This window comes from Lathyrus oleraceus, chromosome 3 (assembly GCF_024323335.1).
Source record: "Lathyrus oleraceus cultivar Zhongwan6 chromosome 3, CAAS_Psat_ZW6_1.0, whole genome shotgun sequence".
Lineage (NCBI taxonomy): Eukaryota > Viridiplantae > Streptophyta > Magnoliopsida > Fabales > Fabaceae > Lathyrus > Lathyrus oleraceus.
Genome location: NC_066581.1, coordinates 204,619,773 through 204,684,161, shown reverse-complemented (window position 1 = coordinate 204,684,161; position 64,389 = coordinate 204,619,773). Strand labels below are relative to the sequence as shown.

At 37.1% G+C, this 64,389-nt stretch overlaps 3 protein-coding genes, 1 long non-coding RNA gene and 1 pseudogene across 4 annotated transcripts; 3 read left to right on the top strand and 2 right to left on the bottom strand.

Annotated features, from left to right (window-relative positions):
* Positions 1–4,014: 4,014 nt before the first annotated feature.
* On the top strand, positions 4,015–6,522 carry LOC127126312 (phenylalanine ammonia-lyase 1-like). Its single transcript, XM_051055218.1, has 2 exons — positions 4,015–4,572; positions 4,661–6,522. Exons 1-2 carry the CDS (start codon positions 4,142–4,144, stop codon positions 6,408–6,410), a joined length of 2,181 nt encoding a protein of 726 aa, XP_050911175.1. The 5' UTR covers positions 4,015–4,141; the 3' UTR covers positions 6,411–6,522.
* A 1,535-nt stretch (positions 6,523–8,057) lies between these two features.
* On the bottom strand, positions 8,058–12,932 carry LOC127126311 (probable galactinol--sucrose galactosyltransferase 2). Its single transcript, XM_051055217.1, has 14 exons — positions 12,689–12,932; positions 12,365–12,576; positions 12,028–12,269; positions 11,663–11,753; positions 11,014–11,062; positions 10,820–10,911; positions 10,613–10,720; positions 10,353–10,481; positions 9,657–10,209; positions 9,488–9,555; positions 9,247–9,381; positions 8,943–9,160; positions 8,775–8,863; positions 8,058–8,673 (listed from the first exon to the last, which is right to left on the bottom strand). Exons 2-14 carry the CDS (start codon positions 12,556–12,558, stop codon positions 8,308–8,310), a joined length of 2,334 nt encoding a protein of 777 aa, XP_050911174.1. The 5' UTR covers positions 12,559–12,576; positions 12,689–12,932; the 3' UTR covers positions 8,058–8,307.
* Positions 12,933–14,144: 1,212 nt separating this feature from the next.
* On the top strand, positions 14,145–19,841 carry LOC127130433 (uncharacterized). Its single transcript, XM_051059441.1, has 2 exons — positions 14,145–18,700; positions 19,340–19,841. Exons 1-2 carry the CDS (start codon positions 14,145–14,147, stop codon positions 19,839–19,841), a joined length of 5,058 nt encoding a protein of 1,685 aa, XP_050915398.1.
* A 20,446-nt stretch (positions 19,842–40,287) lies between these two features.
* On the bottom strand, positions 40,288–48,643 carry LOC127130432 (guard cell S-type anion channel SLAC1-like; annotated as a pseudogene).
* Positions 48,644–57,817: 9,174 nt separating this feature from the next.
* LOC127126310 (uncharacterized) lies at positions 57,818–59,854 on the top strand. The gene is made up of 3 exons (XR_007804949.1): positions 57,818–58,046; positions 58,294–58,372; positions 59,257–59,854. It is a non-coding gene; the product is annotated as an uncharacterized LOC127126310 (long non-coding RNA).
* Positions 59,855–64,389: the final 4,535 nt, after the last annotated feature.

Here is a 64,389-nt window from a genome sequence, read left to right as displayed (position 1 = left end):
TGAAAGTTTTATAAGTACCTTCACTTTTTATTCCTAGATCAAAGAATATTTTTCTATAGGTAAAAGTGTTGAATGGACAAGTGAATGTGGTTTTCTCTTTGTCTTCTAGTGCAATATAAATCTCAATTATCACAACATCTAAAATCAAGGGGTTAAGATGCCTTTGGGACGACCTAAATGATTTTTCTCCATCCTCAAGTAGGATTTTATGCATACCCATGAATAGACTAATATAAGGAATGTCAATAAAGGTCCATCCAATTACCTTATTATGTTTCTTTAATACCTGCAACACTTTTTGTTCATGTTCAGATTTAAGTTTAGATAAAAAAATTACAAGCAAATTTTCTTCAAATTCTAAAAATGCATGTTTTACATTTGAATGGAGTGACTTAAGCTCTAAAGCAGGTGGTTGCTCAATGGATGGAAAAGTTTTAGAAGCAAGAACTACATTTACATTTGCAACATCAACTTTGTCAGTAGAAATATCATAAGAAATATCAATATGTAAGGAAGCTTCATTTTCAGCACAAACTAAACATAAGTGAGTATCAGTACAAACATCACAAGTATAAGTGTCATAAAAATCAGACAAAGAAGGGAAATCAATAAAAAGTGAATCAGGTGCAACAAGTTCTGTAAGGTTCTTTGTCCAGTCATGTTATGATAATTAAGCTCAAAATCAGAATCAAACAAATTATAAGAGAACACAAAATCAGAATCACTATCGTAAATGGGTGCATTAATAGTCATGCATCATGAGTAGACATGGCAACATTATCCGTACCCGCGGGTATCCACCCGAATTTGCCCCGAAGTTGATGGGGAAAACCCGCTTTGACTGGGTTTGGGTTCGGGTTTGAGTTTTTCCCGATTTTAAAATATGGAGACAGATCGGGTAATGAGGACACTATCACCCACCCCGAACCCGCCCCGTTTATTTCATTATGTATATTATTATTTATTTTTGATAATTTAGAATATTAAATATGTGGTCAATGTTTTGATATTTTAATATGAATTTATTATTTAAAATATTTGAAATGTATGTATGGATTTTTTTTAGATTTTTTTATTTTATTATTTGTAATGTAACTTTATTTTGGAAAAAATAATTATTTCTACTAAAAAAATTATTTCACTAAATGAATGGTGGCGGGGGCGGGGATACCCGAACCCGTTTGGGACGAGTTTTTGTTTTGATTCTTCATCCCTGTTTGGGTTTGGGATGGGGAACTGGGATTGTTTGGGGATTCGGGTTTGGGTTCAGGGGAGGTAAAAATCGTCCCCGACCCGCCCCGTTGTCATGCCTAATCATGAGTCAGCAATTCAACAAATATGAAAATACCAACAATTTTCTTAATGAAAAAATAATTGGAAAAATGAAAAATGATTAAAATAAAATATATATAAAACATCTGAAAATATCACTAAAAATCAAATAAAATAAAAATAGCACTCTGCAATTTTTTTTTGGATTTTTTTGAAAATATAAAAAACAGAAAATAAATCAAATAAAATAGAAAACAAAAAATTTGCGATTTTGAGGGTCAAAATCACTTAAAAGTCTCTTTTAAAAGAGTATTGTTTCTTGAATTCTTTTTGAATTTATGAAAAAAATTCGGAGCAATTCGAAACAGTAGCTTACAGAGTGTCACCTGATAGGCTGAAATACTTACCGCTATACTGCAACCCTGAAATTCAACAAACGAAAACAAAAAACAAAAAAAAAACAAAAAAAAATTCAAACAATACTCTAAACTATGATTTTAAAACTGACTAAAATTATTAAAGAGTCCCCAACAACGACGCCAATTTGATCCACTATCGCACACAGGTCTAAAACAAGCTTATAAGGGTAGTATATGGAAGCGACACTCAAGTCGTATTCCAATGACTCTTTATTATTTTAACCAACCAATTGAAACAATGAGGGGGTTTAGGTTTTCGATTAAGAGTATGATTAACAGAATTTGATTACGAATAAAATTAACGAGTTAATTTGTTTATTCGGTTTTCGAATTATTATCAATTAATATAATTCCAAATCCCTAAGCGGATTCTATTTTATTTTCAATTAAAGCATCAATAACAAGCGCAATTGAAACTATGTGATTTAAATTTACATTCATATTTTCCGAATTAAGCATACGGTTAAAGATAGTGCAAAATAACAAAAAAGTTATGCTATCACAATTATGATAAGGAACATACATCAAACAAAATAAATCAATTTTATTCTATAATAAATTGAATTAAGCAAACGAGATTCATAGACAGAAATTGAAAAGGAAGTAAAATTGCATTGGAAATTACAATAACCTCAAAGTTGTGGAATCCGAATACAACATATTAACCTTTGAAAATTAGCTTTCCATAGGAATTGTAGTCGTCTAATTTTATTCTGCGAAAACTGAATGACCTAGCAGTAGCACTGTATTTTAATTTAAATATTATAAGACAAATCGGTCTCTAATAGTAACCGACTAGAAAAACATAAAAATTGGCCCAAAACTAATTATTTTATTAAGTCTATAGATAAAACGAATTATTCGACTCTTCTGCACTCCAATTTAGCTTCTGACTTCAACAAGAAACGTGTAGCTTATCTTCTCAGATTTCCATCGTATATTAGAATGCGTCAATCCGATTTTCGGAGTTCAAGTTATGACTTACACAACGAGAGGTGTCAAAATACAACTTATTCAAAAAATAGGCAACGAAAATAAAATAAAAACGAAATTAAACTTAACTTCAAAAATATATCAAAAGCAATAAAAATAACATGAAAAGTTATAGAATTGTCTTAACACAAAGTAAAAGATGGTGTATTAAAATATATTAATCAGTAGTATTGACATAAACAGTAAGTGTCATTCTTGTGAAAGGTAGGCACGATCTAGAATCCATATATTTCATCTCTAAGACACTATAGTTCATATAACCCGCAACCAAAAGATTGAAAAAAATTACTCTTACTTTAGTAATAACTTTAAGAAAAGTATGGTATTATTTTTTTAGCATATTTAATAATGGGATGTCACACTTGGAGAGATTCATGACATCTTTTTAGGAAAACAAATAATAAGTGTCCATTGGCCTTTAGGCATTTAATAAGTTCCTCCTCCATGGAACTTTGGAGGTTTACGAGTCAAGTTATCATCAAATTAAATGGATATATAGTTCCCATCGGGGACCGGCCTTAGTATCTTCATTGTAGCCTCGATGGAGAGAGATACCTCTGAGTCGTGTTCATCTTCAAATGTGGCCTCCCTTATACGTGTATCGAAGTGCGTGATGTGATCTTTTTTACCTAATTCTCTACAGAACCTTGTGTCAGAGACATGTTTTTGCCAAATCTGCACTAGTTGTCAATCTCATCGTAAACATTGTGATACTTCATCAAGTGAACTGCAGACATGAATACATCCAAAGTTGCTATGAAATATATCTCTGTGATGCAATTGTACATCATTCATAATTTTTTAAATGTGACCATTATCACCAAGAAAATATAATAATCACAAGAATTAATTTATCATAATACACACAAAAAAAGAATAAATCATTTACCTATATTGAGATTGAGACACATTAAACAAATAGATATTAAAAAGTATATATAAGTAGATGGTTGACCTAGTTTCAGAGTTGAATATGAGAGTGATCATCATCACTCACGGTCAATTCATGCATGCAATTGGCTCGCCAGCTCTCGTCGGTTGTTTCCACTATCTTTCTCACCAACTACCTCTTTTTTCTTTTGGTCAAATTCCATTTTCCATTCACCTATTACCTATATACTATATCTACCAACCAAGATCCCACTAGCAAGATCATAACCGATCAATACTGAGAAATTAGTAATCAAACGGTCATAATTCATTTTCAACAAACCCACTTATTTTTTTCTACTCTTTGTGCAACTTGTCTCTCTTTACCCACCAAACACACATGCAATGCAAGATACAATAACCTCAAATACAAACCTCTATATAAAGCTCAACAACTCTACCTTCACATCTCAAGAAATTCACTACTGCAACTTCTTTTTCATTCTTTCTTTCATAATCATTTATTTTCACTTACCATTCTCTCAAAATTCTAGCTACCTCTACCATTAGTATATCAACTAACTAAGATGGAAGCAGTAGCAGCAGCCATTACAGAAAACAACAATCAAACTTATGATTCTTTCTGCTTGACAAATGCGATAAATAATAACATGAAAGTGAATAGCACGGATCCTTTGAATTGGGGCGCGGCAGCGGAGACAATGAAAGGAAGTCACCTGGATGAGGTGAAACGTATGGTGGAAGAGTATCGGAAGCCGGTGGTACGTCTTGGTGGCGAGACGCTGACGATTTCTCAGGTGGCTGCCATTGCCGCACACGACCACGGCGTGAAGGTGGAGTTGTCGGAATCTGCAAGAGCCGGTGTTAAGGCCAGCAGTGACTGGGTGATGGAGAGTATGAATAAAGGCACAGACAGTTATGGTGTCACCACCGGTTTCGGTGCAACCTCACATCGCCGCACCAAACAAGGTGGTGCTCTGCAGAAAGAACTCATCAGGTAGGTTTCTATTCTGAATTTTCATATTCAAAGTAGTTTTCTATGTTGAAAAATTCTCAAACTTATTTTACCTAATACTTGTTTTCAGATTTTTGAATGCTGGAATATTTGGAAATAGAACTGAGTCAAACCACACACTACCGCACACAGCAACAAGAGCCGCTATGTTAGTGCGAATCAACACACTTCTCCAAGGCTATTCAGGCATTAGATTTGAGATCTTAGAAGCGATAACCAAGCTTATTAACAACAATATTACTCCTTGTTTGCCGCTTCGAGGTACAATCACAGCTTCAGGAGATTTAGTCCCTTTATCTTACATTGCTGGTTTACTAACCGGAAGACCGAATTCGAAAGCTCATGGACCCTCCGGAGAGATACTTAATGCAAAAGAAGCTTTTCAAATGGCTGAAATCAATGCTGATTTCTTTGAATTACAACCAAAAGAAGGTCTTGCACTTGTTAATGGAACTGCTGTTGGTTCTGGTTTAGCTTCTATTGTTCTATTTGAAGCTAACATCCTGGCCGTGTTGTCCGAAGTCCTTTCCGCTATTTTCGCTGAAGTTATGCAAGGAAAACCTGAATTTACTGATCATTTGACACACAAGTTGAAACACCACCCTGGACAAATTGAAGCTGCTGCTATTATGGAACATATTTTGGATGGAAGTGCTTATGTAAAAGCAGATAAGAAATTGCATGAGATGGATCCTTTGCAGAAACCAAAACAAGATCGATACGCGCTAAGAACTTCACCGCAATGGCTTGGTCCTTTGATTGAAGTGATTAGATTCTCTACTAAGTCAATTGAGAGGGAGATTAATTCTGTTAATGATAACCCTTTGATTGATGTTTCAAGAAACAAGGCTTTGCATGGTGGAAACTTTCAAGGAACACCTATTGGAGTATCCATGGATAATACACGTTTGGCTCTTGCATCAATTGGTAAACTCATGTTTGCTCAATTCTCCGAACTTGTTAACGATTTTTACAATAATGGGCTGCCTTCAAATCTTTCTGCTAGTAGAAACCCTAGCTTGGATTATGGTTTCAAAGGATCTGAAATTGCCATGGCTTCTTATTGTTCCGAGTTACAATATCTTGCGAATCCGGTCACAACTCATGTTCAAAGTGCTGAGCAACACAACCAAGATGTGAACTCTTTGGGTTTGATTTCTTCTAGGAAAACATATGAAGCCATTGAGATTCTTCAACTCATGTCTTCCACATTCTTGATTGCACTTTGTCAAGCAATTGACTTGAGACATTTGGAGGAGAATTTGAAAAACGCAGTTAAGAATATCGTAGGCCAAGTTGCGAAAAGGACCCTTACAACTAGTGTCAATGGAGAGCTTCATCCTTCAAGGTTTTGTGAAAAGGACTTGTTGAGAGTGGTTGATAGGGAGCATGTGTTTGGCTATATTGATGATCCTTGTAGTGCTACGTATCCATTGATGCAAAAACTAAGGCAAGTGCTAGTGGATCATGCATTAGTAAATGGAGAAAGTGAGAGTAATTTGAACACATCAATCTTTCAAAAGATTGCAACTTTTGAGGATGAGTTGAAGGCCATATTGCCAAAAGAGGTTGAAAGTGCAAGATTTGAATATGAGAGTGGAAATCCAACAATTCCAAACAAGATCAATGGATGCAGATCTTATCCACTATACAGGTTTGTGAGAGAAGAGTTGGGAACTAGTTTGTTAACCGGAGAAAAGGTTATTTCACCAGGGGAGGAGTGTGACAAATTGTTCACAGCTATGTGTCAGGGGAAAATCATTGATCCTCTTCTTCAATGCCTGGGAGAATGGAATGGTTCTCCTCTTCCAATTTGTTAATTTTGTTGGTTAATTTCAAAAAAATAATGTTTTTTCTTTTGTATCTATATGTAAGCACTATATTTTTCATGCATTTATTTAACAAATTAATATGGAAAGCCAGGTTAAGCCACGACAAGGATATTAGATGTGGAATTTATTTATATTTAATAGATAAATTTCAACCATTAAACTATAATAATAATCAAAATTTGATCTACGGAATTTAAGATTATGAACATTAGATGGCCTTGCCAATTTAGCAACAATGATTTTGTTTATTAAGTTCCATATATTTATTAAAACACCTGATTATTTTTTAACATATGGATAACTGTTTTGAAACATTTTGATAATGAATGGCCAAATAAAATGTATATATATATTTAAATTACATTTAATTAATGTTCAAAAACATTAAATAATAAACTAAAATAATTATTTTTTAGAAATAAACACAATGAAATATTTAATTGTATTTAATGATATTCAATTTATATAGTTTTTTAATATTTTTAAACGGTTTGTGGTTTAATTTTTTATGGATTTTTATTTGAATATTTCTATATTAAAATATTTCAAGAGTCATCAATATGATTAAAGCATCCACATTTAGTTATTTAATTTTTTAAAAATAATATTCAAATTCATTTAAAAACAAATTAAAAAAAACATTCAAATAATTTAATAATATTTAATTTTCTATGATTTTTAATATTTTAAAATAATTCTAATTTAAATTTGTTTGAATTTTTATTTGAACATTCTTTCTCAAAATGTTTCAAGAACCATCACTATAAAAAAGCAACAATAATAAATTATTTATTTTTTAAAAACATGATATACAAATTTTTTTATTTAAATGTATTTGAATATTATTTAAAAATATTAATATTTAAATGTGTTTCAATATTATTTAGAAAATTTTAATAATTAAATAGAATGTATTAAATATTTAAATGTGTTTCAATATTAATTAGAAAAATTAGATAATTAAATAGAATGTATTAAATATTTAAATGTGTTTCAATATTATTTAGAAAAATTAAATAATTAAATTGAATATTATTTTAGTTTGTATGATTTTAAATGTGTTTAAAAAACTGAATATTATTAAAAATATATTTAAATATGTGATTTTAATGTATTTAAATATTATTTAAAAAAATAAACAATTTAATCCAGTAAAGATTTTTCAACACCGATATGAATATAAGAGCAGAAAATCAACTTTAACGGTGTTGTTTCATCTTTTCAAGATGCAAAATGATTCTAAAATGATTTTAAATTTGTTGACGGTTTTGACATAATTTTTCTATACTTTGGACCTTATTTTAATAGCGTACAAAACTTCAAATATCAAAAACATTTTTAAATAAAAACACAAATCTTCAAAACCTTTACCTTCAAAACCCTTAAAAAAAATCCACATATCCTACTTGCTTCCAATTCTAACCACATTTCAATCAAAAACTTGAATCATAAGTCCTCTTCAAAAACCTTTTCCTTCAAAATCCTTAAAAAGAAAAAACTTTCACATATCCTATTTGTTTCCAACTCTAGCCACATTTCAATCAAAACCTCGAATCATACGTCCTATTATTCTCTTTCTTTGTTACATTACTTTTACTAACATTTTGTGATAAAATAGGAAGAACACACTTAAACTTTTCAAACATTTCAAACATATTATTTGATAAAACAAAACATACTACATCCATGGGAGAAGAACATCATTTCTCTCCCCTACTAATGACATGACGTGAAACTCTCTCAGCTACATACATTACATGTTACAATAACAACCCTCAACCCCATTTTCCCCATCTCTCAGCTAGCTACATAATACCAAATGTGTAGTTATTATTATGACAACCCTTCTCCCTACACATTTCACTTAATGCCAAGTGTTGATAACTTAAACTTGAATCTCAATTAACCATTTATACAACTCCTCTTGAGGAACTGGGATGATGAAGGTTGTCAATCCAGTTTCTGAGTCATAGTTGAAGTCAGTTTCAGTCCCATCCACCATGCACTTTATTGGACGCTGCGAGGAGTAAACTCCAAACTTTCCACTTCCTCTAACTTTCAAAGTAATAGTTGCTGTTGTCGTTCGGTTAGGACCTAGAGAAGTTATCAGTTCCGACGATACAGCCTCTCCTTCAAATAGTTCTTGTTTGTTGTCAGTCTCTCTATGAATTTCGACCTCTTCCACAGCTCCTCCAGTGTTGAACATATCCATTAGGCCTATTGTTGCAAATGATATACTGGATGAAATTTCCTGTCAAATGAAACGTTTACATCGGTTAGTTTAACAAAATCAAAGGCACAAAAAATCCAGAAACCAATGAAATATTGTATAAGTTAATGGTGAACTCTTACTTGGATTGGACAGAAATGGAAAAGTTCAAACTCCAGAACCTTTAGTGTCACTGGAATTGAAACACCTTTCGGTAGCCGGATCACCTCGCCTGAAAAGAGGAGTATTTGGTGATGATTGTGACTTATTTGAATTCATATGTTAAATTAATAGTGCATAATTAATAGTACCTGATCTGTAAGCATAAACAATAGTCTCCCCATGCCATTCAGCACCAGCTACTTGGTTGATGAGATCAACATCAGAGGCACAAACAGAGCTAGTAAGTGTGCCAGGAGATATATCATGGATGCGGGTTTTCTTCTCTACCTTGCACCACCCAGCACCTTGGCAGTTAAATACACCAACAACTCCAGTACATTTGTTCATGTTCCATATTTTGAGCAGGCTGAAAATAACAACTCAAGTTAATAAACAAGTCCTCAATTTATGTCTAAGAAATATATATTATTAAGAGTTAAGTAAAAAACAAACCTAGTCCTATCTCTCGCCGGATCAACAAATAGAGAGTCACGTGTAGGTCTGCCAGGCAACTGAGCGCGGAGAACTGAACCATCAGAAAGAACCAATTTCTTAAGAAGATCAAAATTGTGGTTGCCAGGCTTATCACTGTAAAATCATATAAAGAAAAGAAAAAAAATCAGTTAAATCTATGTCCATTTCAAGTATTTGTAAAAAATAACGGGTTTGCAATTGGATAATAATATCGCTGTACCTGACATAAATTGGACATCCACCGATTGCACGAGCTGCAGCATGATACTCAGCTGCTGGATGTAAACTCTGAAATCACAAAGATATTTTGTTAAAATGAAGAAAAATTAACACCTAAAAAAGAAGGTACTAACTGAATTACAATTGAAGATCAATTCAGTTTCACTTACGTGGAACATGTCCCAATCTGGTTGCATAAACTCTCCAAGGAAAAGTGAATTGTATGCAACAGACGAAATATGGATCGTGTGGGAAGCAGGATCACGTGGGTAAAAATCATCAGAGGCTCTCACAACAGCAGTCTGCTTAGCACTATAAAGTCCATCAGTGTTATGACACATACACGCTATGCATCCATTGTCGGAAAAGTTACGAGCAATGGAAGCCTCGAGTGCATGATGATAGCTGCGGGTAAGTGAGACTCGGCCACCGTGTCCTGCGCCAAGGGTTTCAATAATGTTTTGCACGTCCACCTTCACTCCATCTACTCCACATGAAGCTAAATAAGCATGGAGCTCATTGTAGAAGTTGAAAACCTTCTTTGGATGTACTAGACCGAGGCCATGTACAGACAAGCTGTCCATGACAATGTCTGGTTGGTTTCCTAATACTCCGGGCGATTGCACCGGGTATGCCAAAGCCGTGTCATAATGTTCCATGCCAGTTGCTGCTGGCTTCACTCCACCCCAATAACCAGCTAGTGCATGCCATACATAAACATTTCTGTCCATCAAAAGATTAACCAATTAATTAAGATTTCATATAAATAACTCTGTTGAGCTACTTATCGAACAATGTCTCTTTAATACAGAAAAGAGAATGCCCTGCATAAAATATTTACAAATTTTAAGGAACTAGGACCATACTTGACATTGTGATGTTTCTTCACTCCGTCAACAAGATGTTTAAGACCCGATGTCGGTTCGCTGTGCTCTTCATTTTTATTCTTTTGAAATTTTGCATTCTCTTTAATACCAGTCAACATAGTAGCAAACCTGCAATAATAATAACAATTCCAACGTATCAATTGCAAGTACTTTACTAGGATTAGTTATAAAAGAAAAAATATTTTAAAACCATATAGTAATAGACAAGAAAAGAGAATAACAAAACGAAAGACTCTTACTGTGCTCCTTCTTGCACAACACAGCCAGGATCCTTTGCTTTACTTTCAATCTGTTGCCAGCCATCATCTATGATGAGAAACCGCGGAGGTGTACCTCCCTCTGATAGACTGTAGTTACAAAAAATGAATTGCATTCTTTAGTTCATCCTAAAACTCACCTTTACTTCATCCATATGAAATGAAACAAACATAATATACAAAAACTACCTTTTCAGGCCTTGTTCAACGCCCTCAGCTGTTACATCAGTATAGAAAGCATCCCATGTGCACCAACCAAACATGTCAAGAAAAGATGGCAGCTGCATAAATAAAACCCACAGAACAAGGTTAAAAGATCCATATGATACTAACTCTGCGAATTTGTACATTCATTAATAATAATTCAAGGAAGAGGGTCTTACCCTTTTCTTCTCACGATGATGAAATGTTTGCATGTGCTTTTCCACAGCCCTAAATAGATAAAACAGAAAAAGGAATCAGTTAAAACAATCGTCAATATACATATTCTAATTCTAATATTCACCAAATGAAGAACATGTTCTATCTATTGTAATGCAAACAAGGCCACATAACATGATGTTCCGTCTGTTCAAACAATTAAGGGGGCACTAGTACAAGAATTTAGGGGAAAACACAAGACAAAGGCCATGTTTGTATAAACAACTAAGTTAAACTCCTATCATAAACACTTTTTATTGGTCTGTCAAGTGCCCCCTCTTGTGCTAGTTGAGGGGGCCCTAACCCTTATCATACAACACAACAACCAAACCTTATCCCGCTAAGTGGGATCGGCTATATGGATCAACTTCTGCCAATCTATGACCATTATGCTATCTCTATAACAAGAAAATAAAGTTGAATTGTTTTCATATAAGCTATAAGTTGTTTTCATTAGCTATCTTGAAGAGCTACTGAAAATAAGTTTAAAACAGTTTAAGAAACAGGTTATAAGTTATTTCTATAAGCTCTTCTACAAATACCAATAAATAAAATCAATAACTCAATCCTATGTCCTAACAAGTCAAAAGTAATGGGAGACAAATGTCTTACTTGACAGCTTGGTTGATGACTTCAAAAGGGTTGGTGCCAGCATGCATGTAAACCATGTGAAGGCCTTGATTAGTCTCAACAGCATGATCACCTGCAAAACCAAATCACATACCAAAAGGAGTTTGTTTGGGATACCACCTTATATATATATTTTCTCCAAAGCTATAAACTCCATTTGTTCGATTCAATTGATTGAGGATTATCCAGCCCCAATTCTAATTGCATTATTGACCGCTCCACCCCATAATTTTTGGCAGACCGGAAGAAACTGAATTAACAGTAAACATGACCAAATTATAAATTTAATTTCATGCTTTTACACCAAACCAAACCGTTTTTCACATGATAAAGAGTTAGTTACTGACCACTCTCAAAGCAAATCTCGATCTCGCTTTTCTCATTTCCTTGTAGAACAGATCGAAACGGGCCTTCCAATAGAGGAAGCAAAACAGTGTAAATAACCGGAGAATTTCCCTCTTCCCCTTCACTGTCTTTGCTCTCTATAAGCATAAACTGAGTCTCAAGAGGAATATCCCTCCCACAAGTTCCCATTCTCTGTGTCATCCACCATAACTTGAACCGGAAGCAACACACAAACCGAAGCCCCCTGCAAGTAAAGTGCAAGAGTCTCATTAAATTTGGCTCCGCAACAATGCAACAATTAACTTGAGGTTGTGATTTGTGAAAGCGAGAAGAACTTACTCTAAGATTCCGATCGGGAAAACATGTAGGCTTTTGGAATTGGAAGCAGTTGCACCGATGAACGCACCGCCGGTAAGAAGACCGTTGCCAGAACCTGGAGTAAGCACAACATTTTCTGGAACTCCTTTAAGTATAGTCTTGCCATGAACAACCAAGTTTCCATCGTTAACAGAGATTTTAGGTGTCACCGTCATCTTTCAAAAACTTGATCACTGTATCATCAATCATAGCAAACAACAACAAAAAATCATAACCAAAACTACTCCAAAAACGAAAACCGACTTAAAAAGTAAGAAACAGTAGTAGAAAGAGAACGGAACTTACAGAGAAAAAAGTGGAGAATGTGAAGAAGCAAATGATCGAACACGAGAAGTGCACTCCAGAAGGGAATGCTCTCCTTCTATTAAACACAACACAGAAGCACGAAACTGGGAATTCAGAGGTTGGTTTCAATGATATTACTATTACTAGTTGATTTGAATATGAGAAGTGTGGAATTGTAGAGAAAGCGAGAAATGGGTATTTATAGCAGTTTGATGGGAAATATCGAGCAAGTTTTAGGCATAATGTGTCTTAGATTGTTACACGTGGAATGCGGCGTTTGATAGGATGTGTGCGATCCAATCCGTATATTAATTGTTTTTGAAGTTCTGGTTATATACTTTATATAGCAATCAATGAGTAAATTATATAAAAATAGCTATCTTTCACAGCAGCCGTCCAAAAAAATGGTAAGTAAATAATTTTGTCTAGACGTCTGATTGTTATGATGTCATGGAATTGCCAAGTTGGAATGATAAACTTAAATTATTGTGCATTATTGTACTATATACTTTAATGGACTTGTTTCAGTTTCTTTTTTAATTTTATTATTTTATAAAAAAAAATTATTTGAAGTTTGAAGCTATTTTAAATAATTTAAAAATATATTTTTAAGATATGATTTTTAAAAAAATTATAATTTCGGTTATGTTTTAATATTCAATAATGATGTTTATGTCATCTTGATTAACATAAAATCTTTAAAAACATAATTTTAAATTTATATATGTTTTGTCTTATCATTAACTTACTTTATATGTTATTACAAATGATTGCTTATGTTCTGGACTGGGCCATGACCCTAGGCACGGCACGGCCCAATGCTCGCCAAGCCCACGTCCAAACGGCCATGTCCACACGACCACGAGGACACGTCAGGTGGACGACCGTCCGCCCGACGAACGTCTCCCCGGCCCCTTAAACACGTGTCGGACAACGAGCGGACCCTCCTCATACGATCTCCATCCGCTCCCCGTCAACCCACATCGCGGACACCTAAGTTGTGTCGGGCAGAGCCATAACGGCATCTCACTCACCACGTCACCCAACTCCCCTATATTGTCTCCTTAGGGATAGGGGCAGTTGGACCAGGGGGCAGACCTTGGTCTAGGTCTTAACGCTTCTTACGCGTCCCCTGGCAGCTCCTCCTTGGGCCTAGCTAATCCAGCCCATTAGGAGCCTTGGCCCAGCGCTGGGGGCTCACTATAAATACCCCTTTCATGGCAAAGGGGCAGGTATTCTAACTCACACTCTGATAACCTCATTCTGTACCTTTTCTGACTTAAGCATTGGAGCACCTTGCAGGTACACCCCCCTCTCATTTCATTCTCCGGCCCATTCACCAAGACCTTGGAAGGCCCTCCTGATCAGGTGAGATCAGTGGCGCCGTCTGTGGGAACAGCTATCCCCATCTTCATCAAACGAGGATCAAAAGCTCATTTATTTCTGTCCTTCCAACATGGCCGGAGAACAACACAGCGATCACAGCCGTCCCCTCGTCGACCACAATATAAACGACGGCCCGCCATCCCATGAAACGGACGCTCGGGACGGTCATCCGTCCACCCCGTCTCCAGAGCCCCAAAACAACGGGGATGCCTCTCACGCCCGCAATTTAGGGGCAGAGACATTTCATCCCATTCCCGTTCCCGTTGAAGGAGACGCCGTAATGATTGCCATGGTGCATGCCCTCAATCAGGCCGGTTCTATGCTCCACCAGCAACACGAACGAATCATGGCCCTCGAAGCCGAACGACGAGAGGCCCGACCCCAGCCGGGGAGTAGGATGCAACAACGTTCGGAGCCAACGAAGAAGCGAGGACGTCGCTCTCCAGAACCCCACGTCAGCAGGGCCCGCGCCCGTCGTGACGGTGGTCGAGCGGGAACATCACCAAGGCGCGGACGCAGCCCCGACAACAACGAACTGTCTCCCCTAAGGAGCGACGAGGAAGATTTGCATTGCCCCCTGTCTCGGGCAATAATGGAAGCCCCGCTCCCCAAAGGCATGGAGAAACCACCAAATCTAGCTGTGTACGACGGGACTACCGATCCCGACGATCACGTCGACAACGTCAACGCGATGCTCGACTACCGCAATGATATAACCGGGCACCTCAAATGCCGACTGTTCTCAACGACCCTCAGGAAAGGGGCCATGGCTTGGTACAAAAGCTTGGCCCCTGAGTCCATTACGTCATGGAGAGTCATGAGGTCCATGTTCACCAGGCACTTTACAGCTTCCCGTCGTCACCCCAAGACTGAGGCGACCCTTGAAGCCATAGTGCAGAAGAAGAATGAAACACTGCGCTCATACATCGAGCGATTCAACCAGGAAGCTGTCGAGGTAGATACCACCGAGCACATGAAGAAGTATCTCCTCGAGAGAGGCCTCCTGCCCGGCAGTGAACTTAGCAGAGCCGTAGGGATCGAGCCTCCCCGCACCTTAAACGAGCTCCTGCATAAAGCCCAGGCCTACATCAGATACGAGGAAAAGCAGGTGGCACACAATGCCCGCAGCGGACGTAACGCTGGGGAAACCGACCACTCGAAACGCGAGGACGCGAGCATTTCCCGTCGCAACGGAGACAAACGAAGAGAAGAAAGACCTCGCGAGCTCCGGGAAGGAAGAGGCCCCGCGGGCAGATATAGCGAGTACACCTTACTGACAGCTCCTCGAGAGCGTATCCTCGCAGAATGTATCAACTCTGAATTTAAGCAGGGCAGGGTCAGGTTCCCAAAACCGTCTGCACCAAAGCCCTACACCGACAAATCAAAGTACTGCCGGTTCCACAGAAGTCACGGGCACGTGACCGAAGACTGCGTCCACCTGAAGGATGCGATAGAAATTTTAATCCAAGAGGGGCACCTGAAGCAGTACACGAGGAAGAACGAAGCTCCCAGACACGACGAGCCAGAGAAGAAGAGACCCCGGGAAGACACACCCCCTGACAACTCTCCCTATCCAGTGGCCCTCTGCGTGTCACGACCGGAAGATTTCTTCCTCCCCGAACCCCTGCCCGAGGGCAAGATCACTGCACTCAGCCCCTGGGAAAACTTCCCTACCACACTGGTGATATCAGGAGGAGGAACTAACGGGGAATCCGCGGCCCTCTCCGTCAAACGTAAGTTCGACGAACTCCTACTGACTGCCCCCGAGCAGAAAGCGACATTGACAAAATACCGGGGAAAATCCAACCCAATATCCTTCTTCCTGGAGGAACTCCCGGGCGGGTCCCCGAACTCGGGCATCCCACTATTGATAAGGGCAAAGATGGCCCAATTCGACGTACGACGCATCCTGGTCGACCAAGGCAGCTCAGTGGATATCATGTACGTCCACCTCTTCAAGACCCTGAAGCTAGACAAGACCAACTTAGCCCCCTACGTCGGATCAGATCTCCAAGGATTCAACGGAGCAACAACCAGACCGTGGGGATATGTTGAGCTCCTCGTCACTTTCGGCGAACAAGAAACGGCCAGGGAAGTCAAAATCCAATTCCTGGTCGTAGACTGTCCGTCTCTCTACAATTGCATCTTTGGACGCCCGACACTGGCCGAACTCACCGCGGTCCCATCCACCGTCCACCTGAAGATGAAATACTACACCAAATTGGGACGCGTGGTCACCGTCCATGGAGACATCGAAGCAGCCCGGCGATGCTACGACGCCGCAGTAAAAGGACAGGCCGTAGTCAGCACGAAGAGCAACTGCAACAACAAAAAACTCAAGACCGAGGATCCTGCCCGAGGAGTCAACGCCATCGACCTCGACTGTCGCATCGGGCTGGACGAGACCGAAGAGGGGAGGTTCCCCAAGGAACCCTCTCTCGAACACCCGGTCCGACCAATTCCCGACGGGGAGTTCGAACTCATTCCTCTTGGGGACGAGACCGAAGAGGGGAGGTTCCCCAAGGAACCCTCTCTCGAACACCCGGTCCGACCAATTCCCGACGGGGAGTTCGAACTCATTCCTCTTGGGGACGATCCGGAAAAGACGGTGAAGATAGGTAAGGGACTACCCGAGGAAACAAGAGAAGAGCTAGTAGCATGCCTCAAAGAGAACTCCGACCTCTTCGCGTGGAATGCCGCAGAAATGCCCGGGCTGGACCCCGAGATCGCGTGTCATAAGCTAGCTTTAGACCGGGCAGCCAAGCCCATAGCACAGCGTAGACGCAAGCAATCGCCCGAAAAGGCAGAGGCTGCCGAGCGAGCTGTAAAAGACCTCTTAGAGGCAAATTTTATTTCTGAAGCCCAGTACACAACCTGGCTCTCTAATGTAGTCCTCGTTAAGAAAAATAATGGAAAATGGCGTATGTGTGTTGATTATACTGATCTTAATAGGGCTTGCCCGAAAGATGCTTTCCCCCTCCCTAATATAGACTCGCTCGTTGACAACTCTGCAGGTTTTAAACTCTTGTCCTTCATGGACGCATATAGTGGATACAACCAGATCCCTATGTCGCCCGCAGACAAGAAACACACAGCGTTCATGACCCCAACGGGCAATTACTATTACAACGTGATGCCGTTCGGGCTCAAGAACGCTGGCGCTACATACCAACGCATGATGAACAAAGTCTTCAAGGACGAAATAGGGGACATGCTCGAAGTGTACATGGACGACATGATCGTCAAATCACACGAGGAGATAGCCCATGCTCGGCACCTTGCGAAGGTATTCGAGCAGGCGAGACAGTGTAAAATGAGGTTCAACCCCGAAAAATGCACATTCGGAGTCCGGGCAGGCAAGTTCCTCGGTTTCTATCTCACCGAAAGAGGGATCGAGGCCAACCCCGACAAATGCCGGGCATTCTCGGAGTTTCCGACCCCGAAAACCAAAAAATCGATCCAGTCACTCAATGGAGTGCTCGCCTCACTCTCCCGTTTCATCGCCAAGTCCGCCCAGCACGCATTGCCATTCTTCAGACTCCTTCGCAAAGAGGCTACCTTCGACTGGACCGATGAATGCGAGCAAGCGCTACTCCATCTAAAGAAGGTTCTGTCCCAACCCCCGGTCTTATCACGGCCATCAGAAAAGGAAACCCTATACTTATACCTATCCGTGGCAACCGAGGCCGTCAGCGCCGTTCTAATAAGAGAAACCGACGAAGGACAAAAGCCCATCTATTTTACGAGTAAAGCACTCCAAGGTCCCGAGCTCCGATATCAGCAAATCGAAAAGGTCGCCCTGGCCCTCGTCAACACAGCGAGGAGACTACGATATTACTTCCTCGCACACACGATAAAGGTGAGGACCGACCAGCCAATCAAACAGCTGCTCGGGCGCCCGGATATGGCCGGGAGGATGCTCAAGTGGTCACTAGAACTCTCCGAATTCGACATACAATACGAAAGTAGGAAAGCCTTGAAAGCTCAGGCACTGGCCGACTTCGTCGCGGAGATGACCCACTGCCCGACTCCAGCAGAAAGCGCCCACAAATGGACGATCTTCGTCGATGGCGCCTCTAGCACATCAGGCAGCGGGGCCGGGATCATCCTCGAAAATGAAGAAGGGATCCTGATAGAGGTATCATTAGCGCTAGCGTTCCCAACATCAAACAACCAAGCCGAATACGAAGCCTTCCTCGCAGGCCTGAGGTTAGCCGAGGACCTGGGAGCAAAAGAGGTAAAAATATCCACCGACTCCCAGCTCGTGGCCTCACAAGTGCGAGGAGAATACCGAGCCAAGAACGACAACCTCCTCGAGTACTTGTCCCTCGTCAAAGAAAAACTTGATAGATTTGAAAAATGGGAAGTTCAACACATACCCCGCGAGCACAACACACGGGCAGACGTTCTCTCGAAACTAGCCAGCACGAGGAAAAAGGGTGGGAATAAATCAGTAATCCAAGAAATTCTCCCTCGGCCCAGCATCGACAAACTACCGCCTCCACTCGAGGTCAACGCTATTGGAGATGCCCACTGTTGGATGACACCCATCTACAATTACCTCACACGAGACGAACTCCCGGCTGACCCGAAAGAGGCGACCACTGTCAAACGACGCGCATGCTCGTACGTACTCCTCGAAGGCAAACTCTACCGGAGAGGATTCTCCATCCCACTACTCAAATGCGTCGAGGAAGAGAAAGTCCCCGACATACTTGGAGAGATACACCGGGGAATTAACGCTCAACACCTCGGCGGGCGATCGCTCGCACGAAAAGCCCTTCGAGCAGGCTACTACTGGCCGACCATGCAAAACGATTCGAAAGAGCACGTCAAAAGATGTGACAAATGCCAACGACATGCCGACATTCACCTCGCACCCCCGAACGACCTCAAATCACTGTCTTCCCCATGGCCCTTCGCGTGGTGGGGCATGGACATCCTCGGACCCTTCGTCACCGGATCATATCAGAATAAATACCTCATCGTCGGGGTGGATTACTTCACCAAGTGGATCGAGGCGGAGGCACTGGCTAAAATAACCCCGCAGAACATTCTCCGGTTCTTCAAACGCAACATCCTCGCTCGGTTCGGTATACCCCAGGCACTTGTCACAGACAACGGGACACAATTCACGGACGGAGGATTCCAGGACTTCATCGCCAGCCTGGGCACCACACAGCATTTCACGTCTGTCGAGCATCCGCAGACGAACGGGCAAGCAGAGGCGGCCAATAGGGTAATCTTACGTGGCCTCAAACGCAGACTCGGTGAGGCAAAGAGGGCATGGGTCGAGGAGCTACATAGCGTGCTATGGGCCTACCGCACGACACCACATTCTACCACCGGGGAAACCCCGTTCCGACTAACTTACGGCACCGAGGCAGTCATCCCGGTGGAGATACGGGCGCCAACGAGGAGGACGGAGGAGCCCCTAGACGAGGAAATGAACGATGAAACCCTTAGAGCCGAGCTCGACCTAGTCGAGGAGATACGTTCCGAAGCAGCTCTCAGGGAAACAACCCTCAAACAAAAAATAGCACTACGCCATGACGCGAAAGTCATAAAAAGAGAGTTCCAGGTCGGCACCCTGGTCCTCAGAAGAAACCAGAAAAACCCGAGAGAGGGCAAACTGGCGGCCAACTGGGAAGGCCCTTACCGCGTCCGCGACAAAACGAGCAACGGGGCCTATTACCTGGAAAACCTACAAGGAGAACGACTCGCTCGACCATGGAACGCAGAAAAACTTAGACAATATTACAGCTAAATACACCACGGGGAGACGTGGCAGGTACGACCACGCTCTTCGTCCCCAAAACCCCAGGGAGGAACCACGAGACCCGGGAACGATCCGGGGTCACATGACAGACACAACCCTCCCCGACGGTTGGGATCTTGACCAAGACTCAACGTCGAAGTACCAGGACTGGCAGGGCACCCAGCTCGCGATGGGAGGGCCCAAGCCTCGGGACCAGGGTTCGAACAACGGACCCGGGCCTCGATACCCACGGGCACAAAGCCCGACACTTCGTCGGTTCCCTAAACCGAGGAGATTATCAAAGTCGAGCAGAGTACGAATTCATACAAACAAGTATCAAACACAAACGAGCACAATGAATGATAACGTAAATATTCATGCATTAAAAACGATAAGAGCGGCCGAAGCCAAGTACGCCCGAAGGCCATATTACAACGCCCGAAGGCCAAATATATAAGGCACGCAGGCCATGATAACTAAAATCAAAGAAAAACAAATAAACTAAGACTCCGCTCGGAGCACCTCTTCATCCTCTTCTTCTTCTTCTCCCCCCAGCTCCTCCTCCGCTTCAAACGGGCAGATAATCTCACCGTCCCGGACGCAACAGTTATAGGCCGACCCTACTGTCACCAACTCAGGGTTCAGAAGCCCGAGCTGCTCGACAGCATTGTCGAGACCCTCTTTGAAGCAGGCCACGAGATCTTGGTTGAGAGTCCGAATATGCCCTAGCAGCTCACCGCGCGAACCAAGGGCGCGTTCCTCCTCGGTCTCATCTGCCAGAGGACGGACCTTTCCCTCGAGAAACTCAACCTGAGCCCGTAGGCAAGCGTTGTCCTCGGTCAGCTTCTGATGGTCGACCACCTGCTCTTCCAAGCTCGCCTTAGCAGCCTTCAACTGGTCCCTCTCCTTTTCCACCTCCTCCAGCTTCTGGCTCAGCCCTTCCTGCAGCTGATGCTCTTCTTTGTAGTCCGACAGATCTTGAGATAGTCTTTCCTTCTCCGTCCGAACCTGCAAAAGGGCATCCTCCAGCGAGGCGGTGGAGACCGAAGTGTCGGTCAAAACCATGGCCGTCTCCATCACCCGGATAACAGCAGCAATATCCCTGGCCAGATCTTTCCTCCGGGCAGCAACATCCTGGTCCAGAATAGCCTTGGCCTCAGGCGCAGGCACAGCAATCGACTCCTCGGCCTTGAAGAACGACCGTTCCACATAGCAGGGAGGTAGAAGATAGCTGCCCGGTCCATGCGAACTTCCTGGAGACGACCTGGTAAGGGCCCCAGCCGGACGCTTCCGTTTATGGAGGGGAGAAGCCGCTGGCGACGGACTGCTATCAGGAATGTTGATCGGGTTAGATCGAGGAGGAGAGGAAGGAATCACGCTCGCCGCCTGCGAGGGACTAGCCCCGACATCGCCAGCAGTCTCCAAGGGACGGGCCACAGTTTTCTTCTTTTTCTTGGGCACCCGGTCAGGAGCGCCGACCTGATTCGCTAGCTTCAGCACCCGATCACGAGCATTGGGCATGGCACCTGCAAATAAATTACACACCAACATTAGCGAGCGAAGTCATAAACAGAAATAAAAAGCTAAACAAAGTCTGCCTACTCAATAACGCCAGAGCTTCCTCCTCGGTATCACACTCGAGCAGAGCCTTCGTATTGATATAACGCGCCTCGGTGATTAGCTCCCCGGCCTCATCCAGGTAAGGCACGCCCTGTCGATTCGCCCAGAACCCCAAGCTGAAGCTCTGCACGTAATCGACCAGCTTCTTGTACGCGAGCCTATCCTCCTCGCCGAGCATCGCATACTTGACCCGGTAATGCGCCGTGGAGAGATCGAAATGATCACGCTGCCACCTCAGCGGTATCTTCGACATCAGCGTCTCCTCCCCGTTGGGTTTCCGCTGATAGTAGTATAGAGAGTGAAGGGCAGCCCGGGTAATCGGCATCACCACGTACCACCGGTTTTTGAAATGGCGAACAGAATCCTCGTACGTCTTGAACAGACGCACGGGCTGCTTGAAAGAAACCCAACTGTGGCGACCACGGGAACCGGACCTCTGGAGATGGAAAACGTGGAAGAAGAGAGCCCGCGTGCAACCAATGCCGAGGAACTGGCAAACTAACTCGAATGCCCGCATAAATGCGAGAGCATTAGGATGTAGTTGGGACGGCGCCAGCCGGAGCCACTTGAAGACCGACATCTGGAAGGAATTGAAGGGCAGTCTGATCCCCGCCTCACGGAAAGCAAATTCATACATGGTGAACTGCTTCCCCGGGAAATGATGACAAATGCGGTCTTCTTCCCTGGGGGCGCAGCAATACCAGTTTGGTGGATCTTCCCGGCTTATGGTCTCGACCATAGCGTAAGCAACGATGGCCTCGTCACAGAAGTCTGATCCCTCCTCCAAGGGCTCGTCCGCAACCCATGCGAAGTCGACCTGCCCGGAAGAGGAGGCGTGTTCGGTACCATCTCGGACACTCCCGTCAGGGAGACGAGCGATTGTCGCGTCTTCGGTGGAGGACCCAGAATCTTCCTTCCTCGGTCGTAAGCGCCCGGTAGCACCTGAAACGCAGACAGAAAGAGTGAATTCGACGTCATATCAAATCCACCCTTCCACCGCAGGTCAAGTGAAAGGGCGTAGCGGCGACGGACACTAACCGTGCTCAACTCGGTGGCGCGCACATTCTATGGAGACCGGCATAAACTTCATACAGCCTATGCGAGTATTGCCCGGCATATGAAGTTTATGCCCGGTACAGTATGATCCCAACCCTATTTTCTACCATCTAATATACACCTACAGTCCACTACACTGTTCCTAAGTTAAACCTAACCACATTTCTACAAAAATAGCATGCGTTTGACAGAAAACAACAAGGAAAAACAGTGGGTCACGGTGGAAAATCATACCTGACATAGTTGAGTTGAAAGGGGTACGGTGGTTCAGATAGGAGGACGGGCGGAGACGGCGGTCCAGACGGTAGAGCGAGCAAACGAGAGAGAATGTGGAGAACTCCGGTGAACGTGTGAGCGAAAAAAGTGGAAATGAAGTTATTCAACCCCTTTTTTATAGGGCTTGGCACGTGGACCAACACGCTAGGTCATCATTGCCTAGCCTGCCTACGCCGTCTTTGCACACGAAACGAAGCGACCCCACTAATTCTGAGACACGTCTATCAAAGATAAGAAGCTGAAACGACCCGAGCACCTATCCGTCTCCTCGACTCACCAAGACGCCACCTCCCCGCGTCATACCCGCGTTTGCTACAAGGAAGGTGCAGACCAACCGATCACCTCCGTCCCCGACATTCCCGAAGAAAGGGTCGGTCATGAATAGGTCTGTTACGACCTCACCTGTCTAACGCTCAAGCTTCCCCATCGTCTCGGGGAACCCTCAGTTGAAACATAAGTCATCTCTCTGGCTCAGAGACTCGACTTGGGGGGCTCCTGTTCTGGACTGGGCCATGACCCTAGGCACGGCACGGCCCAATGCTCGCCAAGCCCACATCCAAACGGCCATGTCCACACGACCACGAGGACACGTCAGGTGGACGACCGTCCGCCCGACGAACGTCTCCCCGGCCCCTTAAACACGTGTCGGACAACGAGCGGACCCTCCTCATACGATCTCCATCCGCTCCCCGTCAACCCACATCGCGGACACCTAAGTTGTGTCGGGCAGAGCCATAACGGCATCTCACTCACCACGTCACCCAACTCCCCTATATTGTCTCCTTAGGGATAGGGGCAGTTGGACCAGGGGGCAGACCTTGGTCTAGGTCTTAACGCTTCTTACGCGTCCCCTGGCAGCTCCTCCTTGGGCCTAGCTAATCCAGCCCATTAGGAGCCTTGGCCCAGCGCTGGGGGCTCACTATAAATACCCCTTTCATGGCAAAGGGGCAGGTATTCTAACTCACACTCTGATAACCTCATTCTGTACCTTTTCTGACTTAAGCATTGGAGCACCTTGCAGGTACACCCCCCTCTCATTTCATTCTCCGGCCCATTCACCAAGACCTTGGAAGGCCCTCCTGATCAGGTGAGATCAGCTTAATTTTTGTAAGAAGATGTTGGTAAAAGTATTTTTAATAAAATATAAAATATAAAACATACAACGAACTTTTGTGCTTGGGAACTATCGTGCTCTTAATGCTATTTATAACGAAGTCGACGAAAATGTCTTCAGAATCCTTAATACTTGTATTAGTGCTAAGTAGGCTTGGGAAATCCTTGAAGTTGAACATGAAGGGACATCAAAAGTTCGTATGTTAAGACTTCAACTCCTTACCATAAAATTTTAAAACTTGAAGATGCATGAGGACGGAAATATTTATGACGCTGCTACAAAATACACCTAGCGTAACATGATATTACATCGGCTATTAAGTCAACCAAAGTAAGAGCTCTTATTTAGGCGTCTGCATTTTTTTTCTTTTACCAAAAGATATTTCACTTCAGGTAAAGGCATACAGGCTTCGAATCTCAACACCAACATTTTTTGTTGTTGCAAACTGGGCGTATCATAACTTTTATATTAAAATATCTTTCATCACGGTCTAGAATAGCAAGCGTTGTGAAGTGAACTTACATTTAATCATAGTCATTTTTAACAACTGTGGTAAAAAGTATAACTTATATTTAAGCAAAATTTTGCTCTTTAATAACAGAATAACGACTCTCTTAACAAAAACTTAACACTCTCTCACGTTTTATTCTTACAAATTTTACACAAAACTCCAACATATCTTCTTCAACTCTTATGGATTAAGAAAATGTGTTACACAAACTCATTTCTTTCACTTCCTCTTCATATTTCAAGTACATAGAAGTTTTCTCCCTTTTTGTTATGAGATGTGATATTTTTTATGTTTTTCTAGGATATGTTAATGTTTTTTTGGCTATGTTGTTAATGATAAAATTTATAAGTTGTTGATGATTTTGTTTTTGTTGAGCTATGTTGTATGTTGTGTTATGAGTTATGTTGTTGATGATAAAAGTTGTATGTTGTTAAGTTATGTTGTATGTTGTTTAAGATATGTTATTGTTGATAAAAGTTCTATGTTGTTTAAGTTATGTTGTTGATGATAAAAGTTCAATGTTGTTTAAGGTATGTTGTTGTTGATAAAAGTTCTATGTTGTTTTTTATAAAAGTTTTTTGTTGTTGATAAGTATTCCACATAATTTATAATAAACTCAAGTATACATTTCACAACGATTGCAAGTTATAATCGTAGTGAAAATTTGTATATTAAGTCTTTCACTTTGGTTGTTAACCATAACCGTAGTGAAATGTAGAAATTACTCAAAATTCTAGTGTTGGGTAACACGCCATATTTTACTACGATTGTTTTACACAACTATGGTGATAGGTAACACACTACTAGGTTTTTACAATGGTTGTCAGTTTGTGGTGGTAAAGCTAACACATACTACCACGCCTTAGCTTACCATGGTTGATCACCCGTGATGGTAACCCTTTTAGAATTATGGTGAAAGGACCATTGTGTAGTAGTGTGAACTCAATTTTCGCCTTTGTGATATTACTAACAATTCCTTGGCTCTTGTTGAAAGATGTTTGATGAGAAACTTCTAAGAAAAAATCTAAGATCCCTTCCCAAGAGGTTTTACATGAAGGTTATAGCTATTGAAGAACCACGAAAGTTTTCCATGATGAAAGTTAATGAACTAATTGGTTCCTTCTCACTTTTAAGATGTCCATTGATGACAAATCCGAGAAAAATAGTAAGGGTGTTCAAAGTGGATATTAGAGATTGTGAGGACTCATTAGAATATGATGCTGATGAAAATTTCACTAAATCCATTGACATGTTTGCTAAACGTTTTAGCAAGGTCATGAGAAGATTTGATAGAAGATATGGGAATAATTTCTCCGATGATGAGTCAGATGAAGTGAGCGAATATGATCAAGCAAACAGTTCATAACATCACTACTCACATCAGAGAAAGTTAAAATTTTGAGTTGTATGATGATAATGGAGATACTAGTGGCGATAATCAATTTGATGATGCTCTTTTTGAAGTATACAAGACTTTGTATCTTAAATGGATTCAAGAACCACAAGTTGTTTGAAAGCATAAGGAAATGATTGAAGCACTTCTTTAAGACAAAACTCGTCGCATGTTAACTATCTTAGATTTGAAGGAAGAAGTTGGACATCTCATTTCTAAACATGATTGTGTGACTAAGTATGTTCACATATTTAATTCTAGAACTGGAGCCTTGATGAAATTCTAGGTGTGGGAAAATCATCAAAAGATATTAAGGGAATTGGATATACTGGTGAATCGTCCAAATCAAAGACTATGTTTGTTACACCAATTCATAAAACATAATTCACAATGTTTGGTTACAAGTCACAACAACCTACTAAACATCTTGATCAATGCTCAAAATTTTATACCATACCCACTTAAGTATGTCACTATTGTGGTTGATGTGGTCAAAAACGACCTTACTGCTAAAAATTGTATGGTATACAACCACATCACAAACATTTGTATCCTCGGTGGAAGGTTAAGTACGATTCGCATCATCAACAATGTTGGCATTCCAATCCTAATATTTTTGTTCATATTGCATGTACCTCTCTCAAGATATCTTCCAGTGAAGATTGCTACTTTGATATTTGATACTTTAGACACATGACTGGATAAATAAACTATTTGAAAGACATCAAACCTTATTTCAAAAATTATGTTAAGTTTGGTGATGGTGCTCAAGGAAATTATTTTGGAAAAAGGGAATTTAGACTATCATGGTCTTTCTTTCCTTAATGATGTTTTTATTAGTTAAGGTGTTTACTGCTAATCTTATTAGCATCAATCAAATTTGCGATTAAGATTTATGTTTCAAGTTCAATAGTGTTAAATTCACTATCATAGATAAACAACATACTCAACTAATGAAAGGATTAGGATCTACAAACAACTACTACATGTTGTCATCTTTTTATAAAGTCAGCCCCAGTCTTGTTTAATTTAAAAATAAATAAGAAATTAAGTTGTGGCACAGAAAACTTTGGCACTTAAATCTTATAAACATCATAAAGATTGTTGTTGAGAAGGTTATTATTAGCTTACCCGATCTCAAGATCGAATAAGGTAAAATATGTTGTGATTTTCATGTAGGAAATCAAACCAAGATGTCACATAACAAGGTTCAACATCTTACCACTACACGTGTGCTTGAGCTACTTCATATGGATCTCATGGGACCCATGAAAGTTAAGAGTCTTGAAGGAAAGTGGCATGTCTTTGTCTGTGTTGATGATTACTTCAGATACACTTGTGATGATTTCATTCATGAGAAGTCTGATACATTTATTGTATTTGAGGGTCAATGTCATCGCTTATGTCGTGAAAAAAGAGAAGAAATTGGCATGATCATTCGCATTCGAAGTGATCATGGCAAGTAATTTGAGAACTTAAAGTTATTTACATTATGAAATATTAAGGGGATTACTCAAGAGTTTTTTGCTCCCATCACACCTCATCAAAATGGTACTGTTGAAAGGAATAATCGTACCCTAAAAGAAATGGCTAGTGCTATCACTCACTCCAAAATCTTTTGTACTAATTTTTGGCAGAAGCAATGGATATTGCTTGTCATATTCACAATCAAGTAACAGTTCCATCAGGTACCAAGACTACTCACTATGAACTATGGAGAAGACGGAATTCCGACGTTAAATAGTTTCATGTGTTTGGAAATATATGCTATATTCTTGCATACAGAGAAAAGACAAAAGCTTGATCCTAAAAGTGATGAAGGCATCTTTTTGTGGTATTCCATTAACAACATGGTATATCGTATGTTTAACAAGAACACAAAATTTATTATAGAACCTATAAATTTCTTTGTTAATTATGATCAAACTAATTAAAGTGACTTCACACAAAGACGAAGATTCTACTCTCCCTAGCCAAAATGTTGAGCTAGATGTTTCAAACAACAAATCTAATGACTTGTGGTCTGGTGAAGAAGAAGAAGAAGATTCAGATAATGGTGAAGAGAGGGCTCTTGGAAGTAAAGAAACATCATCAAGAATTAAAAAGAAGCATCCTATTGAAAACATTATTCAAGATCTAAATGCAGGAATCACTACACAAAGAAAAGAACCAGTTAATTATAGAGAGATGATATATAATATGTGTTTTATTTCAAAAATAGAATCTAAGAGTGTGAAAGAGGCCCTTAATGATGAATAATAGGTCAATGTTATGTAGGAAGAGTTTGTTCAATTTGAAAGAAATTAAGTATGTGAACTTTTGCCTAGACCTAACTCTACAAACACCATTGATACTAAATGGGTCTGCAAGAACAAATTTGATGAGAATGATAATGTCACTAGAAATAACGCATGTCTTGTTGCACAAGGGCATACCTAAATCGAAGGGGTTGACTTTATGAAACATTTGCTCCTGTTACTCGTCTTGAAGACATTAAGTTATTATTATGCTTGTCCTATTTCCTTATGTTCAAATGTTACTAGATGAATATCAAAGTGTGTTTTCAAGCAAGATAGTAGATCATTTTGTTCAACAAATGCAATTTGAATTCAAGATGAATGTGGTAGGTGATATTACCTATTTTCTTAGCTTTCAAGTAAAGAAAATGAAGGGTGACATATTTATTTTCTAGAGAAAGTATGGTAGAAATATTATGAAGAAATTTTGGATGGAGAATGCAATACATAACTTATGCTACTCATGTCGAGCTCTCTAAAGACGAACAAGGAGTTAACTGTCAATAAAAGCCTTTATATGAGTATGGTTGATAGCCTTTTGTACCTCACTGTTAACCGTCCTCACATTAATTTCTCGGTTAGTGTGTGTGCTCGCTATCAAACTAATCCTAAGATTAGTCATTTCACTCAAGTCAAGAGAATTATTAAATACATAAGTGGAACATCTCACTATCATCTTTTTTACTCTTTTGATACCAACTCTTCCCTAGTTGGATATTGTGAGCTGACTAAGAAGGTAATGATGAGGATAGAAAAAGTACTTCTTGTGGATGTTTAATACTCCCTCCGGTTCAATTTATAAGAGACAATTTACTTTTTAGTTACATTGAATAATTAATGTATTTGGTCCATATATAGTCCATATACATTGATTATTCAATGTATCTAGAAAGCAAGTTATCTCTTATAAATAGGATCGGAGATAGAATTTTGATTCAGTAAAAAAGTAATGTTTCTTTCTAGGAAATAATTTAATATTTTGTTTCATTTTCAATTGCAAAAGCTAAGTACATTATTGTTTGAAGTAGTTGCACTCAATTTTTATGGATCAAACAAATTCTTAAAGAGTACAATGTGACATAAAATGTCATGATATTATATTGCGACAACTTGAGTGCTATCAATATATCCAAAATCCATGTCCAACATAGCAGAAACAAACATATTGACATTTAACATCATTTCATCAAGGAACTAGTATAAAAAAATAAAACCACTTAAAAAAAACATAATCAATCCTCAAATAGAACAACATACCAAAAGTATTCAGTAACATATACTTTTATAATGCAAGTGGAGGAATAACATCTATCACACAAAGGCAATGAATTTTATGATCACTCATATTTATTGAGAATGGAATGCTTGCACTGACAAACTAGCTAACCTTAATCTTACTACTTCCAATTTCATTTAGTTAGATTACATTCATGATACTATTAGGTCTGATATTTGAAAAACAAGCAAGGTTTCTCTTTAAGCCTTTGTAAGTAGGGGTATAACCGGATCACAAAAAACCAATTAAACCGATAATATAAACCAAACCAAATTGAAAAAAATAACAATTGTTTTTAGTTCGGTTCAAAAATCGAACCGAACCAATAAAAATCGAGGTGGTTTGGTTTGGTTCTCGATTTTAGTTTTTAGGAACCGCCAAATCGATGAACCGAACTGATGACTATAAATATCCACTTAGTATTTTATTTAGCTCATTATTAAGGTCAAATTTTGTATCGGTCCAATTATGTATCTTTGCTTACACTTCCTTCATTTCAACAAAACATGCAACCAAAACCAAACTTCAAACATAAAAAATAGAAACCATAAGCCACAAAAACTTGCTCTCACCAAACTGATGCTATGGTTGTTCGTCCCCTTCATTCTTATAGGTTATGGTTTCCTTATTCGTGGTCAAGTTCTCTTCGTTAGATTTCATTTATTTTTATCTTTTTTGTTTCTTCTTCAACGGATTTCCTTCTAGTCTTGTTAAAACATAATTTTGATATGTGTTCGAGGTGTGGAACATATTAATTTATGTGTATTGAAATCTTTTATTATTATTGTTTTGTATTTTATTTGTTAAGCTTTCAAATCTCTTCCCAACCTTCTCATGCCAATTACCAACGTTTGTATTTGATAATGAATTTATTTTCGATGCAATGAAAATCATGTCAATGTTTCGTATAAATTAAGAACAACTCGTAAGTTGTTTGAAAAATAGAGCATGAAATATATTATATAAAATATATTATTTAAAAAAATAATAATATAGAATAAATCAAAAAACATAATAGCAAAGAATATACACATAAATATAATGTTTGAAAAAAAGTGTTGTAAATCAATCATCCGAACCAAATCAGTTAATTTGATTTGGTTTTACTTTTAAAAAACACTAAAAATCAAACAAAACCAGACCGATGGAGATATTATCAATTTAAACAATTTTCTGACCAAAAACCGAATCGATTACACCCCTATTTATAAGGGTTCTGATATCCCTTTGATTTCCTGTGTATTTTTCCTCTGAATGTTTTTTTTTGCCTATGGCTTTTTGTTTAAAAAAAGATACGAATTAAAAAGGGTTTTTTAATTTTTTAATCATGTATTCATTAAAAATTATAATGTTTTGACATATATTATTTATTGAATTTTTAAAGAGTTCTCTTAGATTTGTTATCGAGAACACAAAACAAATACTTCCATTATTTAGGTTTAGGCATGGGCAAAGGATATGGCACACAAAACTATTGAGTAAGCTTGCCTCGAAACTACTGTTGCTCATATTATATGCTAAATAAAACATGCAACATGTTAGGAACCAGTGGCAGCAGTGGAACTCTGAGAACTGCTGATTAACAGCAATAACAGCGCAGGTGCTGAGAATATTGTTGAGCAGTCCACTTGACCCAAAAGAACAACAGTATACAGTTGCAAAACTAAAAATCATTTTCTTTGATTTCTTTGATCAAGATTTAGTTGCAAATACAACGTACCTGAACATGATGGACAAAAGAAATGCACCAACAAAACTGCACTTTGTTTCAATTTAAAAAAATGGTTTTTATACTATTATATATTTTTATTTAAAACTATTTTGTAAAATTTGCTTTAAATGATTATTTATACAATACTATTATTTTAAGTATTTTATTTTTTATTTGAAGTTTTTCTAAATATAAATTTTTCAAAAATCACCAAAATTTAAAATTATTTTAAATGATTTTTTTCATAAAAAATTATTTAGAAATATATTTATTTTTTAAAGTATGTAGTTTTGACACTTTTTAAAATAATTTATTGTTAAATTTTTTGGATCAGTTTCATAAATTTAAAAATTTGGGCAAAATTTAAAATATAAAATATAGGAATCAATTTGCAAATTTTAAAAATTTGGAGACCAAATTGTAAAATTAAAAAAAAATTGAAAACTTATTTGCAATATTTTTGAAAAATTGAGATGAATTTAATTTTTTATGAAATACGAGGATCATCTTACAAAATTTAAAAATTTTAATAATAAATAATTTAATATTTACATTATATAGAATTATATATAATAAATAAGCAATTTCAAATTATTTACTTTTTTATATTATTTAAATTTTTTAAATTTTAACCTACATAAAATATTTTATAAATTTACTATCATTTTATAAATTCTTCATATTGAATCATTTCAAAAAAATATTTTTTCTATTAAAAATATTTTATCCAAATACTATTTTTGTCTTTGCCATTCCCCATCCTTAGAACTGGACAAATTTGTCTCCCTCTTTTAGAAAAGTGAATTGGATGATTTTATATGGATTAACGGATAACTTACATGGGCGGGTCGGGTACCGGCGGTTTTTAAACTTGTGCTAATAGTTTTTTTGTTTTGTTTTTAGAAGTAAGTGTAGCAAGCAAGAGTTGTTGTTAATTAGTATAAATATAGTTGTTAATAAAACTATTGGTGAGAAAATGTTTATATTTTTTTTTGTTTTAAATGAAATTCTTTTATCTCATATTCCATTATTTATTTCTCAATTTCTACATCATATTGAAACATCCTCATATAAATAATTTATTAAAAATTAAAAATATTAAAAAAATTTATTATCAAAATTCTTTTACAAAATTATCCGATATATAAAATAAAAGTTAAAAATATTAAAAAATGGATTATCGGAATTTTTTTTAAAAATCTTCCGTTAAAAATTGACTATTGAATTCTTTTACAAAAAAATTTCTATACATAAAATAAAAATTAAATTTAAAAAAAAAATGACTACTAAAATTCTTTTGCAAAGTCTTTCGGTACATAAAATAAAAGTTAAAAAATATTTAAAAAATGACTACCGGAACTATTTTGCAAAGTCTTTCCGTATACAAAATAAAAGTTAAAAATAGTTAAAAAATTGACTATCGAAACTCTTTTGCAAAGTCTTCCGACACATAAACTAAAATTTAACGTTAAAAATTGATTACCGAAATTCTTTTGTAAAGTTTCAATCATATATAAAATAAAAATAAAAAAAATATTAAAAAATTAACTATCGAAATTCTTTTATAAAAAAATTTAAAATAAAAAATAAAAAATATTTTTTTAAAAAATAATATATTAATTAAAAATATATAAGATAAGATTGATAGTTTTTATAAAATATAAAGGTATAAGAACAAAGGTAGAGGTATAAAATTTTCTTCAAATGATTATTTATGAGTATCAGTTCCTTCTATTCTTCTTTTTAAACTTGATGAGTTTTGTTTTAAAATATTTATTCTACTTTTTTTACTAGAATGATTCATATTTATTTTTTAAAATTTTATGTTTAAATACTTGTTGATTATTATCAGTATCAATTATTTTTAAGTTTCAATGATTCTTTCTGAACTTGATGCTTTATGCTTATTTTTTAAATTCAAGGATTAAATGCTGGTTGATTATGAGTATCATTATCAATATTTTTAAAGTTTGTAATCTATTGTGATTGAGTTTATTAGCTTGTTGAGTGTTTACATGGATTGAATGGAATTTTTTTAATTTAAAATAATCACTTTTTCAAAATTATAAATTAAAATAATTATGTTTTTAATTTATTTATTAAAGTTATCATATTTCAGGTGGACGACAAGAGGAGTCAATCCTATTAGCGAATGCTTTCATTTGTTATACACCATTATGGTTGACGCATGCATGTATTTGTTGCACTACATGTGGCGCATGCATGCATCCATTAGGAGCATGCGCCATGGCATATGACAACTCATTTATTTGCAAATTGTATAAATACAACATCCCCTCCCATCATTTTTCACACATCTTCTTACTATCTCCTTCTATTGTTCTTCAATCTCCTTTCATTTTTCTTCAATCTCCTTCCATTTTTCTTCACAAAGTATGCACATATGTGCTCTTATATTCACAAGAGAAATGTTGATTTAATTTATTTGGCAGTAAAGCCTCCGATGAAGATCCGACTCTGGAATATAGAGGCGTTCGAGCGTCTTAACAAAAGTTTGATCCCTTCGTTAGATGGAGACATTGCAGAGGATGAAAATATCAAAAGAATTCAAAGGCTTGTTACCATGTTCAACGACAATGGAGAAAGTCATTTCTAAGACAATGTTAAAACTGACAAAGATGTTCGCATAATGATGCACGGTTCTTATGAGATTGTTCTAATGGTTGTAATCACATAGTTATGGTGTTTAGTCATTGTATTTGTTTGTATTGTTGTTTAAATTATTGTTTAGTTGTTGTTTTAGATTGTTGTAACTTAATGTTATGATATTTATGAAATGAACGTTGTTTTTAATATAAAGCAAAACGGTTACATTTAAAATTATGTTGTTGTGTTTGGTCCAACATTGAGACAGTTTGTACGATTGTGTCCGGGCTGACGACATGAACTACATAATCTCACCAATTTGTTCGCCATATCCATTTCAGTTCGAATACGCATGATGTTAGGGCAGCCCTTTTTCTTTCTTCACATTTTCTCATTGTGCTAGACTATCTCCCTTTTGATATGCAAACCAATAATCCTCTTTTGCTACCACCGAAAAGTCATTGTTGTAAACATTGCATATGTTTATGACTTTGTAAACGACGGTAGTGTTTGAAGGAAGGTTTTTTTAATGCATACCCTGCACTCACAACCTTCTTCCTCAACGTCTTGTCTTTGATCTCCCGCATGAAATTTTGAGCGATGTGCCTAATGTAGTAGACATGCGTTGAAGGAGGATCTTGTCATCCGTTATCAAGGCTTTTATAGGGACTCTCAATTGATGCATGTTTGTATGAAATCAAACATAAGTTAAGCTAAGGAGCAATGTGTAATCAAAGATTTTTTAGGAAAAAAACTCCATCCACCAGCAGTTTTCCCTTCAACCAGAGCGGAGGTGATTCGAAAAATGTTGTTGTTGCCATCTTGTGCCACTGCCATGAGTAGCGTTCCTTTATATTTCTCGTACAACCATATTCCATCAATTTATATAAAAGGTTTACAAAAAACAAAACCTTTGATGCATGGTTCATACGTCCAGAAGAATCGGTGGAATATGTCATTTCCACTAACACAAGTCCTGTCTAGGGTATATGCCGACAAGGTCTAAAAAATGACAACAGTCCTCGGAGCATAGTGCTTAAGTGCCACCAAGTATTTTGGAAGTTCTTTGTACGACTCCTCCCAATTTACGAATACTGTTTCAACCACCCTAGTCCTAGCTATCCATGTCTTCCTGTAAGAGGGAGTATAATTGTATTGTATAATGATATGCGATATTATTGCACTCACCTTCAACGATAGATTGTCGCTAATGTTAGACAAAATTTCATCACATATTAAGTGAGAGTTGAGTTTGCGATGATCCTGCGTTGGATTGGTGATTATGCACGTGTGAGCTGGACCCATAGAACCTATCTCCCAAGAACCACTTCTCTTCCGGTAAGATTCTGTCAATCAGAATAGACAGAGCTCATTATGACACAAGATCTTATACCTCGTCACATTAGTTCGATCGACCCTATAATCAGCTGATAATTCCATGTGATACTTTTTAATAGCTCTGGCACAGTCTTCTTTTGTGCGAAATTTGTCTCCCTCTTTTATCTGAAGGTTATATCTAGGTCTTGACCATGAGGTTAACCCTGATGATGTTGCAGCTTGGACAACAAAAACACAAATGATCAAGTTCACTACCGTGGAGATGCACCAGAGTGACTGTGTGAAATTGCAGTTTTGTATGTAACAACAAATTCCAGACCCTCTGACATGTTTGGGAGATTGACATCAACTAAGAGTCGATGCCCAATGGGGTTATTCTGATTTGAAATACTTCGCTAAAGAGATGTGTCGTCATTGGAAGAATCGAAGTCGACACATCTTAAACGAACCTATCATATAAGGTGTTAGACCAACTCAATATTATATGAATTAGTTTAAGTCGGTTACAATGACACAATTTGTGTCTGAGCCGAGGTATTTGATTGATTCACGCCAACGAGCTTCGTCATCATACGCCGAACAACAAACCCTCGTCCAACAACTAACCTCACACCATTACCAAACCTAATAACAATGTCAACCCACCCAAATCTTACGACCAACCTCACAACATCACCATATCATATACACCCAACTACCAAACACCCAACCTCACAACTAATACATGTCACACATCCAAACACAAAACCAAGAGCCTAACTCATACCACCAACAATCATACGCAGCTACCACATCTATCTATAGCCCCGATAATTATTACGATTCCACTTCATCCCACCACAGCCCCCCACCAATGAACATCCAAACATCCCACCGCCAAAGCATCCAACCATTGTATGACTTTCTTACACCCCAAGAACCATTGTTTCGTTTCCAAAATGATTCAATGTCCCAATTCAACCAACCATATCATCCACACATAACCCAACCACAACGATCCAACTACGACAACATGGACATCAAATTCAATTATAACAGCGTTGTTGGCGGTAATCCTCTAACTATTCGAGAGAAATGATGGCAAGTATGTCAAATACCCCAGAACCCTCACACCAATCACTTTTTTCCCAAACCAACACTCAAAGACCTCAAACACCTCAGAAAAATCGTGGGAGATCTCGAAGGAAGACTAATGCACCGGGATGTAGAACAAGGGGACATTTTGATCGAGCGGGTCATTGATTTTCTATTCAATTGTTGTGTATTTGAATTTTATAAGATAATATTATTTATTAGTTTTAATTTTCTTTTTAATTTTATTTATTTATAATTATAATTATTAAAATTAAAAATAAATAAAATGAGTAGCATGCAGTGACGCATGCTCCTAGCGAATGCATGCATGAGTCACTTGCACTGACATGATGTGCATGTTGTCGCCACCACTAATGGAACCTTATTGTAAAAATCCAATACATGCGCCAAACCTTGTAGCTACTCCTCTTATTCTGTGTCAGAAACATGTTAGTTTGATAAATAAATTAAAAATGTAGTTATTTTGTATATAATTTAAAAAATATGGTTATTTAAAAAAAAACAATTGAATGCTTGAGACTTAATTTTAAAAAAAATACTATCTTGTTAGACCTTTGAGCTTTTTCCTGTCAAGATTTTTGAAATATTAACTTATTTTTGTAATTATGGTGGCTTAGGTAGTTTATTTATTTAGATGAATTTTGCTATGTTTATCTTCAAAGATGAATTTTTACTGAATTTTGTTGGTGTTTATCTCTAGTGTAGGTTGAAATTTCTAGCTGAATTGCATGTGTCTTCTACAGCTACTATTGAGTTTACATTCATTTCATATGAACAATTGGAAATGAATGATAGATGAAAAGGAATATGTGAATATTTGATTAGAAATTCAATATTATTTCAATGTTAGTGAAGAAGGACAATACTAATTTAATATCTTTATTCTTTTCAACTTTTATTAGCCATTAAATATTTAAATTTAGCCTGATTCAAAATTGTATAATGTGTTTTATTAGCTTTCCAGTAAAAATTATTGATGGTTGGTAATATTTAATTATGACTTATTTTAAAAGTTCAAAATTTATTTGGTTTTAGTCTTAGTTAAGAAAATGATGACATAACATAATACTAACTGGAATAATAAAATTATGATAACATTTTGTAAAACAGTTAAAATATGGTTAACATTTTGTAATTGTGCTTAAAATTTGAGTAGCTCGTTAATCAGCTGAAACTATTCATATGAATCAGTGATCTGTCTAAGTCCAATCCGATTCAATCAATTCAAAATTTGGGTAAAAATAGGTTTTATAATTTCAACCACGGTTTGAGTTGGGTGGTAATTTTGGATTTGAAACCGTCCAATTTGGTATGTTGTCCACCCCTACCCACCCTAATGAAAAATCAAAACTACCTATAGAATTTAAAAATGCATCTCCAGACGCACCCCCATTCACAGACAATCCATTAATTTTAAGTCAGACCCTAAGGTTATGACAAAATATAATATGGAAATGCATCTCCATATACCTTACATAAGTATATATTCGAAATCCACTGAATCAGGAACAAATGCAAAACAAAACATATGCAAAAACAAAGATAAATTAACATCGATAATTGTTATGACATAAATAAAAAGACGAAACACTACATAGATGATTGTTAACGTAACCCTTAAAACTACATTCAGTTGGGCCTTTTGTTTCTTAACAATGAAATATACTCCACAAAACCCTTAAACCTTCATCCGTCTTCAGCTCAAACTTGTTGAATTGAATCTTTCATTCGTTGTCAATGGAGGGTGAACAGTACTCGGGTTTCACAACTATTCGATTGTCTGAGTATTCTAGGAGATTCTCCAGTATCAATTTCATATCTACAAGAGAGGTGTACTATATGACCCTAAATTCAAGTGAGGTATTCGCGTCGTTGAAGTAGACAAATGTGACATACCAATATATGATTATTCTTGTGTGATGTGATTTTGTTAAAAAGGTGATATGAGAGACCAATATTTATACAACTTTTTTAGCTAAAAAACATATTAATGTGAGCAATGATTTTACCTTAAATTTCAACTTCTTTTTCTTATTTTGATATGATGAAATACAAGAATAAAATTTTGGAGTGCACAATTTGATTGAGAATGGAAATATGTTTTTTAATGGTTTTAAGAGGAAATATTTGTTTGATCATGAAAAAGAAGAACGTGCATTGTACTAAAAAAAAGAAGAACATGCAGAAGCAAAATATTTTTCCAAAATCCTCATGGGGTGAAGCTATCACTACTGTTGTTTATATTCTAAATAGGTGCCCTACCAAGAAGCCGAAAAACAAGATTCCTAAAGAAGTGTGGAATGGCAAACGACCATTAGTAAGTCATCTAAAGGTATTTGACTCTATTTTCTACAAGTATGCTCATGATGCAAGAAGAAGGAAGCTTGATGATAAAAGTGAACCTATGATTCTGGTAGGATATCATAAAACTGGAGCATACAAGTTATTCAATCCAATGAATAATAGGATCGTGATGAGTCGAGACATTGTGATTAATGAGAACTCTGTCTGGGATTGGAATTCAGGTGATGCAACTAACGAGCCATTGATGAGCTCTAGCGTTGATAAATAAAGTAGTGAGCACGAAGAAATTCCAATTAATGACACTCCAATAATAGTCGAAGTCGAAGCAGTTGCTGATATTCCAAACACATTCATAGTTGAAGAGGGTGTGGCTAGAACAAGCCAAAGACCTCAAAGAACCAGAGTACTCCTAGCAAGCCTCCAAGATTGTGAAGTGGTTGGTGATGATGAAGTCACACGAGATTTGGTTCATTTTGCTTTACTTGCAGGTGCTAAACTAATCAACTATAGTGAGGCCTAGTGCATGAAACAAGAAGATCGACTCATACTTGGTCGAATTGGGATTCATCAAATGCAAGTCTGAGTATGGTGTCTATGTTCAGGTTGTGGCACAAGATATAACAATCATATGCTTATATGTCGATGACTTGCTAGTAGTTCGAAGTAGCATGGAGAACTTGTCGAAGTTCAAAGAGATGGTAGAGAGGGAATCTGAAATGTCGAATATGGGAAAACTGCCTTATTTCCTAGGCATGAATTTCAAATGTCGAAGCAATGTATGGTATTACATCAAATAAAGCATGTCAAATAAATACTCAAGAGATTCAGGATGGAAGACTCGAATATGCATCCTTAACTGTCGAATCAAGTCTGAAACTAGAGAAACATGGAAAGGAGAACAAGGTCGATGCTACTTTATTCAAACAAATTGTAGGATCTCTGAAGTATGTGTGCAATAGCATGCCTGATATATGTTTTTCAGTCAGATTAGTGAGTAGATACATGGATGAACCAAAGGTGTTGCACATGAAGGCACAAGAATAATCATGAGTTACTTAAAAGGATCAATGACCTGTGGAATCATGTTTCGTCGAGATTCTAAAAGAAAAGAAGTTGTGATTAATTGTTATCCAGATGTTGATTGGTGTGGCGACAAGGAAGATCGAAGAAGTACAACTAGTTACTTCTTTCAAGTATTTGGTGTTAGAGCTGTCAAATAAGCCCTATATTTAAAAGCCCCAATTATTAAGCCCTATTAAAGCCCCAATATATTAAGCCCCTTATCATTGAGATTTATTTTAGGCCCTTTATATAATTCATTTTTTTAGGCCCCATTGAGGGGCCTTATTTTATTCCCAAAATTTGGATGTTGAGTTTATGTGTAGCACTCCATTCATGTCCTGTGCAAAGCTTCCGCCACCGTCAACCAATTACACCGCCGTCGACTTTTCTCTATCACAGAAATAAAGGTACTCTTCTATCTCCATTTCTCTTTAATCTCTAGTTTTCTTAATATCAAATTTCATTTTTTATCTCATTTGAATTAACATATTTATAATACTGCTTAATATGTACACTCACAAGCTGTTTGTGGAAATGCCTCAACAACTTTATACATGATATAAATTTGATTAAAATGCAATTCTGATGGTAAAGTTTTGATGATTAATTTGCCGTGTTTTAATCTTAGTGGTACTTTGAGTCATTCTGTTGCAAATTTAGGTTCTTTAGTTGATATCAGATTGGAGGGTAATCATATCAATGCCTTAGTGCCTAGTAATTAGACCAGTTTGATGAATATGAAATTGTTTGATCTGAGTAGATCATTTTTAACAAAATTTAAAACATAAACTACCATTCAAATATAGGTTTCTCAAGCATAATCTGCTCAAGATGATATAAATCCATGATTGGTCCCACATTAGAATTATAAGGGCAATATAGGAGTATGCTGCTACCCATCCTAGACCATGACACTACTGTTATCATATGAACTGTTGTAGCCATTATTCTTACTATTATCCTTGTTCTCCGAGTTCTTGGTCAGAGCTTTCTTTGTCCAACGCTTAATGTCATAGGCCTTCTTCAAGGGTTTCTTCTCTCCACCTTGCTTCCTCTTCGTTATGGCAATAGCAAGATCATTTGGGAACAAAGTGCGCCAATAGAAAGCATGCAGGAGAGTGGACACAAACAGAACAGAGACCATAGTTGATGATATAAATGCAAGTCCAAGAGCAAGACTCTTACTAATGAAGGCAGGAACCTCCTTCGCGTACTTGATGGTTGCCACTGAAACAGTTGTCATGGGAAAGGTATAAGCCCACCACGCCACTGAAAACCTGTCCATAAAAAGATACAAAATTAAATTCCGTAGCACCTTAAACCCTAAACCTAGATTATTGAACCAAAGTTGTATTATATTTTGATAGAGACAAGATTGTACCTAAAACCAGTGAAAAATTTGATCTGGACAACAAGTGAAATGTAGAGAAACAAGGCGATGAAATAGCAATTTTTGGATATCCCATCAAACTCTCCATATATACTCTGCCAAGCAAGACAAACCGCAAAGGGAGCTGCAATAAACATAGAGTACACAGGATGTAGCTCTTTAGGCAACGCCTCACTTGTTGGCAATCTCTGATACAGTGTAACAAACACCACAAGGTAATGTGCAAAACCAACAGCCCAAAAGAATTTGGCAGGCTCTTCCTAACCCACTTTTGAAGCTAAAATTGCTCCAACAAAGTTACCAAATACAGAGAGATGGTTAGAGGGATTTACAACCTTAGATAGACGTCTTTTGCCTCCAGAAAGCCACTGGCCATAGATTTTGAGTTCAAGTAGAAAATAAGGTGCTATGAAAGTGCACCAAATGGCAAGGTGAAGGGTTTGTTATGGGGCTAGTTTAGAGGGTACAAAGATTGCTAAAAACATGCAGACAACCCAAGGGGCAAAGAAGAAGTTGATACGAACCGGATGGAAATACTCTCTTCCGACTGCTTCAAAGTAGAATATGCATTTGAGAAAACTGATATTTGGTGTAATATGAAGAAACCTTGTCGCAGGACTTGTTGCCAGATTATGCGATAAAACCGCTTGACTGCTTAGGCCGAGACAGATACCAAAACATCCTATAGGAAACTGAAGGAGAAACGGCCACTGCTCATCTGTCGGGAGAAGGATGTCCTCATAGTCCTGTGTCAATTTGCAGGTTTTCCAATGTAACTGACTAGTCCAGTCTAGTTTTGATTGATGTGCCACTACTAACCTAAAAGCTTTAAGCTGCACAAATAATTTTTCAAGATAAATAGTTCTATGTACCTTAGGAGGTTAGGATGTAACCTAAAGATTTACCTTCTACAGCCTTCATAAATTTGATATATTCAATTAGATACTTGGTAAGACTGATCCATGTGTTGTAGTTGAAAAATCTGCATTCTAAATATATCCTGTCATTTATATGTTTTGAGCACAGCTTATCCTGGTCAGCACTCTCAACACCAATCATTAATTATTATTTTTAAATCAAATGTTAATTTATTTTCTTTTTATTGTATGTAATACTTGCTGCGTGCCTCTTCTGTTATGAAATGAAAATCTATACATGTAATTAAATTTGCACTGAATATTATATGGAACTCTCATGTACTTATGAGCTTATGTTGTGTTCCAGGCCATTGAGAGTTTGCTCAGCAAAAAGATATTCCTTAATATAGAGGTTAGTCCTGCTTTTCTGTTTTTATTTTAATTTTATTTTTGATCTATTATTAGTTTGTTGGATACTCCCTTTCTTCATGTTGCCAATTTCTGCATTAATTTGGTGGTCACTATTTATTGTCATTTATGATCACATATATTAGTATTATTTGATAAATATGAGGGTAGAAGTTAATGCACTCACTGCTGCTACAGAGAGTGTAAGTTAGGTGCACACTGCTACGTGAATTGAAATTGAGTTAACAAAATGGAAAACAAAAGCATTGTATTATATAGCAATTTTTAATATATTAAATAATTGGATATATAAGTTAGAAAAAAATAAAACTAGCTTTAACATGAAGCATACACATATGTTGCTATTTCTATTCTCTAACTGTAAATAAATAAAATCTAAGTTACATGTTTTTTCAGTTCCCAGCTCACAAAAGCATATCAAATTGTTGCAGCAATATTGCTGTTTTATTTGAGGTTTTGAAAGCAGTTAATTAAACAGAGATTGTATATGATGAGGTATAATAAGTGTCTATCGCTGTTTCAGATTTCAGCATTTTATCTTTCTACTAGTTACCAAATGAAATATAAAAGTAAATAGAATGATATTAAAATTCATGCAATATATTTTAACTCTATGTTTATATATTTTTTTAGTTTTTGGAATGTGACTCTTAATATATAACCATGACATAACACACATTCTTTTTGTTATAGTATGGAGTCAATGGATACGAGTGAGTATGCACAAGGTCAAGATGAAACTCGTAAGGAAATATTGTCAACACTTTGGATTATTTTCACTAAAATCGGCAAAGGAAAAGATGGAGTTGAAAGAGCTGCATGCAATTTTTGTAGTACTGATTTTGCCATTGGAAAAAACCCCAAGTCTGGTCAAAGTTATGGAACTTCACATCTAAGTCGTCATGTTTTTATTTGTAAAAATTTCCAGTTGAGCCTTCTTAGTCTAGAGGAATCGTCAAGCCTAACCCCAATCAACCAAAACACACATCGTGAATTACTTGGAGAATCCATTATTGTACATGATCTTCCTTTTAGCTTTGTCGAGTATGAAAAAATTCGAGTTTGGGTGAAATATTTGAATCCATGTGTTGAAATGGCCTCTAGGAATACCATGGTGTCATATATTGAAAAAATATATGATAAAGAAAGGATCAAGCTTAAGGAAATCATGGGTAGGATTCCAAATGAAATTTGTCTAACATCGGATGTTTGGACAACATCTACTAGTGAGGGTTATATCTGTTTGACTGCTCATTTTGTTGATGAAAATTGGAAGTTAGTTAGTTGTCTTCTTAACTTTCTTCGAATGAAGCCCCCCCACACGGGTATTGCACTGGAAGCTACTTTATTTGATTGCTTAAAACAATGGGGAATAGACAAGAAAATATTTTCTATTACGCTGGATAACGCATCTGCCAATGATAACATGCAAGACCACTTGAAAACTCATCTTCGAGTGCAAGGCAATTTGATGTGTGATGGTGAATTTTTTCATATCCGATGTTCGGCCCATGTACTCAACTTAATTGTCCAAGAGGGTTTAAAAGTTGCTAGTGAAGCCCTCCATAAAATTAGAGAGAGTGTCAAGCATGTTAAAGGATCTGATGGAAGGATGCTTAAGTTCAGAGATTGTGTCGAGGATGCAGGGATAAATGTTAGCGGTGGTTTAAGATTTGATGTATCTACCAGATGGAATAGCACTTATTTGATGCTTGAAAGTGCCTTGCAATATAGGAAAGCTTTTGAGTTTTATAAGGTGGCGAATATAAGCTATAAATATTGTCCATCTGATGAGGAATGGGAAAGGGGGAAAGGATTTGTGAGTTTTTAGAACCTTTTTACGAAATTACCAATTTGATTTCTGGTTCATCTTATCCAACTGCAAAACTGTATTTCATGCAAGTGTGGAAAGTCCAGTGCATTTTAGAAAAACATCAAAAAAGTATTGATAAGGTGATAAAAGATATGTCTGATAATATGAAAATGAAATTTGACAAATACTGGAAAAACTATAGTATTGTGCTAGCATTTGGAGCTATTCTTGATCCACGCTTGAAGGATAAATTTTTGAAGTTTTGCTATACTACACTTGATGCCTCAACCTCTGAAGAAAAACTTAAGAATGTAATGGATAAATTCAAGGGGCTTTATGAAGAATATGTGAGTTATTCTACCAATCAAAGTGTTTCTCTTTCTCAACCATCTAATGAGTTCAACACATTGGCTAAGCTATCTAGAGAGGGGAATAAAGCTAAAAAATCAAAGATTATAACCGTAAGTTTTTATATTAACATATTTATTTCACCCCATTTCCTCTTTTATATATATACTTGTTTGAAAACTTTAGGTTGTCTATTATTTATATTTTATTAGTATTAGAAAAAGAGAAAGATTATTGCATGAAATTGTTAGTAAGGATTATTGCATGAAACTTTGTGTTGTACTCTGTATGTGGCTTTACTAGTAAAACATACATGTGTATTCTGAATGTTGAGTACTAATAATGGTCACAAGGAAATGCTTGAATAATATTGCAGACAGTGTATTTGGTTCTTTTTCGAGTTACTGTAATCATTAGTAACTTAATCGAAATTTGAATGTGAGTTATCTAACATAGAAACATAGCAACATATTTCAATTATTTCAATTATTTCAATGATATTATTCAATTAGTTGTAAAAAAAATATTCAATGTTGTTAAATGATTAGAAAAAAATAGATTGGTCTTTATCTAACATAGAAACATAGCAACATTAAGAACTTACATAGATAGAAATGAAATGTATTTATCTAAATATTGTTTGGAAATATCACTTTATAATGCATTTGTGGAAGCTAATAAAACAGACTCTACGTTATTTAGCTATATACATTTGTAGATATCTAGTTCTTCTTTGGGTTTCATTGATAACATGTCTTATCATATTGATATAATATGTTGTTTCTGTGAATATTGGGAGTAAAATATGTCCTAACTATTTATATATATCGCAGGATTTTAAAACATGGAACTCGATTGAGAGTATGTTTGTTCTTGGAAAGAATGAATTAGATATATACTTTGACGATGAATTACTGGAGCTAAATGAAGAACACTCTGAAGATTTTGATGTACTTCTTTATTGGAAGTTTAATGAGAAAAAGTTTTTGATACTCTCCATAATGGCACGCGATGTGCTTAGCATTCCTATCACGACTGTAGCATCTGGGTCTTCTTTCAGTATCGGTGGACGTGTTCTTACGAAATACAGAAGTTCTACTCTTCCTGAACACATCCAAATGTTGATTTGTACTCGAAGCTGGATGCATGGATTTTCGGAAAATATGAATGGTAATACTACTTTGTATTTTATTTATTTTTATTTGTTCATGTTTATGATATACTCATGTCATTGTTTTGTTGCATCTGCACCTAAGTATGATTTATTGTGTTTTTAAGATGAGGAAGATATCAACACTAATGATGAAGGCAATACTGAGGTGACAATGACTCAACATACATTTGGATTGCAAGATTGAAGTGGAAGACTAATTTTAGTGCCATATACTTTATTATGGTTGTTGAATTTATCTTTTCATGTTTTTTTGGTTGAATTAGTGTCTTTGTTTATGTGATATGTGGTTCATGTTTGTATTGATTTACTTCAATTTCGAATGTTGAATGTCCTGAGTATCGACATATATCTTTCAGTGATATGTTTACATAGTATTTTTCGTGAATTGAGATGGATAATATTGTTGTTTGTGTTTGAAAAAGAACATAAAATCCTACTCAAGTGTATAAATATTAGCAAGTCACATAATTGAACTGGTTTGTGTAATATGTTTTCTTTTCTTTTTTATTTTATAATGTTTAAAATATGATTTTAAGAGAAAAAATTGATTTTTATTTTTGGAATTTTATGTTGAATTTTTTTTTAATTTTTATTAAAGTTGTTTTTTATTTTTGAAATTTTTAGCAGATTTATTTAAAAATTATTTTTTTATATTTTGAATTTATTTTATTTTGGTTTTCAAAATAAAGTTTTTTTTTGAATTTATTTTATTTTGTTTTTCAAAATTAAGTTTTTTTATTTTATTTGGGGTCTTATGACCCTCTTTTAAATTTCGGGCCCATCTAACTTTAGGGCCTATGTATTTGAGGGCTTACTATTTTTTAATTTTTTTAGGCCCCCTTATTTTAGGGGTTGGGGCCTAAATTAATTGGCCCCCTAAATTGACAGCTCTACCATAGATTTTGAGTTCAAGTAGAAAATAAGGTGCTATGAAAGTGCACCAAATGGCAGGGTGAAAGGTTTGTTGTGGGGCTAGTTTAGAGGGTACAGAGATTGCTAAAAACATGCAGACAATCCAAGGGGCAAAGAAGAAGTTGATACGAACCGGATGGAAATACTCTCTTCCGACTGCTTCAAAGTAGAACATGCATTTGAGAAAACTGATATTTGGTGTAATATGAAGAAACCTTGTGGCAGGACTTGTTGCCAGATTATGCCATAAAACCGCTTGACTGCTTAGGCCGAGACAGATACCAAAACATCCTATAGGAAACCGAAGGAGAAACGGCCACTGCTCATCTGTCGGGAGAAGGATGTCCTCATAGTCCTGTGTCAATTTGCAGGTTTTCCAATGTAACTGACTAGTCCAGTCTAGTTTTGATTGATGTGCCACTACTAACCTAAAAGCTTTAAGCTGCACAAATGATTTTTCAAGATAAATAGTTCTATGTACCTTAGGAGGTTAGGATGTAACCTAAAGATTTACCTTGTACCGCCTTCATAAATTTGATATATTCAATTAGCTACTTGGTAAGACTGATCCATGTGTTGTAGTTGAAGAATCTGCATTCTAAATATATCTTGTCATTTATATGTTTTGAGCACAGCTTATCCTGGTCAACACTCTCAACACCAATCATTAATTATTATTTTTAAATCAAATGTTAATTTATTTTCTTTTTATTGTATGTAATACTTGTTGCGTGCCTCTTCTGTTATGAAATGAAAATCTATACATGTAATTAAATTTGCACTGAATATTATATGGAACTCTCATGTACTTATGAGCTTATGTTGTGTTCCAGGCCATTGAGAGTTTGCTCAGCAAAAAGATATTCCTTAATATAGAGGTTAGTCCTGCTTTTCTGTTTTTATTTTAATTTTATTTTTGATCTGTTATTAGTTTGTTGGATACTCCCTTTCTTCATGTTGCCAATTTCTGCATTAATTTGGTGGTCACTATTTATTGTCATTTATGATCACATATATTAGTATTATTTGATAAATATGAGGGTAGAAGTTAATGCACTCACGGCTGCTACAGAGAGTGTAAGCTAGGTGCACACTGCTACGTGAATTGAAATTGAGTTAACAAAATGGAAAACAAAAGCATTGTATTATATAGCAATTTTTAATATATTAAATAATTGGATATATAAGTTAGAAAAAAATAAAACTAGCTTTAACATGAAGCATACACATATGTTATGTTGCTATTTCTATTCTCTAATTGTAAATAAATAAAATCTAAGTTCACATGTTTTTTCAGTTCCCAGCTCACAAAAACATATCAAACTGTTGCAGCAATATTGTTGTTTTATTTGAGGGTTTGAAAGCAGTTAATTAAACAGAAATTGTATATGATGAGGTATAATAAGTGTCTATCGTTGTTTCAGATTTCAGCATTTTATCTTTCTACTAGTTACCAAATGAAATATACAAGTAAATAGAATGATATTAAAATTCATTGCAATATATTTTAACTCTATGTTTATATATTTTTTTAGTTTTTGGAATGTGACTCTTAATATATAACCATGACATAACACACATTTTTTTTTGTTATAGTATGAAGTCAATGGATACGAGTGAGTATGCACAAGGTCAAGATGAAACTCGTAAGGAAATATTGTCAACACTTTGGATTATTTTCACTAAAATCGGCAAAGGAAAAGATGGAGTCGAAGTGAAGAAACCTTTGGTGTTGTAGATGGACAACGAGTCAGCCATTAATCTTGCAAAGAATCCAGTTCTGCATGAAAGGAGTAAGCAAATTGAGGCTAGATTTCATTTTCTAAGGGAGAAGGTAAACCAGAGTAAACTTGAAATGAGACATTGCTCGAGTGAAGCACAGTGACTGACATTTTCACCAAAAGACTGAAGATCGACATATTTCTAATTTTGAGAAAAAAATTAGGAATAAAATTAGGAATAGTTTGTGTTTGACAACTTAAATTATAAGTGAGTATATTGTGATATAATCCAAGTTATAGTGCAAACCCAACTTAATTAGGATTATGATTTGTTATGTTAACTATTTAATAATAATAACATAATTCTACAATTATAATTCAATTTTATAATTTTTAATAGTAATAATTCTACAATTACCTTTCATTATCTCTCTTATTCATTCTCTCACTCAACAATTTTAACTCTTCCTTTTTTGAATTAAGTTTTGAGATGACATCTAATAACATTTCTATAAAAAGTTACTTAATAGACCTATTTTATATAAACACATAACTTAAAAGAATGCATAACCAATATTTTTAATTAATAAAATGTAATGATGTAAACATATTCGATGGTAATTGACAACGAGGAATCCAAACCAAGCAATAAAAAAAGAGGAATCCAAAACAAAATGAGTACCATAGATTATTTCTTCAACTTTTATTCCTGCATGATTGCGGATTAGTATACGTGGCAAATTGGTTATTAATTCATGTCATTATCTTGCCTTTAGCTACTTTGACTTGCATTTGTATATTGAATGTTAAAAATGATAATGATTAACTCATTCAATCATTTCAATACTAATACGTGTATCTTGGTGTTAACATATCTTTGGATTGACTCAGGCATTCTTCTATGGATGACAACTGTTCAATCCACAATCTCCAATTTTCTCTTATTAGTAGTAATATACAATAACATTTGTTTGCTCACATTAATCATACCAAACACAAAAAAGTTATTATTTAAAAAAAATCAAATTTTCAGTTTTATTTATTTATTATTTATTTTTAATGTTAAAAACACATTCTTTTAACACATACATTTTAAACATGTTTTCAAAAGATTAAAATTCATATGGATTATATTAAATCATGTAAATTTTATATAAATTTGATAAAATTAGTATAAATTTTAATACTTATTTGATAGTTAAGTCGTGGAAGATGTTTTCCATCTCACTCGTCCACCTGCATGTAGACGGATAAATAAAATAAGCAAATAAGATTATACTAAGCGTGATAAAAAAAGTTTGGCAACGTCAATAAGTCTCTGAGTTAAACAACTTTAAGGTTTTATAGTTATATCACATTATTTCTCATTCCACCATCAAGGAGATGCCAGTTTGTGATCTGTCTTTCTTACGACGATCATTATTCTTTTTTTGTGCCTAATCGTATTCAGAGTTCCTTACTCCTCGACATCTTTCTCATTCTTCGGCCAATAACTCTTCTTCATAATTAATATAGGGTTGTGAACTATTCAGAAAATCACTTAGACAATAAGCCCCCCGAGTCCCAACTTTTCCCGAAACATGCAATTCGGCCTCAACCCCTTTTTAAACATCCAACATTTTAACCTATCATTTATGCCCCAAATGCTACTGCCACTTTTGTGAAATAGTAAATGTACTCGTGCATAGTTTCTTTCTTTCACTGAGTGACCCCGCTAAACACGACCTTGTTGTAGGTTTCCACCTACAGGATGCCATCATCTGAGTTTACCACACAGTTGCCACCAAAGACTTCAATGAACGTCTTTTAAACTTAGGTGTTGTCATTATTGACGTGACTTGACATCTTGACCATTGAATTCCCCTGATAGATAAATGTCGCACCGCGAAAAATACCTGAGTGCATCGCACGCTCGACGATACAATAAAGTCGCCACCGAACTTTATTTATTTCCGAAGGAAAGGGAAAACATCTATAAAACCTCGGGGAAGAGAAAAAGGGTAAGGAAGTCGATTATGCAAGAGGAAGGTATTAACAACCCTTACATCCTTTGTACTCAATGGGAACCATTTTGATTGTTCTTTGCTTGGATGCATGTTACTATCTAGAGGTTACTGCAAATAAAGGAAAAAAAGATTTAGTAATTAGTGTGCTCGCCAAAGATTCAGACCCTTGTGCATACGTATCCTCAGAGTGCAATAAGGAAATTAGACCTCTGTAGTTCGTGGAACTAAGGGTAGGAGATGAAAAAAGGTTATTTGAGATATGGTGAAAGTATGATTTGAACCAAGGGTTGTGTTGTTTGAATCCATATGTAGGTATATCTGAACCAAAGTATGTGGCATTACCCAATAAATGGTATGGCAAAAGACAAAAAAGGGTGTTTGCCTAAGCACAAGGTCTAACAAGGCGAACAAGAAAGAAAAAGGTTTGTCTAAGCACATGGTCTGACATGACAAACATGCATGAAAAACATTTGTGTAAAAGCACTAGGTCTGATAAGCAAACAATGCATGAAATATGTTTGCCTAAGCACGAGGTATGATAAGGCAAAAAAGAAATAAAAGGGTTTGTCTAAGCACAAGGTCTGACAAGATAAACATGCATGAAGAGAGCGTTTGCCTAAGCACTAGGTCTGACAAGGCAAACAATGCATGAGAAAGAGATTTGCCTAAGCACAAGGTCTGACAAGGAAAACAAGAAAAAAATGGGTTTGTCTAAGCACAAGATCTGACAAGACAAACATGTATGAAGAGAGAGTTTTCCTAAACACTAGTTCCGACAAGGAAAACAAGAAACAAAAAGGGTTCTTGGTTCAGAGATGGGTATTTTACCATGAGGTACTTAACCCAAAAAATGTATGGAAGTCGAAAGAGTGTATTATTCGGTCCAAAGAGAAAGACTATAGTTGATGAAGATGGTTAAAGTGTTGTAATGTTGAGATACTGAAGAAGACTTTACAATTATTTGATTGAATTGCACTAAACTTTATGAGTATAGGTAAATACTCTGAACAACTAAGTCATTCATCCCATATCTAAAGATATCCAGAATGAGGATAAGAATTCTCCATCTCACCCTTTCTCTACTACCTAAGGCTCGTAATGTGTAATCCTCATCATAATTGACAAGTGTTGATGAGGAACCTTTGTTGTGCTTGAATAGTAGTCCAGTGTCTAGTCTGTCTAAAATGTTCTATATGACTTATATTGACTTGGATGTGAAGTATTTAGTTGTTTATCTTGAAAGATCCAATGCAGCTCAAGTACACGGGAATAGTCTTATCAAGTGATCAGGAGACTTATGATCACTTGACTGGACAAAGGGAATAAGCATATGTCAAAAGATTTAGTTTATCAAAGAAGACTTTGATCAACTCAATCAATCATGGGTGAGGCCTAGTTGTAAAGCAGGCACAAGGATTATTGACCTAAATCCTAAAGAAAACTAAAGTATCATAATGCACATTATTCTACAAGCTTACCTAGAACTAAGATGAACATGGTTAACTTTTCTAAAACATACTAAGAAAATTAATCATAAAAAATAGTGATTAAATTCTAAACAATGCAATATGGTTATTTTTATTATTTTTTCCAAGGCATGGATCTAATGGAAAAAATACATAAAAACCTAAAAAATCTAAGGAAATTTTTACAAAAATAACCCACTTTTTCAAGGAAATTCCCAAAATACCCCTGGTTTCAAAAAAAATCCCAAACTACCCCACTTTTAGAAGGAGTCGCCAATTCAATTGGCGACTCCTATTAAAAATTGAATGCAGGCGCCAATTGGATTGGCTAGGGCAGGTGCCCTAGCCAATTGGATTGACACACCTGTGTATACCTTGAGAGAAGGCGCCAATTGGATTGGCGCCTCAGTGTAAAATGTAATTTTTGTGTTATAAATAGATGTGTTGTGTGAGTCATTGTTCCACATCTCAATTAATCATTTGGAAATCATGTTTGGTGTTCGTCGCCGATACGGAAAGGTGATTTATGTGAGAGACAAACCTCAGATGCTGATGTTGTTCTGGAACATCACTATGTTTGATCAACTGAAGAGGGAGCTGGTTCGTTGATTAGATGGGAAAATACCAGAAGGGGAAAAATTAGAAGTATTGAGAGACTCGAGAGTATCTTTGGTTGGGTGCGAATGAAGACTGATAAAGATGCTAGGGAAATGATGTTCGGTCGAGATGACATCAATTTGATTGTTGTAATCAGTTAGAAATATTTCTGTTTTCAGATAGCTTATTTTGTACTGATGTTTGTTGTGAACTACATTGTAACAAAAAGTTAATGATATATAATGATTGAAGGTTACAAAAATACAATGTTACAAAAAGCTTAAGACCCAAATGATGCTCCTCGATTGGGACAGTTGTTCTTGTTGTGTCCTGGTTGACGACATATACTACATAATCTTATCATTTTATCTGTGGAATCCATCTCTATCCTGATACGTGTGCTGTTTGGCCTTCCTTTTTTCTTTCTATGCATCTCGTCGTTGTGCCAAACTATATCACCTTCATATGGAGGCCAATATTCCTCCATTGGTAGTACCGAGAAGCTTTGATTATATACATTCATGACGGTGACGGTCTTGTACACATCAGATAAATGGCTGTAAGTGTCTTGACGAGTATAAGCGCATGCTACAATGACATGGGAGCAAGGAATGCGGAAGGCCTGGAATTTTCCACAATTGCACCAACTTCTGTTTAGTCTAACAACATATGCTAAATTTGGTCTCCCCTCGTTGTGATCCATTGTTTCCTGGACGCTGAAATTTTGCCTATGACGGTCAAAGACTGTTACAACATGTGTGCTTGCTTTGATGCTCTCCTCTTTCATGACCTTCATGCAATACTCACTGAATACTTGCCCGGACATTAACACCACACTCCATCTTTCACCTCTGGTTGCGAACGTAGAAGTCAACCTATAATAGGTCGATCTTACCAAGGCGGTTATAGGCAGATTTCGAATTCCTTTGAATACCCCGTTCATGCATTCCACAAGGTTTGTTGTCATGTGGCCCCATCGACAACCTCCGTCAAATGCCCTTGTCCACTGCTCTACTGGTATGTTATTTAGTCATCTCCACGCGTCTTTATTAGACAGTCTAATTTCATCACGATAATATTGAAATGACGGCTGAGTTAAAGCATACCCAACATTCACCACCTTCTTGCGATGATTCTTATCTTTTATAGCACGCATGAAGTTTTGTGCAATGTGTCTGATGCAATGGACATGGGTAGAAGGAGGATCATGACACCCGTTGTCATGGTTGTTGTAGGCACTCTCAATGGCAACATGTCTATCAGAAATCAAACAGAGATTGGCTTGTGGAGCCACATGCGTTCTGAGATGTCGAAGAAAGAAACCCCATCCACCAGCCGTTTCACCTTCAACAAGAGCAAAGGCAATGGGAAAGACATTGTTGTTGTCGTCTTGTGCAACCGCCATGAGCAAAGTACCCTTGTATTTGCCGTATAACCAAGTGCCATCAATTTGAATAATAGGTTTGCAGAATGCAAAACCTTTTGATGCACGGGTCAAATGCCCAAAAGAGACGGTGAAAGATTCTATTACCTGTAGCACAGGTTCCGTCTGGCATCATCGCTGGCAATGTCTCCATAATTGCCACAGTTCCTGGGACATATGTTTTTAGTGCCCATAAAAACCGTGGCAATTCCTTGTATGAATTCTCCCAGTTGCCGAAAACTTGTTCAACAACCTTTGTCCTTGCAATCCAGGCTTTCTTGTAAGATGGAGTATAGTTATATGTTGTTCTAATATGGGATATAATTATACTCACCTTCACGGAGGGGTCTTTATTAACCAACGGCAGAATGTCTTGACATATCAACGTTGCGCTTAGTTTGTGGTGATCTTGTTCAACGTTAGTTGCAATGCAACTGTGAGGTGGGTCTATTGAAGCGATCTCCCAAGAGTCGTTTTTCTTTTTGTAAGACACAGCCAAACGAAACTTACAAAGCATGTTACGACATTCGATAACATACCTTCTAGAATCAGTGTGTTTCATTGTAAAATCAACAGATTTGTTCATGTGGAATTTTTTGATAGCCAGAACACATTCTTCTTTGGTACGAAACATGTCTCCCACCTTTAATTCGCCTTCTGATCTCGGATACGGATTATAGAAAACACTGTTGGATGTTTCATCGTCGTGCAGATCCATATTTGTCATATGTTGAGGCGGATTGTAGACATGAGTAGGAGGTATTGGTGGTGGTTGATCATTATCTTCAATGTCGTTGTTCAACATGTGATCAACCTGTATCTCAGTATCCTCTTCTTCTTCATTAACGACGTCCACTTCTGCTTCTGCTTCTGGGTTGACATCATCTGACCAGTGTGGATCAAATTCACCAGATTCATCCTGACTGGTTATTTGAGACTATTGAGATGGTATACATGGTTGAAGAGTAATGTACAACTCAATATAGTTGCAGCCTGAATGTTCATGACTAACAAACATGTATTCAACATCTTCACCGTCTCGTACCTTAAGGGGGGAAAACTTGCATGACTAATAAACATGTATTCAAAATCTTCATCTTCATCGTCAATTTCGTTGTACATGGTCGCCAATTCAAGTGGAGACACCATACAAGCACAACTTCTCATGCTCCCATCCATTTACCTATAAATGCATCCATTCCATCAACACTTCTTCCGCACCATCACTCTCACTACTTCTTCTATACTACTTCTTCTACAATTTCATCTGCAACAACTTCTTGTAGTTTCATCTACACCAACCCCTCGACAAAATGTTTATCCTCACAATGGGAGAATCACATAGAGGAACGGTTGCAAACATCGTAACATATGTAAGTTTTTTCTTTTGTTAACTTTTTATCTTTCATCTTCACCAACCCCCTTTTATTTTAACATACCAACTTAGTCAAGTTTTTTGTTCTTTCTTTTATAGGATGTATCAAGGTTCCGGACTCGGGTCCACGAATATGTCCATAAGGACCCGATGATTCAACCTTATGTTGAACTCGCCGGTTTTGGTCATATAAGCAAGATTTTGTTTTGGTTCGTAGATAACAAATTCATTCTAGCTTTATGCGAAAGATGGAGACCAGAGACACACACATTTTGGTTCCCAACTAGAAGACGTTTACATGCTTTTGGGACTGCCCATTGAAGGTAAGGCTGTTAATGGTAAAACCAACTATGCAAATTCAATTTGCATGGATCTCTTGGAGACTGATTTGTTAGATGATAACGCAAGAGGTCAAGGTATACTACTTTCACGCCTTAAGTCGTACTATAATAGTTTATACTTAGATGAGCATTCTACCGAAGATGCTCGAATAATAAAAACTAGGTGTTACATTATGCTGTTAATTGGATCGTTTTTATTTTCCGAAGGTAGTGGTTCTAGCATGCATATTATGTATTTACCTTTACTTAGACATGTAGATAGAATAGGAAGTTACAGTTGGGGATTTGCTTGTCTATCCTATCTCTGTAGCTCCTTGTGCAAAAACTCACACAAAGACACATCTACATTTTCTGGATGTGCTGTTTTGCTACAAGCATGGGTTTGGTCAAGACTACCGTCCCTAGCACCCGTCAACAACAACCCTTTCACATTTCCGTATGCACAAAAGTAAGTTGTTTAAATTGCTATATCTTTACTTACTTCTTTAAAGATTATTATCTCTAACTAATATTTTTTTACTTTTTCGTGTAGATGGTCTGCATGTGGTATGAGTTGCAACAGATGTCCAAGACACTGTATTACTCAGTATCGCAACCTGTTGGATCACCTTCGACCGACAGACGTAAGGAAAATAACTTAATAATTTCGTTATATTTTGCTAACTTCTTCTACCTAGATTATAATCCTATCTTCTTTCACATTTCAATTCATTTGGCGTCCATACCTTAATTTGGATCATGACCATCAGGTCAACGCTGAAGACGCGGCCGTATGGACTGCATGCACACTGATAATACGGTTCACAACTGTGGAGATGCACAACAGTGATCGTGTGAAGCTGCAGTTCGGTATGCCCCAAAACATCCTAGATCCCCTAGCTAGCCTAGGAGAATGGAATATGCGCAAAGTTAACGACCAATGGAACTTCAATCCATGGCAAAGCTTCGCAAGATCGGAGTGTCGCAAATGGAAGCACCGTCATGCCCATGTGTTAACTGATGCAGTCATGCCAGCTGAAGAAAAACCAAGTCGTACTTATATGGCTTGGTACAGATCAGTTGGTTTTCAGTTCATCGCCGAGGATATGTACTTGTACGACCCACTCCAGATGACTTACTCACCTGACACCTCAACATCAAACCCCCAACAACAGTGTCAGACCGGATACACACAACCCCTTGTCCGTCAAACGTTTCGTTCAACCAACACACAAACATACAACCAAAACATACCATACACCCAACCCCAATACCAAGAGCATACCTCATACCACCACCAACAAATTAACCATCAACCTGAGACCCAACATCGCCTCGCACCCACCCCATAACCCTATCAAAGTCGCCTAAGCCAGAACACCCAACGATCATTCAACACCAACCGCCCATCCTCCTACCATAGCCAAGAAGCCCAAACCTCACAAAATCAAAACATCCAACAATCCTATCTCTACCAAACACCCCAACAACCTTTCCAACCTTTCCTCGATGCAACGTTCACACCCATGTCTCCCTTCAACCATCCCGGTCGCCCATCAATGAGTCAACCACAACCTAACTTCTCTGGCATGGGTCATGAGCTCAGCTACGGCGATACACCATCGATGCATACTGAAGACTATGCCGACTTGTCTGACTACCTCAACAGACCTTCTCTTGTAGTTGGAAGTGACGCTCCTGGGTCCTCAGATGCTCAAACACCGGTACCAAATCATCAACATGGGTTAGGGCCACGGGTTAGGGTAGCTAGAGGATGTGGGACCAGAGGTCGGTTAGGTAATCCCGATCATCACCATTAGGTTTCTTTGTGTAAACGGCAAATTTTATTAATATCAATTGGTCCTATATCAAATTTATCTATCACGTATACCATTTACCAAAAAAAATATAATTTTACACTGAGGCTCCAATTGAATTGGCGCCTCCTCTTAAGTACTACACAAGGGCGCCAATCCAATTGACTAGGGCACTTGCCCTAGCCAATCCAATTGGCGCCTCCATTCAATTTTTAAGAGGAGTCTCCAATTCAATTGGCGACTCCTCCTAAAAGTGGGGTAGTTTGGGATATTTTTTGAAACTAGGGGTATTTTGGGAATTTTCTTGAAAAAGTGGGTTATTTTTATAAAAAATTCAAACCTAAGTATTAACTGGATTTTCCAAAGTATTTTTCATACAAAATAACATGATAATCAAGTATTAAGATGTAAAAGAAACTAAAATGATATTGAAAAACAAAACAAAAATCTAAAGAAAAAAAAGAAAATAAAGGAAGCAAGGGTGCAGAGCTGGACTACATGGTGTATTGGAGAACTCAGAATGGGCTTTGAAGACACAAGCCCAAAGCACTTTGAAGCTTGGCTCAACAGGGGGGTATACCATGTAAAAGGCGGGTGTAAGGCTCAATTGTGTGAGGTTGAGGCCCACTGAGCCCAAGTGAGACAAGTGAGAGGGAGAGACACCCATCCATTCAATCATATCGTTTCATTCTCACTTTCTTCATTTAAACACACGAACAAACTTGCAAGAACTTCGTCGCGTCAGAAATCGCCTCTGGCGGCGGTGGAGGTTCAAATCCTCCACAACATACATCAAAATACTCGTCGTAATCCCCTCTCTCACAAATCAACCTCGCTTCTTTCTAACTCTCTGCCATAAACCTAAATTGAAGGCTCTGCCAGTATCTCTGTTACAATCAGTTAAATGTTAGTTACAATTCAGTTATATTAGTTTGAAGCTATTATAGTGAGTTTGATGTTAGTGAAATGATGAAAGTGTTTTGCCTGCTTGACTTGTTATAATTAGTGATGTTAGTTTATCCTGCTGAAATAAACTATTAATTTTCTAATTAATTATCTTCAGTGTATGATGTGATTAACTAAGGGAATTAACTTATACTATTGAGTTGCATTTAATTTCTACTATGAGATTAATAGTTTTTCCTATATGCAGTAACTTCTATGTTGCAGTTAGCAAATCAAACATACGAAATAAGCACAAAGCTGGAGCATTAACCAGGACCAAATTAAAGGTGAAGATTTTAGGGCCTCTTTGTAATTGGTATCAGAAAACTATTAGTTATTTTCTTTTTCTGTTTTCAAATGTTTGCAGTGAAAACATTGAGAGAACAACTGATGTACAACTATTTATTTTCATTATTTCCTATACAAATATTTCCAAATAGGGAACAAATTGAAAACTATGGGGGCTGTTGGTTTGAAAATGAGTTAGTTATAGCAAGATGAAATGGCCAATGTCAGTTACATGCATGGCTGTTAATATGATGAGCTCATGAATTAGAGCCTGAAGGCTATTAAATCAGTGCGTGTAATGTTGAAATTGTAATGTCATGAAAACTTGCATTGCTATGACACTTGAAGCTGAGGATTTTGTGAACTATTTGTGGCATTAATGCATTAGAATGTTAGTAACTTGTCATGACATCAGCTCTAAATTGAAGTCAATAGGTTAGTGTGTTAGTAGAATGAACTCAATTTGAATCTAATTGTTATTATGATGGATGTTAGAATGTTAAGTTAAGGTTTGTGATATTTTGAAATCAGCTGAAAAACTCACTAGCTGTTGTGACTGGCTTGTTGATCCTGAGCATTAATGGATATGCTAAGTGTACTATGTGTTTTATGCTAGTAATGGTTGACTTGAATTAGAATTTGGAGAATTAAATGAAATTTTTTGGGCTTGGAAGCTATTGAAATTGGTTGTAAGTTAGTGAAATATGAATGTTAGTCTTTTGTTTTTTTAATTGTTTGAACATGTTTGCTGTCACAAATGCTTTATGCACTGCAACTATTTGTAATTTGGATTGTGAAATAGTTGGTGCCTCGATTGTTATGTTAGTGAGCTTGTTAGTGTACTTGTGATGCTATCAATTGCTGAATCTTTTCCTTTGACTAGTTATGTAGAGGGCTAGTTGTAGAACTGTCATGAAACTGGATGTTTGGATTATGAAATGCTTGATGTCTTTATAAAAGCAGTTAGTGGTCTTGTGGATTGGAATATTGATGTTAATGCTTGAAAATGGGCTGTTATGCAAAATTGGCTTAACATTAACCTTGAGTGTTTGGATTGTGAACCACACATGATTAAGTCATACGCTCATGCTTTGAATTGGGTGAGATGCACACGAAAATGTTGCTTTGTTTGATGTAAGGTTGCTAGTCTTATGAGGTAAAACATGGATCATGGAGAGTTTGGCATAAAGGCATCATCATCATGGCATGAAGAAATATATCATGGATTACTTGGCCATGAAGGAAACTTGGATATGAAGTCATTTGAGAAGATGGAAGAGTGAAGATCAAAGAGAAGTTTAGGGTTAGGATTAGTGGTTAGGTTAGTTGACTTTGGTCAACTAATTGACCAAAAAGTCAACGGTTGACTAAAGTCAATTATAGGTCAAAGTTGTATATTTTTTGTGTAATCTTGATTTTGGACCTTTTGTAATGGAATATGTGAATGTTTTGGGAATACAATGGATCCTTTTGTAATGCAATGTGACTTGTTTTCCAAGCTAACATCTTTCCCTCCAAATTCCAATTTTAAAATTTTGAATCTTGACCTTGGATGCTTTGAACAAAACTTGACCTTGAATTTGAACATGAATTATGAATCTTGGATATGAATCTTGAATGCGAATCTTGAATGGACCATAATGCCTGGCTTTGAATTCAAACCAATAAAACAATGGAATATGGTAGTGAACAAGCCCCTAAAGAGATTTAACCAGCCACAGTCAATCATTCATGGTTGACTAAGTAAACACAACAACAAATCCAATGCCAATATACAAGCTCTATGATCCACAAGGGTCAAGAATCAAGATTTTGGGTTTCATGATCAAATCAAATACCATGATGCGGTCCATATAATCCAAGATCTCAAGCACCAAGAATTAGGGTTTCACGGACATTGATCTATAAAGAGTGAACCAATCATTATTGTTGTGTCAAAATAGTCAAGATATAGCATAAGCTTAATCCACTAGCTTTGTACCATAAATAAGCAAGACCCTTTGAATTAATGGTGCTTATTTGAGGATGTAGTTGTAAATGAATTTGTTATGATAGATGATTAGGTCATGTGGATATGTAGATGAAATGAGCAATAAGCCAGACAAAATTGAAAAAAAGAGGGGAAATTTTGGGGTATTACAGCTACCTCTATTTAATCTTTTTGGACCTTAATGTAGAAATGGTGACCACTTTTCGGACATTTAAGGTAGAAGAGGATTAAATACAAGAATATCCAAAAATTTGTCCGTTGAGAATGAACATGTATTGAAAGGAAGGTAAGTTTACTGGGGATTTATTTATTGGAGATATAGAACTGCAGACAAACTTTTGTAGGTTCATCTGTTGGGGATTGACTAAAGTATTTGTTGGGCAAACAAGGTTGGCATGGCCGAATGTTGGAAAGTGATTAACACAAACGGGTGTCGTAAGTCGATACAGACGAGTATTGAAAAGGTAAAAATGACATGAGTGAATCTTGGGGACTCAGTACGGAGGAGTATTGAAAAGGTAATGTCAACATGGATGAGCGTTGAAATTTAATATAGGCGAGTACCGAAAAGGGTAATGTCAACACAGACGAGTGTTAGAATCAATAAAGACGAGTAAAAAAGGAGATATGGTCAACATGGGCGAGTGTTTGGAATCAATACAGACGAGTATTGAAAATATATGATCAACATAGACAAGTGTTGGGAATCACTACAAACGAGTATTGAAAAGATATGATCAACATGAATGAGTGTTGGAAATCAATACACATGAGTACTGAAAAGGAGTGTCAACACAGACGAGTGTCAAAAATCAATACAGATAAATTTTGAAGAAAAGAGAGTGGTAACACAGACGAGTGTTGTAAATCACTACAAACGAGTATTGAAAAGAGATTGTCAACACATACGAGTGTTAAAAATCAATATAGATGAGTATTGTAAAGAGAGTAAAAAGAGAGTGTCAACACGAACGAGTGTTGGGAATAAATACATACGAGTATTGGAAAAGTGACGTGTCAACACAGGCATATTTTGAGAATCAATACATACGAGTATTGAAAAGGAAGTACCAACACGAACGAGTGTTGAGAATTAATACGGATGAGTATTGAGAATCAATACAAATGAGTATTGAAAAGATACGTGGTCAACATGGAAGAGTGTTGAAAATTAATACAGACGAGTATTTAAGATGAGATGTATCAACACTGACGAGTGTTGGGAATCAACACGAATGAGTATTGAAAAAGAGATAATACCAACACATACGAGTGTTGGAAAGCAATACGGACGAGTATTGAAGAGATAAGACCAACACAGAAGAGTGTTAGAAAAGAAATACATACGAGTATCGAGGAGTAAGTATTGAAAAAGTTTAGAATCAACACAGACGAGTGATGGAAATCAATACAGACGAGTACTGAAAAAGGGAATGTCAACATGTACAAGTGTTTGAAATCAATACAGACGAGTATTGAGAAAGGTATGAATAACACATATGAGTTTCGGAAGTCAATACAAACGAATATTGAAAATGAGTAAGATCAACACAAATAAGTGTTGGAGATCAATACAGACGAGTATTGAAAAAAAGATGTACCAACACAGATGAGTGTTGAGAATTAATACGGACGAGTACTGAAAAGGAGTGGCAACATGTATGAGTGTTGTAAATCAATACAAGTGAGTACTAAAAAGGTATGGTCAACACGGAAGAGTGCTGAAAATCAATACGAATGAGTATTGAAAAGGGAATATCAACACAGGTGAGTGTTGGAAATCAATACGGATGGGTATTGAAAAATGAATGTCAACATGGATGGGTGTTGGAAAGCAATACAGACGAGTATTAAAAGAGAGAGATGGCAACACAGACGAGTGTTGGAAAGAAATATGGACGAGTATTGAAAAGGTTCTTAGGAAAAACACAAAGGAGTGTTAGAGAAATATGGTCAACACAGACGAGTGTTAAAAACGGTCAACACAAGTAAGTGTTTGAAAAATATGTCAGCATGGACAAGTGTTTGGAAGGAAGAACATGGTCTTTTGTACAAGGTACCGAGTCTGGCTTATGCTTTGTATGCATGTTTGAATTTTTATGGCATAATGTTCCATCTTGACGGATATGCTACACGTTTTTAGAGATGCAATACTATGTAAAGATGACTATTATATGTAGAATGAAAGTATAGTTGGGATTTGTGGGATGCCAAGCAAGTTGAGCTTTGAGGAGATGCCAAGCAAGTTGGGCTTTGAGGGAGGTGCCAAGTATGAATGGGCTTTGAAGGTGCCAATAAGGATTGGCCTTTGAGGGAGGTGCCAAGTATGAACGGGCTTTGAAGTAACCAATAAGGATTGGACTTTGAGATATGCAAATAAGGATTGGGCTTTATGGAGGTGCCAATAAATATTGGGCTTTAGAGATGCCAATAAGGATTGGGTTTTGTATGTGCCAATCGAGTTGGGCTTTTGAAAGATGCCAATAAGGATTGGGGTTTTGAGAGAGATTCCAAGAAAGTTGGGCTTTAGGGATGCCAAGCGAGGTTAGGCTTTGTCTTTTCTTGTTTGTTTTGCAAGGCTTCATGCTATGCCAGATGAATGATATGCATGAGTGAAGCGACATGATTAATGCATGGTGATGATTTACCAAACGCTCACGTGGCGGGGGATGGAAGATTTAAGGCTAGGATAAGGGTTATGAATACATGATTCTCTGACACCTACTCCAGGCTCAATAGTTGTTAACACACCTTTGCGCTTGATTTGAAACAGGGAGAGAACTTGTACTTTTGTAGCCTAACTTTGCCCTAGTATATTGGGTATCTGTATGGATTTCCTCAGTCATTAGTCATGAAGTAGTCTTGTCATATGACGATATGGATCTGACTTACCCTAGTGTCTTGAAACTATATACCCCTGATTAACCATCTCTTGGAGTAGCTGACTTCTTGTACTCTTGAGGTGACCTGCCTCAGTACTAGCCTTGAAGTGATTTTGCCCCTGGCTGGTTGATCTTAGAGAGAATACCCATGGTAGACTTATCTTGGAGAGATTTGTCGAATTTCAATGTGATTGCCCCAAATTGACTGAATCTTGAAACGAATTGCCCTTTTTCCCAACGGAGTCTTCATGCATTTTTCCCCTTAATGTGAACATTCTTCTCATTGTGGAAACTTTATTGATGTCAAGTGCTTATTCGCAAGTAAAAATGTTCATTTTGAAAATGATAATTTTAATGCAATGTTTATATCAGTTTCGAAATCCAAGTTTTTCCACTGAGATGATGACATATAGTGAATGAATCACTAGTTAGAATTCCATATAGATACCAACCCTAATGATATGAAAAACATTAGGAGTCCACTTTAACGTTATCTTACCGTAGCATGCTTTCGAAAAAAATCATGCTTCAACTTAGTCTTTTGAGGGTTGTAACGTAACATGATTCATGGTTTTTAGAAAGAAAAGGATTTATAGCTCAAAATTTATTTTAATCCACCAATTCTCCTTGATGTTCTCTAGTCCTATGTTCAGTTAATTCAACACAAGCACTCACCTTTCAAAAAGGATTTTGAATGGTAGAAGTGATGGTTAAGGAACCAATGTGGTTTCCGGAGTGATAGTCACCCATCTCTTATTGGGTTTATTTGTAGCGATACAAATTTGTTCTCGCGGAGGATTTTTTCTGCTTTTGATCCTCTCTTTTTCATTTTGTTTTTGCTTTCCCTGACTTTTGCCTGAACTGCTCTTTTGAATTTGCAGTCCATCGGGATGCCCTAATTTTTGCCTAAGTCACTTGTTTTCAGGTTTTCGACCTAGCAGACTTTTCTTTTTTATTTTTGTTATTTTGAATTTCTCATTTTTTAAACAAATTGTGTGACATTTGTTTGTTTGATTTGTTGAAAGGGTTGTGTCTGCCTCGTTCCTTTTGTTGGTGAGGGACAACCATTGTATAATTTTTGTTTTTAGAACTCTCGTGAGGGATAAGATATGGTTGATCCTCAGATGTGATACTTCTGTTTTGA

Bases quoted from the DNA above. Each gene is read 5' to 3' on its own strand.
- LOC127126312 (XM_051055218.1), top strand. From the start codon at position 4,142: ATGGAAGCAGTAGCAGCAGCCATTACAGAAAACAACAATCAAACTTAT. The intron at 4,573-4,660 runs GTAGGTTTCTAT...ACTTGTTTTCAG, and splicing joins CTGCAGAAAGAACTCATCAG to ATTTTTGAATGCTGGAATAT.
- LOC127126311 (XM_051055217.1), bottom strand. From the start codon at position 12,558: ATGACGGTGACACCTAAAATCTCTGTTAACGATGGAAACTTGGTTGTT. The intron at 11,063-11,662 runs GTAAGACATTTG...TTATCTATTTAG, and splicing joins GTCATCAACCAAGCTGTCAA to GGCTGTGGAAAAGCACATGC. The intron at 8,674-8,774 runs GTAAGAGTTCAC...TTCATTTGACAG, and splicing joins TCCATTTCTGTCCAATCCAA to GAAATTTCATCCAGTATATC.
- LOC127130433 (XM_051059441.1), top strand. From the start codon at position 14,145: ATGGCCGGAGAACAACACAGCGATCACAGCCGTCCCCTCGTCGACCAC. The intron at 18,701-19,339 runs GTACGTACTCCT...CCTCAAACGCAG, and splicing joins GTCAAACGACGCGCATGCTC to ACTCGGTGAGGCAAAGAGGG.